General features: G+C 46.5%; 2 protein-coding genes and 1 pseudogene across 7 annotated transcripts; 2 read left to right on the top strand and 1 right to left on the bottom strand.

The window, feature by feature from the left end:
• The first annotated feature begins 23,788 nt into the window (after window positions 1-23,788).
• On the top strand, window positions 23,789-30,104 carry LOC125518523 (annotated as a pseudogene).
• Window positions 30,105-35,092: 4,988 nt separating this feature from the next.
• On the bottom strand, window positions 35,093-44,251 carry LOC125524387 (UMP-CMP kinase 4-like). 4 transcript variants are annotated; one of them, XM_048689445.1, is made up of 10 exons: window positions 44,081-44,247; window positions 43,097-43,189; window positions 42,775-42,829; window positions 42,542-42,659; window positions 42,306-42,462; window positions 42,092-42,172; window positions 41,889-41,996; window positions 35,958-36,029; window positions 35,588-35,632; window positions 35,093-35,375 (listed from the first exon to the last, which is right to left on the bottom strand). In XM_048689445.1, exons 2-9 carry the CDS (start codon window positions 43,151-43,153, stop codon window positions 35,624-35,626), a joined length of 657 nt encoding a protein of 218 aa, XP_048545402.1. In that variant the 5' UTR covers window positions 43,154-43,189; window positions 44,081-44,247; the 3' UTR covers window positions 35,093-35,375; window positions 35,588-35,623. The 4 variants fall into 4 exon arrangements, with proteins under 4 accessions (XP_048545402.1, XP_048545401.1, XP_048545399.1 ...); XM_048689444.1 differs by lacking the exon at window positions 35,588-35,632 and having other exon boundaries at window positions 43,097-43,143; window positions 44,081-44,251; XM_048689442.1 differs by lacking the exon at window positions 35,588-35,632.
• Window positions 44,174-52,295, top strand: LOC125524386 (protein FIP1-like). 3 transcript variants are annotated; one of them, XM_048689440.1, is made up of 14 exons: window positions 44,174-44,301; window positions 46,435-46,522; window positions 46,764-46,872; window positions 46,948-46,997; window positions 47,347-47,413; window positions 47,854-47,926; window positions 48,557-48,612; window positions 49,035-49,131; window positions 49,557-49,638; window positions 50,077-50,139; window positions 50,302-50,361; window positions 51,555-51,647; window positions 51,795-51,857; window positions 51,942-52,295. In XM_048689440.1, the coding sequence occupies exons 3-14, from the start codon at window positions 46,821-46,823 to the stop codon at window positions 52,077-52,079; spliced, it is 894 nt and encodes a 297-aa protein (XP_048545397.1). In that variant the 5' UTR covers window positions 44,174-44,301; window positions 46,435-46,522; window positions 46,764-46,820; the 3' UTR covers window positions 52,080-52,295. The 3 variants fall into 3 exon arrangements, with proteins under 3 accessions (XP_048545397.1, XP_048545398.1, XP_048545396.1); XM_048689441.1 differs by lacking the exon at window positions 44,174-44,301 and adding an exon at window positions 44,358-44,659 and having other exon boundaries at window positions 46,768-46,872; XM_048689439.1 differs by lacking the exon at window positions 44,174-44,301 and adding an exon at window positions 44,359-44,659.
• Window positions 52,296-71,723: the final 19,428 nt, after the last annotated feature.

Genomic DNA, 71,723 nt, shown 5'->3' with positions numbered 1-71,723 from the left:
TCCTGGATTGCCGACAAGCTCGCGGCCCAATCTTTGAGATTATCTGGTAGCAGAAGGTGATGATGGTCCCGTACGATTGCCCGCATGTGATGGAGGGTGTAGTAGGCATCCTTCTGACCGCCAGGCGGCTGCTTGACGCAGCAGAAATTAGTATTGTGGGCGAACACGTGCCTGCCGTACCTACGAACTGGCCTGGTGAAGGTGCCTCCAGATTTGGCATAGCCGGGGAGAACATCATCAAGAACTTTCTTGATATTTGTGTAGTCTATCTTGGAGTCACGGTTCGGGTCGAAATACGTGGCCATGGAATATTTCGGGCTTAAGAGGATGAGTGTGCAATGTGTGTCACTGCACAGAACACGGAATGTTAGAACAAAATGAACGATCGAAATCTAAGAAATCATATGTTACGGGGCGGTTAGAGGATGACTTACTCGGGAAAGTAAGGCACGAGGAAGTTATCCTTATCTGGGTTTGCCAGAATGACGCCTTCGAGGTATGAACTCACGACTTGGCGGTCCCTAGCGCTGCCCAAGAGCTTGGCACGCATGTAGAAGGGGTCGACTATCACGATGTCCGGGGTCTTGTCTCTAATGATCCGCATCTCCATACTCAGCGAAAACAGCCGAACGAAGGTGTAGTGCAGCGGATGAAGGTTAAACATAGCAAAGATGTCATCAAACCGCAGGACAATCGTACCCCTGATGGCGCCATCCACAAAGCCCTTGCCCTCTGGCACCTTGGCCATGAAAACCGGGTATGCCACATCATTCTCTCTGAGACACCGCTTCTCCAAAGAAAGAACACTGTCATGCAGACTCCGCATAGCTGTAACGCCCTCGATGCGGCTATAGCTCCCACGTGTCGAGGCACGACTTAGAGGCATAACCGCATTGAAAGCAATGTCGCAAGTTAGGCAATCTTCACAACATCCCATGTAATATAGATAATAAAAGGGGAGATAACATAGTTGGCTTACACTCGCCACGTCACACAACAAGTACATAAATAGCATTACAACATTCAAACACTCATGGCCCGACTACGGCGCCAAAATAAAAGATAACCCAACATGCGACACGGTCCCGATCACCCCCAACTGGGCACCACTACTGATCATCAGGGAAAGACACGTAGTATCGTTGAGAGTCCTCGTCGAACTCCCACTTGAGCTCAAGCGCGCCATCTGGAGCGGAATCATCAGGCCATGCATCTGGTTTGGAAGTAATTTGTGAGCCACAGGGACTCAGCAATCTCGCACCCTCACGATCAAGACTATTTAAGCTTAATAGGTAAGGCAAGGTGAAAATATGTGGAGCTGCAGCAAGCGACTAGCATATATGGTGGCTATCCTGTTCACAAAAGAGAGCGAGAAGAGAGGGCAAAGCGCGAACGAGAAACTAGAGAACAACCTGCGCAAGCATTACTCCAACACCGTGTTCACTTCCCGGACTCCGCCGAGAAGAGACCATCACGGCAACTCACACAGTTGATTCATTTTAATTAAATTAAGGTTCAAGTTATCTACAACCGGACATTAACAAATTCCCATCTGCCCATAACCGCGGGCACGGCTTTCGAAAGTTCAAATCCCTGCAGGGGAGTCCCAACTTAGCCCATGACAAGCTCTCACGGTCAACGAAGGAATAGACCTCCTCCCGAGACGTTCCGATCAGACTCGGTATCTCGGTTCTTCAAGACACTTCGACAGGTTAAAACAAGTCCAGAAACACCGCCGAATGTGCCGACAAATCCCGATAGGAGCTGCACATATCTCATTCTCAGGGCACACTCAGATGAACACTACATACAACTAAAACCAACCCTCGAGTTTCCCCGAGGTGGCGCTGCAAGTGGCTCTATTTGGACCAACACTCAGAGGAGCACTGGCTCGGGGGGTTTAAATAAGATGACCCTCGGGCTCCGGAAACCCAAGGGAAAAAGAGGCTAGGTGGAAAATGGTAAAACCAAGGTTGGGCATTGCTGGAAAAGCTTTAAACAAGGCGAACTATCAAGGGGTTCCCATTATAACCCAACCGCGTAAGGAACGCCAAATCCGGGAACATAACACCGATATGATGGAAACTAGGGCGGCAAGAGTGGAACAAAACACTAGGCGAGAGGCTGAGCCTTCCACTCTTTACCAAGTATATAGATGCATTAAGATAACATGGCAATATAATGATATCCCAACAAATAAATAATGTCCCAACAAGGAACGGTCTCCAATCTTCACCTGCAACTAGCAATGCTATAAGAGGGGCTGAGCAAAGCGGTAACATAGCCAATCAACGGTTTGCTAGGACATGGTGGGTAGAGGTCTGACATGGCAATTTGGGAGGCATGATAAGCAAGTGGTAGGCATCGTAGCATAGGCATAGCAAAAGAGCGAGCATCTAGCAAAGCAAAGATAGTAGTGATTTCGAGGGTATGATCATCTTGCCTGCAAAGTTGTCAGAGTTGACTGGATCCTCGAAAGCAAACTCAACGGGCTCCTCATTAGCGAACTCGTCTCCTGGCTCTACCCAAACAAGCAACAAGGGCACAATCAACCTCGTGCAAACTCAAACAACATGATGCAAAGATGGTATGCTATGCGGGATGCAATATGCGATGCATATGCAAGATTTCGCAAGGTATGAATGAACCTGGCCTCAACTTGGAAATCCAAGTGTGCCACTGGAAAGATGAGATGAAATCGCTTGAAAACGATATAAAGAATGCCGGAATCGGAGTTACGGTTTGGAAATGGCAAGCAATTCAAATATGACCACGTTCTGCGATTTACAGCAAGTAGCCATCTAAATGCAACAAGATGAACATGCTACAACACCCAAACATGGCAACAAAATACAGGGAAGGAATCCATTCATGAATCTTAACAAAAACCTAGCACTGAGCTACGGCCAATTCATCCATTAACAGGTTCAAACAAGCATGGAAAAAATGCATTTGACAAACAGATTTCAGACTTGGTGAAACTAACACTTGTCTGGAATTTCAGATCAGCTAGCATACTTTGGAGCAACAAAACTACATGCTATAGGACATGAACATGGAAAAGTAACGCATGGCATGGAGCTACTCAAAGAGCTTAACAAAAGTCCCTTAGTGACCTTGAGCCAAAAGGGATTAGAAAATACATTTGCAAGCATGTGAACATGGCAAAAACATAATCAGCTCTCAGACTTAGTGAAAAACTGGAGCATGCTGAAACAGATATCAAGTAGGCATGTTTACGAGCTCAATGCACTCACTACAGAGAAAGTCATGACAATCTAAGCATGCACCCATCAAGAATACACAAAATACAATCTAGACATGGCAAGAACAATAGCATAGCATGCACGGATCAACTACAACATCCTCGGCAAAATTGCTAACAAGTAGACAATCTGCCCAGATTCACGAAATGACAAAAGTAGAGCTTGATTGACTCAAGCTAGGGTGCTCCATAATTGCAAACAAAGACATGGATGGATAGAGCACCACAATATTAACAAAACATCCCTAATGATCATCCTCAAAAGAGGCACGGATCACTAGGAAACAACATGAACATATGGCCATATGAGATAAACAGGTCAAGGGCTTAGTGGAAATGCTAAGTCCCTGAAATCAGCATTAACAAATGCCTCACTTTGCAAGCTTGTGCTAGTCACCACACACATCACAAAAATACATGGGTTGCACCTCTGAAAGATGGCAAAACATATAACAAAACACATGTAGAGCTCATGGGCATATCATGCACACAATAATCATGGCAAAAATGACAAATATCTAATTGGAGCAGCAGATCTGACAATTATCTCAAATAGCACTCTTCTAACAGCATTCCGGGCATCAAGATGAACTCAAATGAAAATGATGCAATGAGATTAAATGATGTACTCTCTGAGGCGAACATTTTGATATGCTATATGCCCAAAACGGAGCTATGGATGCAAAGTTACGGTGCAATGAACATAGCAAGATAATTAGGGTTTCGGACGAAAAGTCGACCGAGACGGGATCTCAGATCCAGATCTGGCTCGTTCCCCGAGGATGGCCGGAGCTTCGCCGGAACAGGGACTTGACGGGGCGCCGGAGGAGGAGGAAGACAGTCGGGGCGGTGGTGGCGATGGCGGCGCTCCGTGCGGTGGCGGGGCAGACGCGGCGGCGCTCGTCGGCGCGGGGCGGCGGCCGGAGCTCGCCGGCTCGGCCTAGAAGGAGGCGGGCGGCGGCTGAGGCCGGTGAGGTCGTTGGCCGGCGCAAGGCGAGGGCGGCGCCCGTGCGGCGGGGCGGCGGGATGGGCCGCGGGGGGCCCTCCTGGGCCTCCCGGGCCGGCGGCGGACGAGGAAGTGGGGCGGCGGCGCGGCCAACCGGCGGGCGACACGTGGCGGCAGCGGGGCTAGCCGGACATGTCCGTCGGTATGGGAGGAAGTGTCCGGCGCGCGAGGAGAGGGAGAGATCTAGGGTTTGCCCGAAAATTTCGGGGAGTGGTCTTTATATAGGCATAGAGGGAGCTAGGAGACTCCAAATGAGGTGCGGTTTGCGGCCACGCGATCGTGATCGAACGCTCTAGATGATGGAGAGGCTTTTGGTGGGTTTTGGGCCAACTTGGAGGGGTGTTGGTCTGCAACACACACGAGGCCTTTTCGGTCCCTCGGTTAACCGTTGGAGTATCAAACGAAGTCCAAATGGTACGAAACTTGACAGGCGGTCTACCGGTAGTAAACCAAGGCCGCATGACAAGTCTCGGTCCAATCCGGAAATGTTTAATCCCCACAGACAAAAGAAAGGTAGAATTGACCACCGGAGGAGAACGGAGCGCCGGAATGCAAAACGGACAACAGGGAAAATGCTCGAATGCATGAGATGAACACATATGCCAATGCAATGCACATGATGACATGATATGAGATGCATGACAACGATAACAACACACGGAGACCAAAACCCGAACCCAAGAAAATAAAATAACTTAAGGCCGGAAACGGCAAGAGTTGGAGTACATATTGGGTAAATCACATCCGGGGTGTTACAACACTCCACCACTACGAAAGGATCTCGTCCCGAGATCTAGGACTAAAAGAACGCCGCAGAACGGAGGTGATCCTCGCGTTCCCAGGTAGCTTCACGGTCGGAATGGTGTGACCACTTTACTTTGAGGAATTTGATTGACTTGTTGCGAGTCTTGCGTTCAGTCTCTTCAAGAATAGCAACGGGGTGCTCATGGTAAGAGAGATCTTCTTGGAGCTCAATGTCCTCGAAGTTGACAGTGCGGTCAGGAGTCTTGAAGCACTTTCGGAGCTAAGAGACATGGAACACGTCATGCACATTTGCAAAGTTTGAAGGAAGCTCGAGTTGATAGGCGAGATCGCCTCTCTTGCTGACGATCTTGAAAGGTCCCACGTATCTGGGGGCAAGCTTCCCTTTGATACCGAAGCGATGAGTACCTTTCATAGGAGAGACGCGGAGGTAAACATGATCTCCGATCTCGAAAGCCAAATCATGGTGCTTACTATCATAGTAGCTCTTCTGGCGGGATTGGGCTGCTTTGAGGTTATCTCGAATGACTTTGCACATTTCCTCTGCCTCTGTGATTAAGTCATTACCCAGAAGTTGACGTTCACCGGTTTCAGACCAGTTGAGAGGGGTACGGCACTTCCTGCCATACAAGATTTCAAATGGGGCCTTGCCCGAACTTGCTTGAAAACTGTTGTTGTAGGAGAATTCAGCATATGGAAGACAATCCTCCCACTTCAAGCCGAAGGAGATCACACAAGCCCTGAGCATATCTTCAAGAATCTGATTGACACGCTCGACTTGACCGCTAGTTTGAGGATGGAAAGTTGTGCTGAAGCAGATGTTGGTGCCCATGGCCTTCTGAAAAGAATCCCAAAACTTGGAGGTAAAGATGCTGCCACGGTCTGAAGAGATCACTTGAGGAATACCGTGCAGAGATACAATCCGAGAGGTATAGAGTTCCGCCAATTGAGCTGCAGTGATAGACTCTTTGATAGGCAGAAAGTGAGCCACTTTGGTGAGTTTGTCGATGACAATGAATATAGCATCATTGCCACGTTTGGAGTTTGGAAACCCAGTCACGAAGTCCATCTCAATGTGGTCAAACTTCCATTCTGGAACGGCAAGAGGTTGGAGGAGACCAGCTGGCCTTTGGTGTTCTTCCTTCACTCTTCTGCAGACATCACATTCATTCACGAATTGAGCAATCTCGCGCTTCATTCGAGTCCACCAATAAGCCTGCTTGAGGTCCTGATACATCTTCGTGCCCCCAGGGTGGATGGAGAGGAGAGAATTGTGAGCCTCGTTCATGATCACTTTACGAAGGTCACCTTTGGGCACAACAATGCGATCCTCGAAGAAGAGAGTATCCTTATCATCAAGGCGGTAGCACTTGTACTTGGGTTGACTCTTGGCAATCCCAATCTTCACCTTTTTCACCATAGCATCCAGAAGTTGAGCTTGGCGAATCTGGTCTTCCAATGTAGGAGAGACTTGAAGGTTGGCGAGGAAACCTTGAGGAACAACTTGCGGATTAAGTTTGCGGAAAGCTTCACAAAGCTCGGGTTGATAAGGCTTGAGAATCATACTGTTGCAATAAGCCTTCCTGCTCAATGCGTCAGCAATCACATTGGCCTTGCCTGGAGTATACTCGATACTCGGATTATACTCTTGAATCATTTCGACCCATCAAGTTTGCCTGAGGTTGAGATTAGGCTGAGTGAAGATGTACTTGAGACTTTTGTGGTCAGTGAAGATGTCCACTTTTCTTCCCAATAAGAGATGTCTCCAAGTCAAAAGAGCATGCACAACTGCCGCCAACTCGAGATCATGAGTGGGGTAGTTCTTCTCGTTGGGCTTCAACTGGCGAGAGGTATAAGCAACAACTTTCTTCTCTTGCATCAACACTGCGCCAAGACCTTGGAGAGAGGCATCACAAAAGACCTCGTACGGCTTGGATTCATCAGGCGGAGTCAGAACTGGAGCGGTGACTAATTTCTCTTTCAAAGTGTTGAAAGCAATGTCACACTCCGGAGACCAAACGTACTTGACGTGCTTCTGGAGAAGATTTGAGAGAGGCTTCGCGATCTTAGAAAAGTTTTCAACGAATCTTCGGCAATAGCTTGCGAGACCGAGGAAGCTACGGAGTTGCTTCACGTTCTGAGGAGGTTCCCAATTCACAATTGCATACACCTTCTCAGGATTCACCGCAATGCCCTTGGCAGAGATGATATGACCAAGATAAAGAACCTCATCGAGCCAAAATTCGCACTTGGAGAACTTGGCGTAGAACTGGTGTTCTCTGAGCTTATCGAGTACCAAACGCAAGTGCTTGGCATGATCTTCCTTGTTCTTCGAGAAAACCAGAATGTCGTCGAGATAGACCAAAACGAAGTCATTGGTGTAGGCGTTGAAGATGAAGTTCGTCATGCGAGAGAAAGTCAGAGGAGCGTTGACAAGACCAAAAGACATGACAGTGTACTCACATGAACCATAGCTTGTCCTGAAAGCCGTCTTGGGAATATCTTGCTCACGGATTCGAATCTGATGATAACCCATACGGAGATCAAGCTTGGAGAATACTTGGGCACATTTGAGTTATTCGAACAGCTCGTTGATGTTGGGAAGTGGGTATTTGTTCTTGATGGTCTTCTTGTTCAATGGACGGTAATCAACACAAAGTCGGTCCGTTCCATCCTTCTTCTTCACAAAAAGAACACCACAACCCCATGGAGAAGAACTAGGCCGGATGAGACCCATTCTTTCTTGAATATCGAGTTGCTTCTTCAGCTCCTTCAACTCTTCAGGTCTGAGCTTGTAAGGACGCTTGCACACTGGTTCCGTGCCAGGCTCAAGATCGATGACGAATTCAACTGGCCGATGCGGAGGCATTCCTGGAAGCTCTTCTGGAAAGACGTCTTGATATTCGCAAACGACTGGAATTTGCGAGATAGCATCCAGTTCACCCTCTTGTTAGTAGTCATTTGCTTGCCCGGAGACACAATCTTCAATGGAACAGGAATCCTCTCGGTCACAAAATCATGCTTGGAAACAAATGGTGTTGAAATAAAGGAAAGCGATGCACCAGTGTCAAAAAGAACTTTTGCAGGAACATCGTTAACAGGAAGGTTACCCATAATCACATCTGGCGAGTCCTCTGCCTGAGCTGCATTCAGCAAATTGACCTTGGCGTGCTTGGGGTTATGCTTGACCACAGCTGTACTTGCCGATCTCACAGGAGGAGGAGGAGGAAGACGCCTCTAGTTGAAACACTTGTTGGCATAGTGACCCTTCTCTTGGCACTTATTGCACGTGACCTCTGAAAGCGGATGATGATACGGAGCACTTGATCTTGGAGCTTGAGACGAAGTCTTGTTCTGAAATCCAGGGTTGGGTGGGTGGGAAGATCCACTGCCACCTTTGCTCTTCTGCTGATACGGCTGACGAAACGGAGGAGGAGGAAGCCAATACTTCTGCTGCTTGGCCACTTGAGTAGAGGAAGAAGGAGTAGTGTCTCTGACTCGCTTCTTGGAAGCATCACACCTCAGTTGAGCGGCCTCTTGCTTCAATGCCATGTTGTAGAACTCATCGTACCTCAAGGGTTCAAAGAGAACAAGAGCTAGCTGAATTTATTCTCTGAGACCACCCCTGAACTGGTATATCATGCTCTTCTCGTCAGGGACGTCCTGCTTGGCAAAGCGGGCGAGCTTCTGGAACAACTTGTTGTAGTCATAGACAGACAAAGAGCCTTGCTTCAGGTTGCGTAATTCCTCACGCTTGCTTTCAACCACGCTCTGAGGGATATGATGAGCTTTGAAATCTTGACGGAATTCATCCCAGGTAATCACACGGCCTCCTCTAGAATCCTTGTACTGCTGGAACCATTCTGCAGCTTGGTCTTTGAGTTGGAAGGAAGCGAACTTGACAAAGTCCTCAGGCCTGACGTTACTGCACTCGAAATGCTTGCACAGATCCACGAGCCAATCGTCAGCATCAGTTGCCTCAACACAATTGCTGAAAGTCTTTGGCCCGTTAGCAAGGAACTGGTTGAGTGTAGCAAAGTCATTCTGATTGTTGCCTTGGTTGCCTTGGTTCGCTTGATTGCGCTCTTGAAGAATTTGCATGATCAACTGTGTGTTTGCATTGGTTGCGGCCATCACAGCTTGCCATGCCTCCGGAGGAGGTGGAGGTGGTGGCGGATCCTGATTCTGATTCTGATTGGTGCTCTTAGCGGGAGCCATCCTGAAGAGGTTGACCACCGTTAGCACATTGACAGATAAAATGAAGCGGAATCCAACGGAACGAAATTGCAACATATAGTCTTCACATCCGAACAAAATGAACGAATGCATTCCTCTTGAAATGGTCACATATCCATAAATTGAGAAGCCACTTAGAATTTAGGTAGAGAAATAAATCAATAAGGTACGGATCAAGAACGAATGCAAAACCGGAGGAGAACCGGAGGACACCACCCCACACGAAAGAAAGGTAGAATTGACCACCGGAGGAGAACGGAGCGCCGGAATGCAAAACGGACAACGGGAAAATGCTCGAATGCATGAGATGAAAACGTATGAAAATGCAATGCACATGATGACATGATATGTGATGCATGACAACGATAACAACACACGGAGACAAAAACCCGAACCCGAGAAAATAAAATAACTTAAGGCCGGAAACGGCAAGAGTTTGGAGTACATATTGGGTAAATCACATCCGGGGTGTTACAATAGCACCGGTTGCAGCATTGAGCATATTTGTCGGTAGCATCGTCCTACCCGCCACATGCACCCTCCTCGAGATATCCTTAGGTGAAGGTGGCACGTCCTGAGCACGGATCGTACTCGGTGCCGGCTGGATCGCACCGGCGCCCTTTTTAGTCTTTCGTTTCCATCCCTTCTTCTTGATCTGCTGTAATGGGACCGATTTCTGCTCACAGACCGCCTTCTTGAGCGTGTTGGGGCTGATAATATTTCGCACCTCAGCTATCTGAGGCTCGGTGAAGGCGGCAGCTGGAGGCGTCTCCTGAGTACTGAACGCCGGACGACGCCTATTGCAATTGGGTTTCTCCGTCGTACCAGCTAGATCGCAGTCGTCTTGGTTGGGTTCTTGAGAAGGAGGCCCGCAGAACTCGTCACCGTACCCATGTTCGTCAAAGTACTTGTCGACGTTGGTAAATGTACCGTCGTCGTTGTCGTCGTCCGGATCCTGTGCCATACGCATGTCCGGATCATGTGCCATAGGGATGTCCGGCATGTCTGGTAGCGTTGCGGCGTTCTTGCCATGGCTTGGCACCGGCACGACCAGCGGTCTTGTCTGTGGGGTGGTGTCCCCCGCCCCCAAACGAAACTGGCTCTTCGGCCAAAGCAGGGGCCAGGTTACGCAGGCGCTGAGGGTCATCTCATCATCTTCGTCGGCCCCAGCAGGTTGAATCGGAGGTAACAGCTTATTGCAGGCTGCAGCACCCAAACCAGTTCAACCCTATACACTGTGGGTGGCATCGGATTACCGTGGAACACGGGGTTGCCCGGTTGAACGATTCTGCCCTTGGCGACATCGACCAACTCGCCGCCCACGAAGTGCAGGAGAGTGCAAGGAACGTCGGCGGCGCCCTGCGAAAACATGTAGGGCGTCAGGGATGCCCAGTCAAAGGCAAGGAGATGAAGTCATTAGCCGAGAGGCTTAGTTACCATGATGCCGTGAGCTCGGCTAATGTCGAGGCACCGACAATGGCGGGCGTGCAACTGACGGAGGGGCCGCTTGCTGGCGAGGTGCCGGCCGGCATACACCCGGGTGCATTAAGCTCCAATGCTCGTGCCGGCGCCGGAGACATGAATACCGCCTCCGCCGGAGACACCAATGGCGCCGCCTGCGCGTTGTGCGAGTTGCTGGTCGTGAAGCTGGGAACCGGGGGAGGCCCCTGTTGGCCACCCGCAATCCACGTCATCAGCCCATGAATCAACATAGGCACCATGGCGTTGAGCGTCGTTCCCAGTTGTTGTTGCACTTGCTCTTGGACAATCTCCGGAATCCGCGCCACTTGTGCCTTGAGTGCTTCAACCTCGCGTGACTGGCTTTCCGAGCTGGTCTTTTTCTCCTTTCGCCCACCAGCAGTATAGTATGACGACCATTTTGTGGACAAGCCTTTGTCGGCCACACGACCAGCTGACGTCGGCTTATTGAGCTTATCCTTGTTTTTCATTACGTTCAACGCCCTATTTAAAGAGGTGTCGAAAGGGGAGCTCTGAGACGACCCCGCGCTACTGCTTTCATTGTCCTGCGGAAGGAACGTGAACCATTTAGAAATATTGGGGATTAATTAGAATGCAACCATATGGAGCTAATTACGCGGGGGTGTATTCCTTACCAGAACAAGCTCAAGCGCCCTGGTCTTCGGATCCGTGGTAAGCTCCTTTGTTATCGGGTCCTCCTTGTACCGGGCCCTGAGAAAGTTCTTGGTCTGCTTGTCACGGTATTTCTCGAAGCGAGGCGGTAGGCCTTGCTCGGCACGCTCCGCATCCTCCTTGTCCCATATAGACTCCTCCACTCTGTAACCGCCAGGACCAAGTTGGTGGACCCCTAAGTTCAACTTCCACATTTCTTTCCCCCACTGACTTGATTCGGAGGTTGCGCTGCTCTCGCACTTGATCTTGAACTCCTTGTAGTCATCTTCGCTCATCAAAGGATATTTCGCCTTGATCTTCTCATAACTAGCACCTTTTTCAATCATTGCCTTCACCGTGCTTCTCCAAGTAGACAGGGTCGTGCTCATCCTCGTGAGGGCAGCATTGTTCACTTTATTCCCTGAGAGGCGTGTGTTTGCAAAGTCAGCGGGGAACTTGTATCGTTCGTGCAGCTTCGTGAAGAGGAGGCTGCGCAAATTCCCTCGATCCTTATGCCTTAGGTTCTCGGTGTTGATCGATACGGTGCTCCGGAGAATGCACCGGAGCTGAATCGAGTACCCCTTGACTACTTCTTTGGGTGTCGTCGGATGCCCGTCGGAGTTCACTTCAGTAAATTCCTCCTTGACGGTGCCGAGCACGCTCGGGCGCCGGTCCTTCCGTTGCCTCTTCGGTTGGCTGCCATCTGTGCTTGCACCGCCATCATCAGTGGTGGCATCCTCGGCGGCACCATCAGTGGTGTCATCCCCGACGCCACTAGGGGTTATGTAGTCAGGATCGATGTCTTCCGCGGCGTCCTCATAGCGGTGAGGTTCTTCCTCCAACTCCTGGGACAGCTCCCAAAATTTCTTGTCGCCCGAACCGCCGGCCTCATCGTTGTGGGCCATGTTTCGCTCTAAATAGGAAAAAAGTTTGGTCAAAAAGTTGGTTATTGTCAAGGAACAAGATCATGGTCTCATCATTTAGGGTTTGTCGACACCGAGGCATCCTAAAAGCTAAGATTTTATCATTTAGGGTTTGTCGACACCGAGGCACCCTAAAAGCCTAAGTGTACATCATTTAGGTTCTCATCACGACACCGAGGCACCCTAAAAGCCAAGGTTTCATCATTTAGGGTTTGTCGACGCCGAGGCACCCTAAATGCTAAGTTAAGTTTTCATCATTTAGGGTTTATCGATGCCGAGGCACCCTAGGTTGGGCCTAATCACTTGGCACTAATCACTTGGCTCTATTGCCACCTATGTTGGGTTTATCATCTAGGGTTTATCGATGCTAAGGAGAATTCTAAGTTGGGCCTAATCACTTGGCTCTATTGCCACCTATGGTTTAATGCAGCAAGAATGGCGGGGCAGTTGATCCTACTTAACTAACTACTAAGATATCCCGGCCCATGCATTAGTCACAAGTACCCCATATGTCCTATTTTTAGCAAAGTCATGCTAAAATTCACGGAAAATTTCAGCATGACCTTTGCTGAAAATAGGACATATGGAGTACCTGAATTTGTCGGGACGGAAGTTAATCGACATTCCGGCAAACTCAAGGGCCTATCGGGGTACCTGCAAAATCATTATCCCCGCGTAATGAAGTCGCCAATGGGTCATTTCAGAAGATCACAAGTAGCATCATCACAAGTACAACATCATCACAAGTACAGCAGCAGCAGTGAATACAGGCATAACAGCAGCAGCAGTAGGTTTATTCTTCTTCTTCATAAACATTAATTCTAGATGCCATAATCAGATCGAAATTTCAAACCACACACTTACTTTCAACTATAAACAAAACTGACTTGCTGTTAATGAACAGTGGCTAAAGATATATAAACAAAACTGACTTGCTGTTAGGTGGTGAAATTAAATGCCTTCATATCCCAGAGGGATGTTTTTCCGTTTTATATTTTGTATTCAAGTAAAACAAACTCCGACCATAGAAGCAGAAATGCCACACAAACTCTAACTACCTACTATTATCTTGGATAGCCACTATGATATATCAGAATCACAAATCATGGATCAACAAAAGCATACCTACGCTCAGCTTGTGTTCAAGAAATAATTATACAATCCACTAAATAACATCAGGAAAAAACAAGTGTTAGCTACAGGTTCTGAGTTCAAAGTTAAATAGCTGCAGGTTCACAGATTAAAGGTATGTGGCAGAAAATTACACCGTGATTATATTCGACAAATAGGAAGTCAAGATTCCACGCTTGTTGGGTTTGCCATAATATACCAAGGCAAGAAAATAGCATGCAATATGTTAACAAGATACAGTGGGCAACATGATAACAAGACTTGGAGTACTTTTGTAAGACCAACTTGTAGCATGCAACAACAGAAACATATAAGTGATACAGCAGAACTAGAGGTCCACACTATAAACACTCAAAAATCAAAAGAATATACTTGGTCGAGAAACATATGTTGTTCTTATCAAAAGCTACAGCCATTACAACTTGAATGCCCTCAGATTGCATACTCAATTGTTTCCATTTCATAGTTTGTATTTCAGTAAAAGAAAACTAATCATACATGAAGAAGTGCCTCACACACAAGCAGACTACCACTGTTACCTTGGACTACCATTTGTTGTTTAAAAAGAATTGTTCACGGTCTCGACAAGAGCAATATACAAATGCTGCCATGGCCCTAGGGTTTGCAGGGGAGGGGTGGAGGAGAAGGAAGGAATCACCTAGGGAGGGGATGGGGGAATGGAGGAAGACGCCGGCGTTGAAGCTCCGGCAGCGGCTGGGCGTTGAAGCTCCGGTGACACACACGTCGAGGGCGCGGGCGGAGGGGGGACGGCGAGGGAGGCGGCGCTCAGCTCGGCGTCGCATGGCCTGGCTGAGCTGAGGTAGAGGTGGTCGTCGTCTCCTCCCTCCTCCCTCGTCCTCTTCCTGGTCCTCCTCCTTCGGCTCCGGGCGCGGGGGCGGCGGTGCGCCGGGGCGGCACGGGGGAGTTGCGGTGGTGGGGGGCATGGGGGCGCGGGGGCGGCGGGGGTGGAGTCCGGCGGGGGTCGGGGCGGCGGCGTCGGGGCAACGCGCGGGTGGATCTGGCGAGGGAGAGGGGTGAAGGGGATCTGGCGAGAGGGAGAGGGAGGAATTAGCTAGGGGGGAAGCTTACTAATGGCGCACCCCGCAGCGGTGCGCCATTAGTAATCTTTTTCATATAGCAATGGCACACCAGCCAGAGGTGCGCCATTAGTAATCTTTTTTATATAGTAATGGCGCACCAGCCAGAGGTGCGCCATTAGTAATCTTTTTTACATAGCAATGGCGCACCAGCCAGAGGTGCGCCACAAGTAATTTTTATTATTATTTTCTGTTGCATCTAATAATTTTTTAGAAAATGAATATGAATATGAAACAGTAATAGTTTTTAATAAAAACAGTAATAATTTTTTTTAAAATATCATCAAATTTGTTATTTGAAAATATTTATGAATATGGAAAAATATCATCAAATTTATTATTTGAAAATATAATCAAATTTGTTTTTTTTTTCAATTTTAGTTACATTCATTTGTGGTGGTGGAGCGGGTCAGGGAGGGTGCGGGGGAGGGTGCGGGGGGTCATCGGCGGCACTGGAGCGAGGGAGGGTGCGGTGGGGCGGTGGAGCGGGGGATTCGAGGGTGGGTGGTCGGCGGCGGCCGGTGGAGCGGGGGAGTAGGGTGTGGGGGGTCATCGCAGCGGTGGAGCGGGGAGGGTGCGGGGGCGGCGGCGGCGGCCGGTGGAGCGTGGGAGAGGGTGCGGGGGGTGCTCGGCGGCGAGGGGGACCGGATCTGGCGAGGTGGGATAGCGGTTGAGATGGAGGGGGGTCGAGATTGAGTGTCCATGAAATTTAAAAACATTCATGAGTTCAAAAAGTGCCCATGAAATACAATCGAGAAATGAAGGCTACAATTTAAATACAATCGATCTTAGCTAGCTATCTGTTCACAATTTTCTTGCCCTTATTTTTCGTAAATGGAGTTCTTCTCTTGAACGGACGTCCTTTAGATAGGGTGGTCCTGCTTCTTCTTGTGGTGTATGTTGATACTTCATCATCGTCGTCATGTTCCATCTTCGGGTCGCCGTACTTGTCGAAGTCTTGCTCATTGGCGACTCCATCCATTCCGGTGATTTTCCTTTTGCCTCTCCTCACAACAACACGACTGGGCTTTGGCGGGTCGGTAATGAAGAAGCATTGGTCCACTTGGGAAGCCAGTACCCATGGCTCATTTTTCGCGGTGACGTTTGCGCCCGCGGTCTTGGATTTGGCTTCGGGTATAACCATGGTGGTGAAATACCGGTCTTCTTTTATGACGTTCTTGGCCCATCTGACACGGAACATCGGGACCTTCTCTCCAGTGTAGCTCAGCTCTCAGATCTCCTCGATCCTTCCGTAGTATCTGTCCTTGTCGTTACCGGTGTAGGATTCCATCGTTACCCCGGAGTTCTGATAATCATCGCTCTTCATGTCCTTTCCCTCGGTGTAGAATGTGTAGCCGTTGATATCGTACGCCTCATACGTCATCAGGTTGTGCTCGGCACCCTGTGACAAGGCGAATATGAGTTGTTCTTCCGTGGAAGAATCCTCATGTAAAGGGTACGACAGAAGCTTCTGCTTGAACCAACGCGTGAAACATGAGTTGTGCTCTTTGATTATATCTCCGTCCGTCCTCTGTTGGCCTCGGTCATTATACGTCTTCTCAATAAAGGTTTTGTGCTCTACCACCCAAGGATCAACCACGTCTATGTGTTGTAGCGTGACTAGGTTTGCTCTTTCAAAGTCGATGAGTCGACCCTCGAAGTCGACATGCATTTCACGGCGACCCTCACGGTGACCCATCCAGCGAGCCTGCCGAGGTGCCTGTTGACGGGCAGACCAACGGGGTTCTCGATGCCTAGATAATTCGTGCAATAGGAGATGCACTCTTCGGTCAGAAAGGCCCTGGCTATGCTTCCCTCTGGACGTGACATGTAGCGAACGTATCCTTTGATGACACCATTCATCCTTTCGAACGGCATCATGTTGTGCAGGAACGTCGGCCCGAGTTGGATGATATCCTCCACGATACGGACCAGCAGATGCACCATAACGTCGAAGAATGCGGGCGGGAAGTACATCTCAAGCTCGCATAGTATCACCACGATCTCTTCCTGTAGCCTTCTGATTTGCCTCACGCCAACCGACTTCCGAGAGATGACGTCGAAAAAGTTGCATAGGCCAAATAGCGTTTCACGAACGTGCGCGTCCATAATCCCACGGATTGCAACTGGAAGTATCTGCGTCATCAGCACGTGACAGTCGTGAGACTTCATCCCGCTGAACTTCTGCTTCGCTGGGTCTAGGTATCTGCTTATCTTCCACGCGTAACTGTAAGGAAGTTTTACTCCTATGAGGCAGGTGAAAAACTGATCGATCTTCTCCTGACTTAGAGTGAAGCATGCGGGAGGGTAGTCATTTCTGGTCTTCTTGGCCTTTTTGCCTTCGCGACGACTTTCCGTGTCCTGCTTCGCCTCATCATCATCATCATCATCATCATTAGCGTGAAGCTCCTCCCTGATGCCCATTGATTTCAAGCCTGCCCTTGCTTTCGGCCCATCTTTGGTCCTCTCTGGTATGTTGAGCAGGGTACCTAGCAGACTCTCGCACACGTTCTTCGTGATATGCATGACATCAAGGCTGTGAGGCACACGGTGGATCTTCCAGTACGGCAAGTCCCAGAATACAGACCTCGTTTTCCATACCTTCAGCAGCGGCTCTGGCGCCTTTCGCTTCTTTCCCGTCTCTGGCGCCTTTTGCTTCTTTCCCGGCAGTGGGCAATCTTTCCAATTTTTCAACAGCTCGTCTATTTCCTCGCCGCTCCTCGTACGCGGGCGTCTTCGGGGTTCGGTTTCACCATCGAACAGATCCTTGCTTTTCCTTCACAGGTCATCATCGCGAAGCCACCTTCGATGTCCCATGAACATGGTTTTCGAAGACCCGAGAACTCTATCTAATTGGCGATACATTGTGTCATCCATGCACCTGACGCATCCAGAAAATCCGTGGACCACCTGCCCCGCGAGATATCCGTAACCGAGATAGTCGTGCACCGTCGTGAGCAGTGCGGCTCTCATAGGGAAATATTGTTTCTCTGTGGCGTCCCATGTATTGGCTGGCGTTTTCCACAGCGTGTCTAGCTCCTTTTTCAGCAGCCCCAGATACAGATTGATGTCGTTTCCTGGTTGTTTCGGCCCTTCAATTAGCATACTCATGTGAATGTACTTCATCTTCATGCACAAACAGGGGGGAGGTTGTACATCCACACAAACACAGGCCAGGTGCTATGTGTGCTTCTCTGGCTGCCAAACGGATTGACTCCATCGGTGCTCGCACCCAGTACAATGTTCCTTGGATCCTTCCCAAATTCTGGGTGTTCGAAGTTCAACGCTTGCCACTGGCTCCCATCCTTAGGGTGACTCAGCATCTTGTCTTTTTTATTTATCTCCGGATCATTTGCGTCATCTTCTCGCTTCTTCTCCTCCCTATCCGCGTGCCAACGCATGAGCTTTGCTACCTTAGGGTCCGCGAAATACCGCTGTAGACGAGGAGTGATCGGAAAGTACCACACCGATTTTCGAGGAGCTTTCTTCCTCTTCTTGTATCGAGTGACGCCGCACACCAAACATATGGTATACTCCGCGTGCTCGTCCTGATAAATGATGCAATTGTTCATGCACACATGGTATTTCACGTGCAGTATATCCAGAGGACACACGATTTTCTTCGCCTCCTCGAAACTGGTCGGGCACTTGTTCCCCTTGGAAAGACGTTCGTGCCAGAATGACATGTTCTCGTCGAAGCATGCGTCAGTCATTTTGTGTTTTACCTTCATCTCCAGAGCCATGAGCGTTACTTTCAGACGGGTATCCTCGAGCTTGCATCCTTCATACAATGGAGTAACCGCGTCTATCTCCAGTTGATCCAGCTTGGATTTCTCTCGGGCGGCAGCCCTTGCGTTATCCGTCTGCTTGAGAAGCAGCTCTTGAATATGAGGGTCCTGCACCCAGCCCATTGATGGTCCATCGTCGTCTGCTCCGCCGGCATCTTCATCTTCATGATCATGCCCTTCGTCTGCTCCGGCATCTTCCTCATCATCATGTCTGGCATCTTCTACATGATGACTGTGTACAGCATCACCGTCGTGATCATGTCCTGGAGATTCTTCGCCTTCTCGCCCGCCCGAGCCGCGGTGGTTGTCTTGCTACCCTTCCTCATTTCTTGCCCGGCCCCCATGGACGAATTCATAGTCATCTTCATCACCTTGCCACCGATAGCCATCCATGAAACCACGCAAGAGCAGGTGGTCCCGCACCTGCCCGGAATCCGGGTCCGCAATAAGGCTCTTCAGCTTGCATCTTCGACACGGACATCTTATCTCCGTCTCGTTCTTTTGAAGCATCTCGGCCTTCGCAGAGCTCAAAAACCTATTCACGATGCCTTCGGTCATCGTGCGGACCATGGTCGCCTGCGGGGTAGAGCAAAACGATATTTTAGAACCAAGAAAAAATTTGGCATGACTTTCCCTAAAAATAGGACCAAAAATAATGCATAGTGCCAAAATTCTCGCCGAAACGGAAATGAATCAACATTCCGGCAAAATATTGGCAATTATCGCATTTCAAATACCGGTACCTGCAAACACAAACATATATGCAACACCACAAACATACATAGATCTAGTTAGGCCACAAAAAGTGCATGTGCACGTTGTTGGAGGGAGAACAACATAAAGATAGTTTCCCTCTTACTTACCTATCAAAAAAAGGTAATTTAACCACTTAATTTGGATGAATCTATGGTGCAAATGAGGTGAGGAGGAGGAGGCAGCCGAGACAAGCTTGGAGGAGGAGGTGGAGAGAATGAAGTGGGGAAAGTGAGTTGGTAGATGTGGATGTCCAAGGCGCACCGTGGCATAGTGCGCCATTACTAGTTTTAAACTAGTAATGGCGCACTATGCCACGGTGCGCCATTAGTAGTTTTGTAAAGAAAGGAATAAAAAAATACAATAGTGGCGCACTATGTGGCTGGTGCGCCATTACTAGTTAAAACTAGTAATGGCGCTAGTTAAAACTAGTAATGGCGCACTGTGCCTGGATGCGCCATTAGTATGTTTGGAAAAATGAAAAATAAAAAAATTTACTAGTGGCGCACCATGTGTCTGGTGCGCCATTAGTGTCTTCCACACTAATGGCGGACCTGCACATGATGCGTCACTGCTATATAGTAGTGGCGCACCACATGTCAGGTGCGCCATTAGTATCCATTTCATCTATAGTCCTTTTCCTAGTAGTGCGTTGATCAAATGACAACTCATGTCTATGGTTAGGAAACTCAATCATCTTTGATCAATGAGCTAGTCAAGTAGAGGCATACTAGTGACACTATGTTTGTCTATGTATTCACACATGTATTATATTTCCGGTTAATACAATTCTAGTATGAATAATAAACATTTATCATAATATGAGGAAATAAATAATAACTTTATTATTGCCTCTAGGGCATATTTCCTTCAGGGAGAAGGTAAGAGAAATCATTTTTATGGCATGGTAGTTTTTGTGGAAACAAGCTGATAACTTATGTACCACAGATGTGATAATTTACATAGTATAGGCTTGGTAACTTTTTTTCCAGAAAAAAAGTCGTCGGAATATACCAAGGAAAAATGTTATTAAAAAATACCTCCTAATAACTCCTGCGTAAACAACATGATAATACACATACATGAGAGCTGATAACTCATATACAAATATCATGGTAATTTTTTGACCGAGGGAATGAATATTGTTGAAAAGCATACCCGATAACTTTTGCGGAACGTGGTAATATAAACAGCAAAGCTGATAACTCACTGCAAACATCATAATCACTTTTTAAACCTGGGATAAAAGTTTGTTGAAAACATACCACGAGAAACTTTTGTGTAAATGACACGGTAACTAATGTATTACAGACGTGATAACTTACGTAGTTCAGATGTGTGGTAACTTTTGGTCCGAAAAAAATTCATCAGAACATATCAACATGGGGTCTAGTTTTGAATATCTCGTTGAGACGATTTTTTTTGTGAAGACGGTTTTTCAATAGGAGCGGCGGTTTGAGCTACAAAACATTTTGAAGTTTGAAAAAAGAAAGAATTTAGGATAACATCAGCTTTTCGTCCTTTAGTGCATATATGCATATTATTAGAGGGAGGAGTGCACGTAAAAGAAAAATTAGTCATTCTAATGCATGCATGTATATAATTAGAGTGAAGTAAGAATCGTTCTTGCCTATTGCTAAAATCCAAATGTTTGGTAATTACAAAAGTCCATCGCTTTATTATTAGGGGAAGATTCATTTATGGAAATAGAAGAAGATATTTTACTTGGTAATCAGCGAATGTTTGTACCTAATGCTTTATATCTTTTTTTGAGTGCATTTGAGTGTATGTTCCTTGAAACAAGGTAAAAGATGGTATCGTACCTTGTTGGTAACTGTTTGTTCAAATTCAGTGAAAACAAAAGGGATTGAGCAGTGACTAATGTCAAAAAAATATGCTCTTCTTTAGCCTAGCCCGCCCAATTTTTCTTTGAAGCTCCGCCACTATAATGTTGAGTCGTCCAATGAGGAGGACTATACAGATGCGACGATGATGATGTAGGTGGTGCTTGAAGACACGGAGCATGAGGTGGAGGATGTTCATAATTTCAAGTGATAGATCAAGGATCATCTTTGCGCGGTTAAGAGGGACAACAATGTAGGAGTGTGATATTTTTTAATTAAAACTACCGCTGCACTTTAACTATTTTAAACTATATATACAGCCATTTGAACCTGTATATCTAATTTTTTTAGGGCCAAATGTATGTGCGCAGTCTTTGATGGCTGGCTCACGCATATATGTCAGAGGACTGATCCTTCTGTTCGTGGATGGATGCCGAAACAAATTTACACGTCAACATTGTAAATGCCCTGATAGCAACGACCAAGGTCACAGGCGCTGGATTTAGTTTGGTTCGAGAGTTGTTTCATGCCTGGATTGTGTCACTCGTCTTGATGCAAGCGTACGTACCTGGGATGGTATGGCCAAAAGTGAACTCGCATGGGAGTTTTCCTTTGCTACCATGACCTGTTAGCCGTTAGGTTTAGTGTGGATGGTCAGGACTGGGTGCTACAGTACGAGATATGCACGCTTCCTAATAGTACTACTACTATATTATGAGATTCAAAAAATAATGCTTCCTTACATTATTAGGCTCGATCGATCGATCTAGGTGGAGACACAAACCTAACCATAGAAAACAAGATGGGAATAAGAGCATCTTCAGCCGTTCGGCCCCCCATGGCGCTAAAAAAGGGCGGTCTGGGGGCGAACCAGCACTAGTTCGGCCCTTGGGGGCGACCTAACTCCCAGTCACGCCCCCAGGTGCCGCCCCCAGGACGCGAAAAATTCGAACTTGGTCGTTCCCGCTCACAAAAGACGCCATAAGTCGGGCGATTGCAAGCCACAGTTCGGCGTACAAAAAATAGAGCGGCAGAAGTTTGCGTGCGCATCACTCGGTGGGCTCTGCCCCAGGCGTCGGCGGAGTTGGCATGCGCGGGCTTGGCGGTGTCGGAGCAGCCTCTGCGCTGGGCGGTGTCGGCGCGGCTTCGGTGGTGCTGGGCGTTGTGGAGGCGTCGTCACGCGGGCTTGGCGTTGGCGTCGGCGTCCTTGTCGAGGGAAGCTGGTTCAGGATGAGGCCGCGCTCCGCCAAGTACCACGCCTTGACCGTCTCGTCGGTGCTCTGGAGCATGTCCGCCCCGCCCAGCAGTTAAGCCAGGTCGGTGTTTCTCTTCTTGGCAGCGACGTTCGTCCGGAGCAGGTCGAGCTTGACGGCGCTGCTCGACATCAACGCCGACCACCGCGCCTCGGTCTTCTCTTCACGAAGGAAGGCCCGGGCCTGCGCGTCGGCGAGGCAGTGCTCGATGGACTCCTGCACTCGAGCGGTGGCCACGTGGGCGTATTTCCCCTTCTTGGCAACTTTGTTGCCGTCCGGCCGCTCTTCCGATGCGCCAGGAGTCGGCGCATCCGGCTTGTAGGTCTCCTTGGCCTTGTCGAGGGTGCACCGGACTTCCGCCCACTTCTCGGACTTGTCAATGCGCTTGTAGACGTGGAGGTACTTGAATTCGGCGTCGTTGTTGCTCTGCCGGTACAGGGCGAACATGCGCAGCAACTGCGCGGAGGAACAAACAGTTGGCGCGCATACACGGCGAAGAGAGGCGGGAGACCAGCGTGGCATACCTGATCCTCGACGCTGGCGCCGCTCTCCGGGCGAGCCGCGACCTCCTCGACGACCCCATGCCATTTGTTGCACGCCCCCTGGATACGCCCCCAATGGTTCGCCATCGCCTTGGAGCCGCGCTGCATGTAGACGCCTTTGAAGTAGGGGTCGACGAGATTGCGCTCGTCGAACTCGGCCTTGATGCGGTCCCAGTACGTGTCGATGCTCTGGTTCGTGCCGGTCGTCGGGTCGAGGCAGACGACTTTCCATGCTTCAGCAAGGCATTCCTCCTCCTTGGATGCCCACTTGATGTGCGGCTCGCCTGTCCTGGCCGCCCTCTTCTTCTTCTTGCGCCCCTTTGCCGTTGCAGGCGTCGGCTCCTCCTCCTCCTCCTCCTCCTCCTCCTGCTCGTCCTGCGTAGACGTAGCCGAGCTCGCCGTCCATGCCGCCGCTGAGATCCACCACCTCGTCCTGGGTGACGAACCCGGGAGATGCGGCGGCCGCGGCCGAACCTGTCGCGATGATGTCGTCCATGTCGGCCTCGGTCTCGTCGGTGTCGCCGAGGTGCGAGAAGGGCAAGGGCCACGGCATAGGGGAGGAAGCGTAGGCGGGCGGCGAGTAGTTGTATGGAGGGTACTGCACGCCGGCGAAGGCGGGAGAGGGCGTGCGCTGGGCCAGGCTATCCAAGGGGAGGTGACGTTTGGGTTGAACCCACCGTGCGTGTCCTCGTCGATGTAGCCCGGCGAGGGCGATCCCCATGGCTGCGGAGAGCCGACGCCTTGCTGGCCCCAGGGCGCGTACTGGGCGTGGCTTCCGGGTGGATTCATCAATCCCCGCGCGAGTCGCCTCGGCCTCAGTTTGGTCCGCCGAGGCAACCGCAGCCGCGCGCGCCGCGTTGTCGCGGGCCTTCTTGGCGATGGCCCTGTTCCGCCGGTCGGCAATGACAGCCTCCCGCCGCTGAACTTCCGCCCTCCACTCGGCGTTTGACATGCCCGGTGGCTTGATCGGCGGCGCCCTCGGCTTCCTCTGCTTCGGCTGGGTGACGGAGGCGGTCGCGGTTGCCGTCACGCGGGGGGCGACGTACTTCTTCGGTGGCATGGCGGCCGGCTGGGAGGGAGGCGAGCAGAAGGAAGGAAGAGTACGGGAGGGAAGTGGGGAAAACGCGGGAAGAAACGGCGGGAAGAGGCGCTCGCCTCGCCGACAGGGCGGACCCATGCGTCCTTTTCGCTTGTGTCGGCGCTCCAGACGCCCCTAGGAAACCGGGTTCGGCCTGGGTCCGCTGGCACCAGTTTCGGCCCGAGCCGGCGAAAAACGGGTTTCTAGGGGCGTGACTAGACCGTTTTTTCAACGCCGGCACGGCAAAAACGCATGGGAAGGACCTGTTGGAGGCGCGGCTAGAGATGCTCTAAGGTCGAGGCGGAGACACAGAGCTCCGGCAGCCGATCCGCTGTCCGGCCGCCGCAGGAAGGACGTGCAGCATGTGCATGGTCTTCCTTGGAAGGCGGAGTGGAGGGACTGGGCGGCGCTGCCCCGCGACGTCCTGTCGGTCATCCTCAGCCTGGTCCCGCAAGCCGACGTCCTCCGCAGCGCGGGCTGCGCGTGCGCCTCGTGACGGCGGCTGGCCCACGATGAGCCGCTGCTGTGGCGGCACATCGACCTCGCCGCCGACGAGGACGCGGACCCAGACTCAGACCCACCGGCGGCGTTAGATAATAACGAGAATAAATGAGACAAAGAGACACGGATTTTACGTGGAAACCCTTGCGGGAGAAAACCACGGACGCACGAAAGCGCGATTACTATGAGGAGGAGTATTACAAGCACGAGACGACAGACCGTCTGAGGTGCGACTACATGGGGTATATAAGAGGGCAATACATGAGAGTCCTTAGAGGACAAGTAAACGAGTTGTACTCGTACGCGTCGACGTCAACGCAAAGGCCCACACCGGTTGTACTACGTCTAGTCCAACACGGTATAATTTGGATCACAATTTAACAATCTCCACCTTGATCCAAATTTCCTCCAGTAGTCGAAGAAAGTGAATAACTCCATCCAAATCAGCATAAACACCTTGTGCGTCAAAGTCCATAGGACTAGTGAGAAATACCAACTAAGCCTGAGCAAAGCTCAAACTTATTGGTCGGAACTGGCTTTGTCATCATATCCGCGGGATTATCATGAGTACTTATCTTGCATACCTTCAAATCACCTTCAGCAACAACATCTCGAATATAATGATATCTGACATTAATGTGCTTTGTTCTCTCATGATACATTGGATTCTTTGTAAGATATATAGCACTTTGACTGTCACTAAATACGGTAGGGCAAGATGAGTCTCCACAAAGCTCAGTGTACAAACCTCTCAACCAGATAGCTTCTTTGCATGCCTCAGAAATAGCCATATACTCGGCATCAGTAGTGGAACAAGCCACAATAGACTGCAAAGTTGCTCTCCAACTCACAGCACAACCACCAATGGTGAAAACATAACTTGTGAGTGACCTTCTCTTATCCAAATCACCAGCAAAATTAGAATCAACAAAACCAACAAGTCCATCTCTAGTTTTCCCAAACTGTAAATAAGCATTAGAAGTACCATGCAGGTATCTGAAAATCCACTGAACTGCTTTCCAATGCTCTTTTCCAGGATTAGCCATGTATCTACTGACAACACTCAATGCATATGATAAGTCAGGATGAGAACAAACCAAGGCATACATAAGTAAACCAACTGCACTCGAATAGGGAACTCTAGACATGTACTCAATATCTGCATCTGACTTAGGACATAAAGCTGATGATAATTTGAAGTGTGCAGCTAACGGGGTACTTACTGGCTTGGCATTATGCATATTAAAACGACGAAGAACTTTATCAATATATCCCTTCTGACTTAGATACACTTTTCCAGACGGTCTATCTCTGGATATTTCCATGCCAAGTATTTTCTTTGCTGCACCCAAATCCTTCATCTCAAATTCATTACTCAATTGCTTCTTTAGTTCATTAATCTCTAACATACTCTTTGCAGCAATAAGCATATCATCAACATAAAGGAGCAAATAAATAGTTGAACCTTTGACAGTTTTCAAATAAACACAACTATCATAGTTAGACCTTTTGAAACCTTGAGAGAGCATAAAGGTGTCAAATCTCTTGTACCACTGTCTAGGGGATTGCTTCAATCCATAAAGAGAATTCTTTAACTTACAGACAAGCTTTTCTTTTTCAGGAATAACAAAACCTTCAGGTTGTTCCATATAAATATCCTCTTCTAATTCTCCATGTAAAAATGTGGTTTTAACATCCAATTGTTCAAGCTCAAGATCATGCATGGCAACAATACTAAGTAAAGTGCGAACAGAGCTATGCTTCACAACAGGAGAAAAGACTTCGTTATAGTCAATACCTGGAATCTGACTGTAACCTTTAGCAACTAACCTTGCTTTATATCTTGTCTCATCATTAGGAGAAACACCTTCTTTCCTCTTGAAAACCCACTTGCAACGAATAGGTTTCTTCTCTCTAGGCAATCTTACTAAATCCCAAGTGCCATTCTTTTCAAGTGATTCCATCTCATCATGCATAGCGGTCATCCACTTATTACTATCACCAGAAATAATAGCCTCAGAATATGAAGAAGGCTCAACATTACCTTCAATTTCTTCTGCAACAGATAAAGCAAAAGAAACAATATTGCACTCTTCAATTAACCTGTCAGGTTTATTAATACCCCGCCTGACTCTGTCACGTGCGAGATTCCAACTGGGTGGAACAATAGGCTGATTTGGAGTGGGAGTGACATGATCATCATTAACGGCGGGTTCATCATGTGCATCAACAATTTCATTACCAGATGTATCACCTTTATCAATAACATGCTCCACCCGAACAGTAGGCTCCTGAACAATAGGCTGTTGTTCACTCTCAACGGGAACATTAGTAGATGAAACATCATGTAACATAGCAGATTCATTAAAGATAACATTTCTGCTAATAACAACCTTCTGGGTTTCAGGATTCCATAATTTAAAACCTTTAACACCAGACTTATAACCAAGAAAGATGCACTTAACAGCCCTAGGCTCCAATTTTCCATTATCAACATGAGCATAAGCAGTGCAACCAAAAACTCTCAACTGTGAATAATCAGCAGGTGAACCAGACCATACCTCAATTGGAGTTTTCTTATTAAGAGCAATAGATGGTGAACGGTTAATGAGATAACAAGCAGTGGAAGCGGCCTCAGCCCAAAAACGCCTATGCAAACCTACATTGGACAACATGCAACGGGCTCTAGAAATAATGGTCATGTTCATGCGCTCAGCAACCCCGTTTTGTTGAGGAGTATAAGGAACGGTGTAGTGTCTGACAATGCCTTCAGACTTGCAATAATTCTTAAATTGCTTAGAACAGAATTCCATACCATTATCAGTGCGAAGTATTTTTACCTTCTTTTCAGTTTGTCTCTCAATCATAATCTTCCACTCCTTAAATGCTGAGAATGCTTCATATTTATGCTTCAAGAAATAAGGCCATACTTTTCTTGAATAATCATCAATAATAGTCAGCATGTAACTAGCACCACCTAGTGACTTCTTGCGAGATGGTCCCCATAAATCAGAATGCACATAATCAAGAATACCTTCAGTTGTATGAGTCGAAGTGTTGAACTTCACCCTCTTGTGTTTGCCGAAGATACGATGCTCACAAAATTTCAGTTTACCAGGTTCATATCCATCAAGAAGACCTCTCTTATTTAACTCTGCTAAACCAAGTTCACTCATATGTCCAAGACGCATATGCCAAAGCTTAGCAGCATCACAATCAGAATTCTTTGAAACAACTGGAGTAGCGTTACCTGAAACTGTAGAATCGAAGGTAATAAAGACCATTGGTCGAACTTAGATCACCTTTCATCACAATAAGGGAACCTTTGGTGACTTTCAAAACACTATCTTCACCTGAATACTTGTATCCCTTTGCATCAAGGGCACTCATAGAAATAAGATTTCTCTTCATCTTCGGAATATACCGAACATCTGTCAAAGTTCTGATTATGCCATCAAACATCTTGATTCGAATAGAACCTATGCCTTCAATCTTGCATGGTGAATTATCAAAACCCAAAACGGAACCAGCAGAAGTAGTGGAATCAAAAATATTAAACCAATCTCTATGTGGACACATATGAAAAGTACATGCAGTATCAAGTACCCACTCATCATTGGTCTCAGCACATCCAGCAATAACGACAAGAGCATCATCGGAACTATCATCACGAGCAACGTTAGCAGAATTTTCACCTTGTTTGTTACCTTTTCTCTTTTCCTTATTCTGCAACTTGAAACACTCAGAGATGTCATGCCCGTCTCTCTTGCAATATCTACAATACTTCTTGTCTCTGGATTGTGACCGGCCCCTGTGGCCGTTCTTACTTTTGCCTCTGTTTCCATTGTGTGAGTTCTTCTCCTTTGTCCTGCCACGAACAGATAATCCCTCGGCTTGGGATGAACTCGAACCATCATGAGGCACCATTAATTTCATCTTCTCCTTAGAGTTCAAAGCTTCATAAACTTCATTAAGTGTGAGAGTATCACGACTGTATAATATGGTGTCTCTAAAATTGGTATAAGAACTTGGCAGTGAACAAAGTAACATTAGAGCAGTATCTTCCTCTTCATACTTAACCTCCATTGCAGCTAGATCAGATATGATCTCTTTAAATTCTGAAATATGATTCAAAACATTACCTCCCTCGGGTAACCTGTGCAGGAATAATTTTTGCTTCAGATGCATCTTGCTGGTGAGATCTTTAGTCATGCAAATCCCTTCCAGCTTTAACCATAGAGCGGCGACAGTTTTCTCGCTCAAAACTTCCTGCAAAATATTATTATGCAAATGGAGTTGAATTTGTGACAAAGCCTTACAATCAATTCTTTTCTCCTCAGCAGTCCAGTCCTCAATTCGGTTCTTCCCAAAACTATCCAGTGCTTCATCATAGTCAGACTGTGCCAACAACGCCCGCATCTTGACTTGCCATAGGGTAAACCTTGTGTCACGGTCCAGCAGCGGAAGATCGTACTTCATGGAAGCCATGAGTCGATAAATCTATGTACACAAAGTAGTACAAGCCCGATAGAAAATTCTTGATAGAATTAATTTGCGGAGTGAATAAAAATATAGGATAGATAGCACCTGGTAGAGTAACTGGTTGGACGTAGCAATTTAAGATCTGAACCAATACTAGTACCCTCGAGGTGAACAGTACTCCAAAATTGATCAGTACTAGTACTATGCACTAGTAGCTGAGTCGATCCCTTTGTATGATGAATTGTAGCGTGGAAGTAGTAGATCGATTAGGCGCTGGCTTGACCACGTGAAAAGGTGGAGCAAGCAAATCGTCCCTGATGCCTCGGGACTTGAAGCCCGTACGTGGAGCAGCAGCAGCGGTAACTCGGACTCGGCGACGTGCGGCTGGCCAGCTGCCGTGTCGAAAATCGATCTCCACTCGGATTCGACGGATCGCCCAGACGTGCGCCGCCGCCGCGCACGTAACCTAATCTCTCGTCTCAATCTCGTATCTGTAAAAACTTGACTCTGTATATCACTTGTTAGATAATAACGAGAATAAACGAGACAGAGATACACAGATTTTAAAGAAAACCCTTGCGGGAGAAAATCACGGACGCACGAAAGCGCGATCACTGTGAGGAGGAGTATTACATGCACAAGACGACAGACCGTCTGAGGTGCGACTATATGAGGTATATAAGAGGGCGATACATGAGAGTCCTTAAAGGACAAGTAAACGAGACGCATCGACGTCAACGCAAAGGCCCACACCGATTGTACTACGTCTAGTCCAACACGGTATAATTTGGATCACAATTTAACAGGCGGGCTGGTAGGAGATGGCGCGTGCCGCCGTGCGGCGCAGCGCCGGCCGCTGCGAGTCCTTCCGCGGCCGCGTCAACAGCACCTTCCTCCTCTTCCTCGCCCGCACGTACTACGCCGATCGATCGATCCAAATCGTCTCACGTATGTATACCTCTCCTAAACCCGAAATCCTGACTGATAATCTACCTCTTTCTTAACAGGGCGCCATTGCTGCGGAGCCTCCACGTGACCTGCCGGTTCGACATGGCGAGCAGGCACTTCATCCACGCGGTGGCGAAGAAGCTCCCTCTGCTGGAGCAGCTCGCGCTGTCGGGCGGCATGGTCGAGCAAGACTCGTTGGCCGCTCTCGTCGACAACTGGCCGCGCCTTGGGCTGCTCCACGCCGGCGGCTGTCACACCTGGAGCCCGATTGACAAGACTTTCCAAGAGAGGCTCGAGAGTGCGATCAAGGATCTCCGACTGCCATACCGCCGCGCCCTAATGCGTTCTTTCGGTCCTATCGCTAGTGCGCGGACGGGACGTTTGCGCCGGTCAGTCAGGCCCTGAACTGCACGCATGAATATTTAGGATGTGTTTGATAGCCTGCATAAGCCTGTATGTTCTCTACTCGACCCACTTTTCGTTGTTTGGTAGTCTGCGCAGGATCTCCTCAACTATGCTATGCTCATCCCGAATACCCCTGTAGCCACGCTTAGGAAAGAACCTGTGAAAGGAGGTTCGCTGGTCAGCATGCATGGGTCGAACCCACGAAAAAATCTGAGCCCAACCCACCGGCTCCCATCTGGACCCACGAACGTTAGGGTTACCCCAACTCTCCCGACTCCCCAGCGATCCCGTTCTCTCCTCGCCACCTCGTCATCTTCTGGTCGCCGCGTGCCGCCGCTGCTCCAACTCGCCATCGCCATCGCCATCGCCTAGCAAGGTATTCCCTCGTACCTCTTGTTCCTCGTTCTACTGTCCTCCCTCCCGTTCCTACTCCTTCCTCAATCTTCCACCCTCCTGCTTATAATCAGCTAGCACGTAATGAGAAATAGATGGACCTTGAGAGAGAAAGTAGATTAGAAGATGTCTGCGTTTGATGTTTGAAGAAAAAAAAACTATCCTCTCTTTTGTTTATCCTTTGATGTTTGGTGCTAGATGCCCAGGTTGCATCTGCACTGTTCTTTTCGATTGAAAAGATGACCTTTGACATATACGATAGATGTAGTTGATTTGCTAGATGGCTTTTCTTAGTACGTCATGACTGCTAGATGTCCAGGTTGCATCGGCATACTCTTTTACTAATACAGTAGATGTCCAAGTTGTTTTGCTAGATGTCTTTTCCTAGTACGACATGACTGCTAGATGCCCAGGTTGTATCATTTGAGAGAGATGGTACTAGTTTATATAGCACTGATTTTCTTTTTGTAAACGCAAATCATGTTTCCCATTCATTACAGTTTGTGTTGATTTTCTTATTTGTTATTTTTTTGTGAATCATGCTTATTTTTTAGTTGGTATAATTTGCAAGATATCACAATTTTTTTCTTTATCTACCATTTATTTTCTTCAAACATGAAACACTCATGTATTTCTAATTGTTTAGATGGATGACTTGGCTAGAAAACGACGCCAACTAATTGTGAGAGGAGCCAGTCTAGTAGCTGCATTGTGTGCTTATATGACATTTGTGTTAAGAAGAGCTAGGGAACAAACCCCGGGGATAATTGTGGGTACTATGGCTGAACGTGCCGTAGCTAGGGAGTCCAACTTGAGATACATTTATCACTCTAGCGACATAAATTGCTCAAATCAGCTTAGAATGAGAAAAGCTCCCTTTTTCCGTTTGTGTACTTTGTTTAGAGAGAGAGAATTGTTGGTGGATAGCATCCATACTTCTATTGAGGAACAAGTAGCCATGTTTCTTCTAGTGGTCGGGCACAACCAAAGGTTTAGGACACTACAACCGATTTTTAGAAGATCTATTGAAGTAATTAGTAGGTATTTTAAGGCAGTGCTTTATGCTGTTGGAGAGTTGCGAGATGAGATGATTCGGCCTCCCTCCAATCGATGCCACCCTAAAATACAACAAAGCACCCCTTCAATCCATATTTCAAGGTAAATTATCTTGTTTCCAAATAAGGTCAAAAAATTGATGAGACTTATGAATAACAAATATTTGTCTTCATTAATTAGGATTGTGTTGGAGCAATTGATGGAACTCATGTGCTTGCTAGAGTCCCAAGAAGGATCTCGGCTGCCTTTAGGGGTAGAAAAGAAGGGACTACCCAAAATGTCATGGCCGCGGTAGACTTTGATCTAGAGTTTACCTACGTACTTGCAGGGTGGGAGGGTTCAGCCCATGATGCCCTTATACTTGCAAATGCATTGGAGAGGGATGATGGGTTGAAAGTTCCTACAGGTAATAAACTAGACTCATAACTAAATACATAAATATTGTTCTCCTGTAGCTAATAGTTGTTGTTCCATAGGGAAATTTTACCTTGTTGATGCGGGGTATGTTGTGAGACCGGGTTTTCTTCCACCATACCGTGCCACAAGGTACCACTTGAAGGAGTACGGGCGAGGGAATCATCCTCAAAATGAGAGAGTTGTTCAACTTAAGACACTCTTCTTTGGGGACATCGGTCGAAAGGGCTTTTGGTGTGTACAAAAATCGGTGGAAGTTTGTTTACAATAAGCCATTTCATCCTTTCAAGACCCAAGTAAAAGTAGTCATTGCTTGTGCAATTCTCCACAACTGGGTACTTCAATTTGGTGAAGATGAATATTTCCCTCCTGAGGAAACTTGGAACCCGGAACCCACCGACGAAGATCACAATGATATAGTCCATGACAATAATTCTTGGGCTCATAAGAGGGACCAGTTAGCAAATCAGATGTGGGCGAATAGGGGGGCGGCACACATTTGATGTATCGTGTTGAAACTTGATCTTGTAATCCTAATAATTGAGTTGTGACTCGTGTTGTAATCCCTCTATTTGAATTGAGTGGTGCATTGTGAAACAATTTGTGGATGTTATATTTATGTACTAAAATTTGTTTTTTAATTGCTGGAATGTTTATATTGTAGCGTTGCAATGTTATAACAAAATGTTGAAAAAATTCAAACCTAGGATTTTGAATATGTTACTAATTCCTGGACCCCGCCTATGTCTGCTATCATGTTGAAAGGTCTTGCAGATGTAGCAGCAAAAGGTGTTAGGACTGACAAAGGATTCAAGGAGGCCGATAAAATGAAAGTTGCAAAGGCTTTGACCGCTTTTGTTGGTTATGATGTGAGTAACACCCAGGTGCACAATCATCTTCGCAAGTGGCGGACTAGGTGGCAAAGAATTGTTCATCTCCGTGGATTAAGTGGTGCACTTTGGGACGATGACAAGAAAATGATAGTCCTAGAAGAGCAACACTATTTAGGCCACACTCAGGTACGATTGCAATTTTTTTTAAATGCTCAAATGGATTACTTCATTGATGAAATGGTGCTGAAACGAGTTACTCTTTGTGCTGAAATTAGTTACTTCTGTTGCTTAAATGTTGAAATGTTGTTTTATTCTGTAGGACCATCCAACGGATGCTGAATTACTGAACACGCCGCTTGAGCACTACAATTATATGGAACTTTGCTTCGCTGATAAGCTCGCCACTAGGAGGTTTTCAATGGGCTCTGGTGTGCCATTGGGAAAACCTGTTGATGTGGAGGGCAAAGGAAAACCCATTGTTGTGGAGGGGCAAGGAACAAGTGGCGAGGGATTTGTGAATGGTCCTGTTGGGGCTGAGTTCGTATTTGTTGGTGCTAGTGAAACTAATGATCCTTCTCCTAGTACAACTAAGAAGAGGAAGAGGACATCTGTTATGACTAAAGAAGACTCAATCCAGGTTAACAACATGTCTGATGCTGTGCGTGAGATTGCAAGTGCTATCAACAACACATGTCATACCGAAACACACCCTGATTTGTACAAGGCTGTAATGGACCTTGTTGAGTATGATCTCGCTGAGCGGTTGGCTGTTTTAGATTATCTGACTGAACATAAGGGAAAAGACCTTAATTTTGTGAAGATGGATGAGGAAGTCCGCAAAGCATCGTTCAAGCGTATCTTGGAGAAGAATCCTGATCTTGTTTGAGTTGATGTTAGTTGGTGCATTTTGAGAATTATCCCTTTAATAAGTTGAATTTGGAATGAGACTATATGTAATATGGATCTAAAGATTTATTGGTTCAACCAAGTTACTTTTCTTAATAACATGGTGCTTAAATGGTTCAACATGTCTGTTGTCGTTCCATGCCACAAGATTTCTTTAAGTGTATTTGTATCTGTGTCACAAAAAATCAAGCACGCATGCTATGCAATTTTGCCTCTATATAAAATACACCTACCAATTTTCACATGTTCATTCTTTCTGTTTGCGAGAAGATGTCGTGTTGATTCACATATTTTTTTAAGAATGAGCAACATTATGTATTTATTATTAAAAAATAAATTAATAATTGCTGACAAATATATATGTCTAAATATTTTAAGTGGTATTTTTTCTTCATATTTACATATTGTCGAAATGTTGGTCAAATGATGTATGCCGCCAAGAACCCTTTGAATTGTGCACACGAATTTTTATCATGTATTTGTAACTATGGTATCCTCACCATCTCAGATACAGCCTATCAAACAAAGTCTAAGCCCAGCATGTCCTGACAGATACATGCTACCAAACAAAGTCTCAACTCAGCATGTCCGTACACATGCAGGCTACCAAACAACTGCAGTTGTATGTACACAGCATGTCTGTACTTAACATGTCTCGGGGGGAACACTATGACAGGATCATGCAGGCTACCAAACACATCCTAAGGTTCTTCCCTTTTTTGGCTCTAAGGTTCACCACTCGTCTGAATTCATGATAACTGAAGAGATAAGCACGGTTGCAATTGCCCCCAAAAATCTATGCGAAAAATTGGAGTTTATTTATCCACAAGTTGACTAGGCTGTGATTATGTATCTGGACTTCTGGTTCTCAATTGATTAAACACTCAATAAGTATTTTGGCGCAAATGCAAAATAATACTCAGCCTCAGCCGTGAGCAATGTTATTGCTGCTGTCCCAGCGACACCACCCACATTCTTTGCATGTTGCAACGTTGTGATTCAAATTGTAATTTTAATCTATAAGTCGTAAACATTTTTGCATTCGTCAATCCATTTCAAAAGGAAATACATAGAAATTAAGGCAAAAGAGTCAATCGACTCAACGCAATGACACATCATACCCCTATTATAGACTCCGTTTTTGGGCATTTTATCAACTGACAGACAACCTTAGGGTATATAATGCAAGTCTAGTCACCTTGTGGACAGATAACCAACTTTCTGAAATGCCCGCTACTGTGATATCAACCGTTTGAACAAAAGACATAATGCATATGGCCTAAGCCTTTTCTCTATCTTTTCCCGGAGGCCAAAAAGAAAATTGCTACTGAATCACAAACGACAAGTGATGTGGCCGAATGATTAATTGCAATCTTTTTTCCTGACAAGATATCATTAACCATGTCCATAACAAAGACTACATAACTTGACGATAGTAACGAATGGGATGGTTCGTTGCGGCAGCGAGGTGGGCACACAGGTGAACTGATATGTGCTCCAGTTCCCCTCTACTCACTAATAAAGATCAGAAATACTTATAAATCAGATGATGAACGACTATCTAGTGGCATGCTGGCAGGGTAGCGCGCCGTGAGCTCCAGCCTTTTCCTTCGGTACTTCTGGGGTCACCTGAAAACACACGTAATGGATGCCATGAGGCCACGCATGACAACAGCAGTAGTAACAGTGTATTTCATCGAGCAAGTCTGGCAAGTAGGTTTCCATCTTGCTTCATGATTACAACCCTAAGTGAGTGGCAGATGGAAATTATGACTTTTAAGTTCTCACTTTCAATGTTCAGTTGATGGAACAGAAAAAAAAACAGTTAAAAGAGCTCATACCGTTTTAATGAATCACATATTTTTGCATGAGCGCATCTATGCGGCCTGAATGAGAAGAACATATTGTTACCATTTGCAAAAAGACGGTATGTCGTAAAATTGGTATTCACATTTCATATACCAAATACAAAATAATATTACTCTATTTCTGTACACAAGGCCACTTCGTTTTTCCTGTCAAACTTTGACTTATAATTTTGGTCAACAAAATATGGGTTATATGTCATCAAAAATATATCATCAGAAAGTTCTTTGAAATGTGCGCCAAAAATATAAAGTGGCCTTGTATACTGAAATGGAGGGAGTATGTTACATCTGTGAACTTAAGAAATTGTCAAAACTTAGTCAATTGGGTATGAAATGACATTACCTTTGGGCCATAGGACTGAAAAATGGTTTTCACATCTTCAAACACCTCAAGGATTGGTTTTGCAGCATTAATCTGGTTAAACAGTGGATTGGACAACAGGTGATCAAAGTCCGTACATCAAGAAAGCATATCAGCCAAGCGCTAATGGAAGGGCATACACAAAAATAAAGTCTCGGCACACTAGAAAACTTGATATATCGGATTGTACAAATGCACCTATTTGTTCGCTACTATATATTCTCTACAGCCTCTACTGAAGGATGAGATATTCATTCCAAATTCCCAATGTCCCTGCTGAGAGTATGCCCTGTTGTGTGGCACTGGTTCACTGAGATCAGTGTATTCTATAAACTACTTCTTTTCACCATGCTCGAGTTCATGTGTGCTTATTATTGATATTCCAGGTATCACCTGCACTCAATTAGACTGTTAGCGGCTAGGGTTCTGCCCGGTCTTGGCCGGAGACAGTAGGGAAAGGAGGGGGAAGGGCGAGGGCCTGAGCGTGGCGGCCGGCGGCGAGGCGCCGTCCTGGCGCGGTGCGGCGGCGGCGAGAGAAGGAGGCGGCTAGGGTTTAGGGTTTCCGGCTCCTCTAGGAGCCAGGCAATAGAAATAGTCTTATTGCTTAATTCTCAAAATAGTCTTACAGCTCGTATATATAACCATAATCTGGAAATAAAACTAAGATAACTTGCGGGCCTAAGCCTGCCTGTTGGGCCTCCTGCGGCCATAGACCTGGCCGGTCATAACATCTCTCCCCGCCTGCGCAAACAGCTCGTCCTCGAGCTGAAAGTCGGGGTAGTGCTGGCGGAACTCCTCACGCTGCTCCCAAGTAGCGTCCTCCTCTGGTAGTCCAGTCCACTGGTAGTCCAGTCCACCGGATCAACACGTACCAGGAGCCTCGGCGCAGCTGAGCCTTCAACGCCTTCTCTGGCTCAGGAAGGAGTCCGTGATCGGTGGAAGGGCCGGCAGTGCCGCAGGTGGCTCGCCGCGGAATGGCTTGAGCAGCCCGACATGGAAGACATCATGGATCCGCGCGCCTGCCGGAAGCTGCAGACGGTAAGCCACTTTCCCAATGCGTTCCAGGATCGCAAAGGGACCGGCATAGCGAGGACCGAGCTTCTTCCTCGCGCGTGGGTCCAAGGACTGCGTAGAGCGGTGAAGTAGACGCAGCCAGACCCAATCACCCACCGCGTACTCCGCCTCGCGATGGTGGCCATCATAGTAACTTTGGCCAACTCCTGGGCCTGCAGGAGTCGTTGCTGGACCTCCGCGAGCATCTCATCACGGCTCCTCAGAAGAGCCCCGGCTACCTCGGTCCGTGCCGAGGCCGGATCAACAGGAAGGATCGGCGGGGGTGGCCGGCCATACACCACCTCAAAGGGCGTAGCACGAAGGGCGGAGTGATAAGAGGTGTTGTAGCAGTACTCCGCCCACGAAAGCCAGTCCACCCATGCGCGAGGGCGATCACCTGTAACACAACGCAAATACATGGCAATCACCTTGTTAACGATCTCAGACTGGCTGTCCGTCTGAGGGTGGAAGGCGGTGCTCAGGCGTAACTTCATGCCCGCCAGCCGGAAAAGGTCACGCCACACGTGTCCCGTGAACACGGGGTCCCGATCACTGACGATCGAAGAAGGGAACCCGTGGAGACGGACAATGCCATCGAAGAAGGCCCGTGCGACAGATGCCGCTGAATATGGATGGCCAAGCGCGATGAAATGAGCATACTTGGAGAAGCGGTCGACCACCGTGAGAATGACGGACTTGTCGCCCACCTTGGGGAGGCCCTCGATGAAGCCCATGGAGATGTCCGCCCAAACCTGAGATGGGACCTCCAAGGGCTGAAGCATGCCAGCCGGCCGTAGAGTCTCCGTCTTGTTGCGCTGGCACGTCACACACGACCGTACCCAGTCACGGACCAGGGCACGATCACCGGGAATGTAGAAGTCGGCGCGGAGACGATGGAGCGTCTTCTGCACTCCCTCATGGCCTGCCGAGTGAGCGAGGCGCAGCACCTGCTGGCGAAGATCGTCGTGCGCCGGAACGAAGACCCGGCGCCCATGGAGAAGCAGGCCATCGGCGAGGCGCCACGGCTCCTCCAGCTCTCCCGTCGCCAGCTGCTGCTGTAGGAGGAGGGAGTCGGCCACGGCAGCGGTCGCCCGGCGAATGTCGGCGTAGAGGGCGAAGGAGGGCCTGGTGATGATGCAGAAGGCCGCCCCCTCCGCCGCACCGTCGTCCACATCGGCGTCACGCCGAGACAGGGCGTCGGCGACGGCGGTGTGGGGGCGCCCCGCCCGGTACTCGACGGTGAAATCAAAGCCAAAGAGTTTACTGATCCATTGGTGTTGGGGAACCGTCGAGAGCCTCTGATCCAGCATGAACTTGAGGCTGTAATGGTCCGTGCGGATCCGGAAATAGCGACCCCAAAGATAGGGCCGCCAATGGCGTACTGCCTGCACCAACCCAATGAGCTCATGCTCATACGCCACCAACTTGAGATGGTGTGCGGCAAAGGGGCGGCTAAAGAAAGCGAGGGGTCCCTCGCCCTGGTGTAGGACCGCACCGAACCCCGCATCGGAAGCGTCGCAGTCGACGGTGAAGGGAAGGTCGAAATCCGGCATCTGCAGTACGGGTCCCGTCATGAGGGCCCCCTTGAGGGCCTCGAATGCTGAAGTGGCCTCCGCATCCCAAGAGAAGGCGTCGCGATGGAGGAGACGCGTGAGCGGGGCCGCGATGAGGCCAAATTCCCGGATGAACTTCCGGTAGTACCCCGCGAGGCCAAGGAACCCGCGAAGAGCCCGCGGAGACTGCGGGATCGGCCAGGCGACGACGGCCGCCACCTTGTCGGCGTCCATGGCCACTCCCTTGGCCGAGATGACGTGGCCAAGGTAAGCGACCGAAGGTGTCCCGAACGAGCACTTCGAGCGCTTAAGATGAAGATGATGCGCCCGAAGCTCGTTGAAGACGATGGCCACATGCTGGAGGTGCTCTACCCAAGAGGCGTTGTAGATAAGAATGTCATCAAAGAAAACGAGCACAAACCGACGTAAGTAGGGCCGGAGGACATTGTTCATCAAGGCCTGAAATGTCGCCGGGGCGATGGAGAGGCCAAAGGGCATCACCAAGAACTCGAAGTGGCCGTGATGAGTCTGAAACGCCGTCTTGGCGATGTTGTCTGGATGCATGCGCACCTGATGATACCCCGACCGGAGGTCCAGCTTGGTGAAGAAGCGCGCCCCGTGTAGCTCGTCGAGAAGCTCATCGACAACCGGAATAGGAAACTTGTCCTTCAATGTGAGAGCATTAAGGGCGCGGTAGTCGATGCAGAAATGCCATGTGCCATCCGACTTACGAACAAGGAGGACCGGTGCTGTAAATGGGGACGTGGAGATGCGGATGATGCCGGCGGCAAGCATGAGTGCACACTGCCGCTCCAACTCGTCCTTCTGCAGCTGTGGATACCGGTAAGGCCGCACGGCCACAAGGGCTGATCCCGGAAGGAGGTGAATACGGTGGTCGTAGATCCGGGCCGGTGGCAGACCCTGTGGCTCCTCAAAGAGATCCCGGTGCTGCTGCAGGAGCCCGTCCAAGAGCGGATGCTCGGCCTCCGTGGTCGCCACGGCCAGCTGAAGAGGGGGCGCGTGTGCGGCCCCCCTAATGCCCTCCCACCGAATGCGACGACCCAAACGCCAGAAGGTCATCGTCAGTGCATTAAAGTCCCAAAGGATAGGACCCAACGTGCGCAAGAAGTTGACGCTAAGGATGAAGTCGAAGCAGCCCAAATCGATGCCGGCGCAGGTGATGGTGAAGTGCTCGTCGCCGATAGTGATGGGCACATCGCGGGTGAGCCCGTGGCAGCGTAGACGGTCGCCATTAGCGACAGTGACCTGCAACTGCTCCCCTCCGGCCGGTTGGAGCGCAAGACGCCGCATGGTGGCCTCCGCAGGAAATTATGCGTGGAACCTGGTGTCCAGGAGGGCCACCAGGCGCTCGCCATGGATCATGACCGGTAAAAGCATCGTCCGTTCATCACGGATGCCGGCCAGCGCGTGAAGGGACACCACTAGGGCGGTAGCCGGGGCCGGTGCAGGTGCCGCTGCGGGCTCCGCAAGAGTCGGGGCGTCAAGGTCAGCCTCCAGGGTGTCCTCGGTCTCGTCCGTCATCTCTAGGTAGAAGAGGCGCGGGCAAACACCGGCCCGGCGCATAGGGCGCATCGCAGTTGAAGCACAGGCCCAAGCGCCTACGTTCCAGCTGCTCCGCCTGAGTGAGGCGCCGGAACGGCCGCGTCAGGGCCGGGGTAGCGGCCGGGGAGGCGGACGGCCCCCACGTGGCGCGGATGGCCGCGTCGACGTCAAAGCCTGGGCACGCTGCTCGAACGCCCGCGCATAGTACATGGCCGTCTGAAGGTCTTGTGGTCCCTTCATCTCGACGTCCACGCGGATGTGGTCGGGAAGGCCGCCGACGAAGAGCTCCGCCCGCTGTAAGGCTGTCACACCCGGTGCGTGGCACGCTAGAGCCTGGAAGCGGTCGGCGAAATCCTGCACCGTGGAGGTGAACGGTAGGCGGCCCAACTCGGCCAAGCGGCTCCCGCGTACCGGTGGTCCGAACCGAAGAAGACATAGCTCGCGGAAGCGATCCCACGGTGGCATGCCGCCCTCGTCCTGCTCGAGGGCGTAGTACCATGTCTGGGCGGCCCCGCGGAGATGGTAGGAAGCCAGCCACGTGCGCTCGGACGCGGGCGTGCGCTGTCCACGGAAGAACTGGTCACATTGGTTCAGCCAGTTAAGCGGGTCGTCCGAACCGTCGTACGTGGGGAAGTCGATTTTTGCGAACCAGGGCGGTTGCCGGTGTGGCGTGCCCGGGCCCACTGCCTCGGTGGTACGGAGGGCTGATGACAGCGCCCGGTCTAGGGTGGAAGGCCCGGCGTAGTGCCCTGTGACGCCCGACGCCTCGGGCTGCCACTGGACCCCTGACGGCGGTCGGGCCTCCGTGGGAGCCGACGGCGGCCCGTGGATTGCGGCGGCGCTGGGGAAGGCGGCGGTGATGGTTGTTGGATGGGAAGGTGCGGCTGGCCCTGGCCCGGCGTGGTGCCGGGGGCGGAGGAGAGCGGCGCTGATAGGGAGGCCGTAGTACCCGGCGACGCGGCGGCGGTGGTGGAGGAATCGATGGCAGCGGCGGTGGGGGAGGCGTGGGGGGGCGGCGGCGGCGATGGTGGGATTGGCGGGGAAGACATGGTCGAAATCTGGGTATCTGATACCAAGGTGTTAGCGGCTAGGGTTCTGCCCGGTCTTGGCCGGAGACAGTAGGGAAAGGAGGGGGAAGGGCGAGGGCCTGAGCACGGCGGCCGGCGGCGAGGCGCCGTCCTGGCGCGGTGCGGCGGCGGCGAGAGAAGGAGGCGGCTAGGGTTTAGGGTTTCTGGCTCCTCTGGGAGCCGGGCAATAGAAATAGTCTTATTGCTTAATTCTCAAAATAGTCTTACAGCTCGTATATATAACCATAATCTGAAAATAAAACTAAGATAACTTGCGGGCCTAAGCCTGCCTGTTGGGCCTCCTGCGGCCATAGACCTGGCCGGTCATAACATAGACCCTGAACTACAGGAGCATTTGCTAGACATACTAAAAAATTCTACAGCATGGCTCTTAATAATTTATGAAAAGTCGATACATAAGGCTGGTAACAATGAACTGTTCTACAGAAGAATGACATATGCTTTTGCACTCAAAATCATACCCCTTCTTAACCTAGCATTTGAATCATAGTAGATAGTACTCAACTATATGTAGCTGGATTGTACAAAAATACTGAATCATTTCCTGGTGACGCGTGGCTATCTTAAATCACAACAAGTATTTATGTGACACTGTGAAGACTAAGTTGTTGTGCAGAAGCGTGTCATATCCTTTTACATAAAAAAAATGGATATACCTTCTTAACCTTGCCCTTAGAGTCATAGTACTGAACTACAGGCAAACTTGATTCTTCAAAAACTCTGAATCTTTTCCTGATAGTCTCAATGTTATCGTCAGCTCTTCCCTGCAGTTGATCAACAAAAGAAAACAATGTTAGAAACAATGAAGAGATCATGTCACATACAATCCAGCAAATAAACATAAGAGATTAAATCTAACCTGATTGCGACCCAGAAGACGCCTTACCATCTCTTCCTCAGAACAGTCGAAGAATAGCACAAACTCAGGAGATATTTTTATCTGCAGTAATGTATAATAACTAAAGGTCGTTAGCTTGCTTTTAAAACACAAAAGGAAAAGGTCAAAGTACCAACTAATTTTGAAGTTAGGAACTCTATTATTTTATAGAAGTCCGAAAACAAAGTGGGCTTACAACATTCTCAAATGACAGACGGTTTTCTTGATTCCTTGGAAATCCATCAATGAGGAATTTGTCATTTTCACTTTTTACCATTGCTTCTTGTAAGAGCTTTACGGTTATCTCAGATGGAACAATTTTCCCTTCCTTTATAATGCTGTCAATCATGGTTCTGTAGGGGAGAAAAAAGCCAATTAAGCGTTATTAATAAAATAAGGAATATAACCTCTGGAGTCGAGCAGGTTTGTTACCCATTCTCAGAACCAGACTTGATTTCTGAGCGCAACAGCTCTCCAGCACTAAGATGTGTAAATCCGAAATGCTCCACAATATTGCTACATTGTGTACCTTTTCCACTTCCAGGACCACCTGTGGTTTTGCATAAAATGAGAAGCCATGAATTGGCAGCAGCATAGGTACTGACAACAAGCTCATTTTCCACTATGAAGAAGTTGGAGCCATCGTTACGGAATACAGAAGTTACCTAGAACAAATGCAACTGCAACTTTCTTCCCAGCCAAGATATTCGCAGCACCATCCTGCAAATACGAGCAATTCAATCGATCAAAGTAAGAATGTGAGGATTTAATCCAGGATTAACTTCACTGGTAACACTGAAAATGGAATCAAAATTTAATATAACATTGAGATTGAGGGTACCTGCCTTACATATTAAAGAGCATGCATAACATAAGTGTCATGTACAGTTTTAAACTACAAAGCAATGGGATACATAGATGAAGACTCGAAAGTAATCCAGGAATCCAGTAACAACTGCAAGTTGTACCCTAACGTGAAAAACATACCTCCTGCTCGGCGACAGGCACTGAAGCATCCACGGCTGTGCTCATTGCTGCAAGCATTCCATGACTCAGCTTGAGCAAGCAATGGATAATAAACTTTGGATGGCTCAGCAGAAAAGAGGGAAAGTGTCAAGACTCTACTCTACTGTAAACTGGCAGTGCATTAGAACGTAGCAAAATTAAACTAAATAGTTAGCAAGAAGGGTGATGAACTTGCAGTTTCCTTTATTTCCATGCTTTCAAGATTTGAAATGCTAAACAAATGAGGCCATAATTTTGCTTCAGCTGCAGTAACAGTATATAGACAAACTATCTTACCACATTGTACCTACAGCTTTTCATTTTTCATCATGATTTTCCCTTAGATTTCTTGATTCATAGCTCTGATTATAAATTGCGCACGCAAATGAGCTATCAATGTTTCAAAACAGAAAAGTTGACATTCACAGTCCTGTACGCCAACACTCTTTCTTCAGGGTTGAATTAGCCTACGCGTACGCGATACATTAGCATTTTATACACAATCATCGCTGTGCATAAAGTCACTCTTGGCCACTTATATTTGGCATTACTTATGCAAACCATATGTCGCTCATCCTAAATATTGGACTGCTGCTCTGTAACAAAGTACCGAACACAAGGCAACAAAAATGACGGCAACCACTCCTAGATGTGGCCAGTGGCACACAACCCTCTGTTAATTGATTATTTCTTGGTCGGATCCACACGGCTCAGTGCAGGAGATCACTCCACCAGAACCTAACCAGTAAGCCACTGGAGGCCTCTGTTAGAGCAACTCACTATTTTGGGTGAAAACTTTTCCCCAATAAACAGAGCCAATTTAGTGGCTAAAAGCATCCATGAATCCATCAGGCAGACAGGCAACCAGACCTAGCCATGGAGTTTATTTTGATCTGCCGCTTCTACTCTGTAGGCTGGAACAATCAAACCGGGATGAGAAGTGTGGCAGAGCAGAGAGACACGTACCCTACTTGTCGAGCTGGGCGGGTCGCTAGAAGTGGGTCCAATCGGCGAGAGTGGTGCCAGATAGCAGCACCTGCCTAGGAGGAGGACGGAGAGGGAGGCGCGGCAGCGAAGGGAGGAGCCGAGGAGGTCGGCGGTGACGGCGACGGCGGCGGCGGCGAGAGGAGTTAGGAAAGGAACCGGCTGAAAAAGTGGCCGCACGCGAGCCAGTTATGGCCAGCCAGGTGCCTCAGCAGACCGTCTCCTAGCCGTTGGATTGCGATCAAACGGTTGGCAAGGGCCAACGGGGGAACGGTTCCGCGGTGGAGAGGGCCCACCACGCCTCTCGCCGTTTTGGGTTGTCTTCCTCGGCGCCGCCGCGCCGCTACCCCCACTAGAGTCCGCACTAGTCTAGCGTGGTCTAGGCGGCTGCTCGTCGGCCGATCGTCTACCCGATCCGACTCCGGAGTGCTGGGAGGGGGCGCCACGCTGACGGCTCCAGCCGCGGCGTCGGCGGGCGCAGGCGGCGGAGGAGATGGCGCACGAGCGGCGCGGCGCGGCGGCGTCGTCCGCGGCTGCACACGACGCTGCAGGGGAAGCGCTGTGAGTCGCTGCAACCCTGCTGGCTCAACCATAGCTAGACGCTCGCTCTAATCATGCTTGTGGCGGGGGGATTCGATCTGACCTCAGAGATCCGCCCCCGTAATCGCGCCATGGTACTTGTAGGACATGCCAGATCCCTGATCTGATCTTGTAGCCCCTCTTCTAGGGTGGAATCGTATCATAGTTTGCTGAATTCGTGGACAGCAACCTGCCTCTGCTCTGCTCCATGTTTTGCATATGGTTTGCGAAGCTCTCTGTGAATTCGGTCAGTGTGATTGGGACGGAACTGAGGGCAGTCCGTGTGTCAAATGGTGTATATCATCGTTTAGATACAATACAAGCTCATGTGCTGCCTTTTCATGCAGCTATGTAGTGTGATTAGAAATTAAATGCATATAGATTATTATTATTATTATTATTATTATTATTGTTCTACTGTATATTTTGATTGGTTGTGTGCAAATCACAAATTGTTGGAGCTTGGGACAAGACACTGTATCTATATGTAGGTGCAGCTTTCGTCTCTTTCTTCATTAATTGCCTTTCACCTCAGCTTCAGTCCTATAGTTTAGAACTTGATACAGCTGATGGTGGAGAATCAGGACTGCCATAAGATCGGTGTGGCATTGTGAGTTAGTTGCCCCCTCGGTGCAGAGTTTGATTTGTTTGGCTATTTCATGACCCATTAGTGTGAGGGAGGCACCAGTTGCATGTCCATGTAGCAATTCTGAGTTTAAGGTAGTCAACCACCTTGATAGTCTGTGTGATTATTGTGATGATGCATGATATACGATTTGGTTTGATGTAAGTACATGAATATATGATGGTATCTTGTCTAAATCTAATAAGTAAATAAATAGCGGCAGTTTTAGACTTTCAGTCTGTATCTTTCTTTTGTTGAGAGACACAATTACTTTGCATCGATGATAGAAAAGAACGCTCTATGAACAATACTTAGATAAGGCATACCCCACAGCACGCTCACACAATCACTAAAAAAATGAGCTGTTGCATGAACAACAACATACTGCGTAAAGGAGCTATTTGAGGAAAAGAAACTGTAAATGATCTTCATATAAGTTCACCTATATTGGTTATAAATTTTGAAATTATGTTTTGTTGGTGGCCATTTGTGTTAACATTTCATCAAGAGAAGCAAATTTGTAGTGATTTACTGAACAAAAAGATCTTAGTCTATATCGTAGTTTTGTTTTTAACGTTCAGGTTTGATAATTGCAGTGATCACACAGGGCTCTCCAGTGGTCCTGGTTTTTCTGTGATTTGTTGTTTTCCATGCACAACACTTTTAGAACGCAATGACAGTGCTGTCATCTTTCATACAGCGTCTTATTTTCCATCGTAGTTTAGTATTCTCTCTTTTATTGACATTAACCTTAGTTTTCCTTATACTTGGTACATTTCATAGTGCAATTGCAATGAACATACGCCTCACGATATTTTCCCTGAATGTGTTTATGTTTCGTAAAAACTCTTCCAATCATGTCTTACTTTTTTATTACAGTCTTTTGCTTTGTCAAGCCACAGCAGCAGGATTTATGTTTTTCCATTTTTTGTGTGTTTGCTTTCTATGCTTTTTACGTATGCCAGTATGCCACTATATCAGAGGTGCCTAGTTTTCTGAATACAAACATCACTAGTACAAGGATAAGCATAAATAGCAACACCAAGTATTATATGATATGCATTTAATTCATTTCTTCTTATGTTGATCTGTTGTTGCAATCTGATTTCCTCCTTTCCTACCATTTCTCCAGATTTGTTGACGTAGTACATGAAGCCCCTCTATCTGGTCAGCGGCAGCCTCGAAGCATAGTTGGTGGCACTCTGTACTGTATCTTATTGGCAAGTGAATATTTGCTAGGGTTCCATTATTTTATTAATAGTTGTAGACCATGTTATCTTTTCTTAGTTTGCTGGAGAGACCTTTGAAACATGTTTTTACTTCATCTTACTTTATATTTAGCCAGGAGAATATATGTACTTTATGTCTGCTAGTCCCTTTCACTCCTTTAATTGTGCTGTTGTTTTTCCTTTCCCCCTTGCGGTTTCTGGCAGCTGTGATTAACTTCTTCTTCTTCTCTAGGCAGGTTATGCTGGTGTTGTCATAGCAGCTCCATGGATATTTGTTCTTATACCAGACATGATCCTTCCGTTGCTATGTAGCTGCAATGTTCTGCTTCTAATTATTACAGGTTCTTGTTTAATTTACTGGTTATCTATACTGGTAGATTTTCTATGGAGTAACCTCTAACAGAAATTTGCTGCAGGTATATTCCAACAATATTGGGTCCATCAGGTCACAAAAGTGCGACTACAGGTACGTCACGAAATAAAAGAAAGAGAAGGTCTTTATGAATTCTTTGTCAGCGCAAATAGAGGCTCTACACATTAATATTGCCGACGATGTGTAATTTCAAAATGAAAAGGCTATCAACCATCAGTTTGTAGCCATGAACCATTCACTGTTACGGTTTGCTGTGACTAAAGTCTGTTCATCAACCTTTGTTTTAAGTCATGGCTAAATGTTAACATATTAGCTCTGTAATGTTTACTTGTTGATATAGTGCTCGAGCTTTATAATTCCTTGGATCTAATTTTATGTTAGTTGGGATCTTTTATTGGTAGTGTTATCATACCATTTACCAAGCTTCATCTTGTAAATGCAGGGCTACTATGATTTAAGCCAAAAATTGAAGCGCATTGCTCGAGTTCCATTTGCCGCTATTGCTTGCGGTAAGTATTAGCTAACCAATGTGTCCTACGGAGTATCTGCTATGTTCTGATGCCAGCACCTACCATTTATTTCTTTAAACCTTCAAGGAGAATTATTGTACTAAGAAACTGCTATCCTTCTGATCTGCATTGCATTTTGTAGTGAATATGTTGGTACCTGGGTTGTTTTTACCTCGGCCTGGACATTATGTGGTAGAATCTATACTGGTTTGGCTGTTATTATGTTTCTGCATCTGCTGATTTGGTAACACGTTCATGCTAGTTGCTGGTACCCCTAAATAGAACTAAAACCACGACACTTATTTTGGAGTGGAGGGAGTATAATATTGTTATTTCTTTTTATTTTAAATTTTACATTAATTATTTGGAGTAAAAACAACATGTTTGATCTCTTTATGCAATTATAGTGACGAATTATTTTGTTAAAAATATGGTTGCAGGTACTGCCCTATTGCTCTTAATTCTAGTTTGGCAGCCTCAAGTAGAGGTATTATCAATTTCAGTTTTGCTCAGGTACAGTTCTTCTGTTGAGTTGAGTATAAGCTTTCCTTAAGTTAACCTTCTAATAATATAAAAGGTTAAGATGACCATAAGCTGCATTCTGTAAATAAAAGCATTATTGGTATCTTTAGGATGAAAAATGTATGGAATGCATTTGCATAGTTTATGCCATTTTGAGGTGGAGGTTTAGTATTCTCTTATGCTGATATCATGACATGTGAAGCTCTTGGGTTATTCAAGAAGTTCAAGGTTTATTATAGGAGCGTGTAGGGTACAGTAAATATGGTTATAATTCTTTAGTGCACCTGGTCTTACGTGCATATTGAACTTTACTTTTAGATTATTATCATCACTCTGGTGGAGTAAAAATGATTAAGTAGGCAAGCTACACAAAAAATACTTGTATTGCTTATTTTGTTAAATTCAGTGCATTGCCCTCAGCAACCTCAAAGCCAAGTAAATTTCTGGACCTTATGATACATACTGACGTATTATATCTTTCTGCCTTTAATGAAATTTCAGTACGCATATGCTAAATTGGTTTCTTATTTAGCGGGATACTGTGACTGTTCTGCTTTGGTTCTAAAGAGAAATGAAACACTCCTATGTGATTTTTAATGCTATCACTTTCTAATTATGCAGGATTGCACTAGTTGTTGAAGTGATATCCGCCGGATGTTTCATGAGCTTATACATAGGTGGATTCTGTTGTGTGGTTTATCTATTTTATTTTGTGTATGTTTCAGCCAGCATAAATTACTAGTCATTTTTCGGTAACTTTTTGGGCTTGACTTCCTTTAACTGTTTGTGGCCATGTAGCGTTGGAAAGTTCATTAACCGTCTTCCTAGATTTTTAATTCCTGTCAACAATTAACTTTGTTTTTCCTTGAATCACAGTAGACAGTAGATCAAGAAACATGCAATAGGCCTTACTTACCAGATGGTAATTCTGCATATTTGTTCATTAATCATTAATTACATGGTGATTCCACATGTTGTCTCATTAGTTATTAAGGGTTCTCTGACTTTTGTTGGGTCGATAGCTCCCAATCATTTCCTGCAAGCAATTAGATGACATTTTGTAATATTATGTCTGTATTTTCTAAATTTTGATATGCAGGGCACATCCATAAATACAACTCTTTGAATGAGCAGCCTGACATTCTACGGCCACTTTATTCTGCACTGCAACCATCTAGTTCGCTGGAAGAGATAAGGTACAATATATTTGTTGCTTCATTAATAATCACATGGACTTAATAAGGTAGAATATAGTATCACATGGACTTGATCTGGTTTACCTAATTATATTGGTTGTGTATTTTTTTCTTGGCAAATACTAACTGCATATGCAAATGCTTTTCCATTTTAGTAAAAAGCACATGTATTTTAACATCTAAAAATTGCTTCATAGGAGTATACTCCTATCTTTGCATGTACAACTGTCTGTTCTTTCACTGAGTGCCACTACTTCCAATTATTGTGTGTTTGCTTTTACGTAGAGAAGAGGAGCTTTGTGGTAATGCTTTGAATATCAAAAAATAGAAATCAATGCCATTTTGAAAGCTTGTAGCCATCAGTGAAATCAATTCACATTCCTGTCATTTGACCTTTCTGGGTTGATACAATAATATATTTGCAGGTACTATGATTCTCGTCTGTCTGACCAACAAATGGCATTGCTCCAGTACCAGAGGGAGAATATTCATTATCTGAGTGAAGAGGTACTTGGAATAGTTCTTTTTTTTTCATGTACTTGATTAGCAACTGCATTTACTGGCCATGTTTATTTTCCTCAATTATGTTATTATCACAGAATAGTAAAGTACTCCCTCTGTCTATTTTGGGATGGAGGGAGTAGTAGATACGATAATATTATTAAAGAGAAAGATTTTCAACTCTTGTCCTTACAATATACATGTGTTGTGATTAAGACTGTTACTCATTTGGCATCATTGATCATTCCTTTTTTCTTTCTAGATACTGGCTGGGCACAGCACACCGTTGCAGAAAGTGGTTAATGGCATGTGTTGTAATAACTTTTGACATTTTACAAAGTAGAATAGTCAATGCATTACATGCCACGAACAAATTCTGATTTATGCAATTAGAATAGTGGTGTTGTGTTGATTGATTAATGTGATTTTTTTTTTCTACATCAGGTGCTTAGGTTGCAAGAAAGCTTAAGTAAGTACCATAGAAGTGTTGCTGCCAGCACTCCTCAGGTTCAAATTAAATCTACCGCCAAACCTTTCCCTCCCATCCGTTGAATGCTTAAGCAGACTAAAAACTGCTCAATGTTAATTATTTGTAAATCAACCTGCTTAATGTTGGGTGAATCGGTGCATCATGATTTAGTATTTATGTTTCTTATCATATTTCTCCAGGTTGATCTTACTCATCTTTTGGCATCTCGTGATCAAGAACTTCGTGCACTGTCTGCTGAGGTAATTACTCTCGGCCAACCAGATATTGCGCACTATGCATACGGCAGAGGTGGTATCAACACCTAAAAATATTTGGTGTGTTTGAACTACCTTTTCTACATCACTTTATTTCGTAACTGCAAAGTAGCAGTTATTTCTGAATTAAGTGAATGGTGAGGTTGGTTGTTGAGTGTCAGTGTGTTCCACCACTTGTGTCAGACCAATCTGTAGGATATATACTTGGCGGATAATTTGCTCTTTGTGCCTCTGTTCATACTCTAAATGTTAACGAGCAGGGGCGGAGGCTTTGTAGGGGCCAAACTGGGCCATGGCCCGCCTAGGAATTTGAGAAAATAATTACCTATGCATCTTCCATGCCCAGCCCACCTGCAGTCCAGAGCAGGACTCACATACGCTCAGCCTAAGTAGGCAGCGCATCCCCATCCTCTCTCCCCGTCTCGACCCAGTTCGGCCCGTACCAGCAAAGCGGAGCAGGGAGCACACGGGCAAGCGGGACTAGGGCAAAGCCGGCAGCAGAGGTAGAGGAGAGGAGATGGCGTCCCTGTCCTTCACCGGCGCCAAGTTCAGTGTAAAAATACGATCTTGGGCTGCTTTTACTCTTACGATTGGATCCTGGGAGCTGCCGTCTGTAGATTCTTTAGGTGTTCTCTATTTACTTGAAGCCTGCATGACTTAGCTGTAGGTTGGTTCAGATTAGCTTACATGATTTACTTCTCCAATGTTGGATAATGATTTGACTACCCAGATGCTAATCAGTAGCCTCACGAATCTTTTGTAATCTTAGCACAATCCCATGCTTGAAAAGTTCAGCTTAGGATTTGAAGGTGCTGCAAAAGTTCTCTGTCTACTTGTTTTTTAGTTAAAAAAGGGCACTTGCAGATTGATTTTTGTTGATGCCTTGTGGAGAAAGGACCATCTACAATTTGGTTGACAGACTACTTCGTTTACTCAATACTGTTCCAGTTTCTACGGCGAGTGTTGAACATGCATTTTCAGTCCAACTTTTTTAGTTTGGCCCGTCCAGCTTTTTCTTTCAAGCTCCGCCACTGTTAACGAGACTTCGACTTGGATAAGTACAGTGCTGGGCGAACAAGAATACTCAAGTTATTCTTCGTTAGCTTAAGGATATGTAGATCATACTTTTCTGTTAATACTCCAGCATGGACTAAATACTTTGCTCATCTATCATTTAGATGAATCAAGTGCATTCGGAGCTTCGTGTTGCTCGTGGTTTGATTGCTGAGAAGGACTCAGAGATCCAGCTCATCCGTGGGAAAAACAATCAAGTATGTTACCGTTCAGTTTTGTGTGTTTGTCTGCAAATTTTGCAGTAGTCAGATAATAGTTCCAAGCCGGTTCTGGCAAAATATGCATGACTCCTTGTAAGAGGAAGCAAAGCATTATTTGTTGATGCTGAACATGATAAAATGCAGTACGTCGAAGAAAACGAGAGACTAAGAGCTATCCTTGGTGAATGGAGCACTCGAGCAGCAAAGGTAATCATGAATGATAGAACCTGATGTTGGTTTTAACAGAAGCATTTCCCTTATCATCATCTCGTTCACGTGTGTACTCGACAGCTTGAGAGAGCGCTCGAGGCTGAGAGAGTGTCCAACATGGAACTGCAGAAGAACCGCGCAAAGCTCAGACGCCAATCAACCAGGGAGAAAATACCTGACATTCCTCAATCAGAGAGTTCCTCCATAGGTGTGCTCTAGCTTATGTGATTGTGTCAGCAGTTTTTGTGTAACAATCCATAGGTGAACTTTGTGGCGTCATGTGAAGATTTGAAACCTTCAAACCTCGGAGATCAGTTACGTACGTAGTTGTAGATTGAAGTACAGTAGGAATGAGAAATGTTGTATGCTGGCTGTATGGGAGCACTTGTAAATATGCAGTACTATGATTAAAAGTAGAACGGTGCGGTTTCTGGAGCTGTGACGTTTTCGTGCCTCCTGGGCTCTATGTAGCCTGTTGTTTTCAAATAAATTATGAATGTCGCATTTAGAAGTTACAAAAAGGTTCTGATTTTTTTTCTGCATATACATACATATCTGTAAAATTTTAAGAAAATAATGTTAATTTGTAGCCCACAAGAAGAAAGAATTATTATTAATAAAACTGTGCATACATACTATTAGTTCGCATCTAACTGTACAGGCTCTATAATTGTTTTTGAAACAGAGGCAAATGGCGTGCCTCATTCATTACTCAAGGAGTTTAGAGTGCATGCAGGTTCTATAAAAGGCATTTGTGAAGTTTCTGTCAACTCAGAATTTTCCTGATATATCTTGAGTTGTTCTTCACTTGTTCCAAACAGCCCATGTTTTCTCAAGAAAAAAAAATGCCTCATGTTCTAGCATTCCCGCCTTCTCATTTTTGCCTGTATCTCGGTGAAGTAATGAACCCTTATGCAGCCCCGTCGATGGAGGGGGCCAAGGTGGTGGACGACCACATAGGGCCCCCAAAAATTTGAGGCCCCCAGATTACCAGGTTTAGTATACTGATTGTACGTATTAATCCACATGCTAACCAAGCCCGTATAGAGGCCCTGTTTGGATACTCTAACTAAGTTAGAGGTTAGAGTTATATTTTAACCCTAAACTAATCCTAAACTAACTTTAACCAAAAAGATGTTTGGATGGTTGAGTTAGATTGACAATAAATATTCTTTCTCAATCATTTGACTACTTTGGACCCTATTTGAATGCGAGAGGTAACTTTTTTTACTATTTTTTTAGTAGGCCCGGAAGAACTAACCCAGATAAGCTCCTCTAGTGTGGGCTAGTTTTTTTGGGTGAGTTAGATCCAACTAACCCAAACTAACCCACCATGTTTGAATATTTTTGAGTTATTTAAGCCCCAACTAATTAAAACTAACTCTAACCTAGAAATCCAAACAGGCCAGAGACCCACTCAGCAGCAAAGCCAGCCCATGAGGCCTCCTTGTACATGTATCGATCAGGCATGTTCCGTCATCGATCGCTAAACCTAAACACAACACGCCACCGGTTCGCTTCTGCCAATCGCCCAGGACGGCGCGGTCTGCTGGCTGCCTTTCGCCGATCGGCGATCCCAGAACCTCGACGCCACCTCCAATCCTCCACTACTAGTGTACTAAGTATCACTGTCTCATCTACTAATTTCGTCTCTGTCTTCTATTACTAGTATTCGATTAAGTTTGATCTCCCCGATGCTAAGTTAGGAGTAGCAGAGTAGGTCAATACTATTATTTGTCCATGGGGCTAGATATTGGTATTCCGGCTGGCGCTAAGTTAGGTTGGCAGGGACGGAATTAGGACCAGATTGAGTTTGTCCATGGAATCTTTGTCATGAATTTATTTGTTAATGAAGATAGGTTAGGAATAGTAGGAAATTAAATTTGTTCCCGCTCGGTGATAATAAAATGGGAATACAATTTATTTATATTAGTTCTTCTGTCATATAAAATATTTTGAAATTTTAGCCCTAGTTTGATTTTCGTCCCGGGGCCCCGAATTTCTGGACACGGCCCTGCCCTTACGCACCGGCCCAGCAGGTATGTAAGGAAAGGCATCCATACACTATGCATTGAGCATCCGCAACGACCACGTGACAAATGTGATAAACAATTCAAACTAATCCAAAGAAAAAAGGGGTGTGGCTGCTGGCTGCTGGGCTTTGCACATAGGGACATTGCACGAGCTACATCCTTTGGCAAAATCAACCTGATCGTCCAGCATGACGTGACGAAGCGAGCCACTAGCTTAGGTGCTCTCGTGCGATCTCAGCCATTGGATCTCAAATCCAACAGCTCCTGTAAGATGATGAACATTTTTGCAAAAAAGCCTTTATAGAATCTGAAAAATGCGCACAAATACAACAACTACAGCAGCTTCTCATACGCCGTTGGATCTGAGATCCGATGGCCCAAAAGCCCGTATCATGGGAGCATCTAAGCTCCGGTATCATAGGATACTCTCCCACTAGTTAACGAGCGCTCCTTCGGGAGCCTCGCAACGATCAGCGCCACTTCGCGTGCTCTCAGCCATTCGTCACGTGTCGCGTTTTGGGCGCTTCCTCCGGATTTTGTTTTTTTCATGCGTTTTTGGCTATTTAAACAGGTTTTTTCCGGATTTTTTCGACGTTTTGGTTTTTCATCGGTCTTCCTTAGCATTTGGACAAAAAAATCGATTTTTTGCGCGAAAAGACGCGTTTTCTTTTTCTTTCGCGAGAGTCACGAAAAAAACACGTTTTCTGTTTTTTTTCCTTCCTTGAGAGCACGGTTGTGCTTTCGCGAGAGTCACGGCCGTGCCTCTCGGAAACGGAAAAAAAACTCTTTTTTGTTTTTTTTCTTTCGCGAGAGTCACGGTTTTGCTTCCGCGAGAGGCACGGTTGTGCTTTCACGAGAGTCACAGCCGTGCCTCACGAAAACGAAAAAAACGTGTTTTTAATATTTTTTTTCTTTCGTGAGAGTCACGGTTTTGCTACCGCGAGAGGCACAGGGTATGCTTTCGTGGGAGTCACGGCCATGCCTCCTCAGAAACGAAAAAACAATTTTTCTTTTTTTTTCCTTCCGCGAGAGTCACGGTTTTGCTTCCGCGAGAGGCACGGGCGTGCCTCTTTCGGAAAGGGAAAAACCCGTGCTCCTGGTTCGGTTCTTTTGTCCGGTTTTTTCGTAAAAAAAGTTCGTCAAACCTATCAACACGAGATCTAGTTATAAAGATCTCGACGCGAGGAATCCAACGGTGAAAGCAGTTTGAGATTTAGACGCATAGTATGAGTGATAAAACGTTTTGAATAAATGGATCTACGACAAAAAGGAAAACTCACAGGTTGCGACAAGTGACGCGCTGCATATACGCCACTTATCGCAACCTGAGGAGTTGGAGTGATCTTTCAACGAGTACTCCTCGACTAGTGATTTCACGCATTCGGTGCTCGAGTTTCCGAGATTTCCTTGCTGATATTTTTTTTTGAAAGCAAAACTGCTTGATTACTTAACGGTTTCTGGGCATATCACCCAGGATACAAACACCCACGTGGGCAGGGACATCAGACGACCACTCCAGATGGTGGTCACTCACACACGCACGACCAATGCCGGCTAGTTCATGTGCTACAGAATTTGCGCTACGCCTACAAACAGAAATGGAAACTTTCAAAAACCACATCTTAAGTTGGTATTTCATGTCCTCGATCTGGGCTGCATACGGCGAGGAGTCCGCCTTACGAAAGTCGAGCGCCTCTGCCAGGAGCTAGGAATCAGTCTCGAGCTCAACCCTCACCAGTCCGAGGTCAGACGCCAGGCTGATCGCATGGGCCATAGCTACTGCTTCAGCTGCAAAAGCATCCCCAATGTTCGTCTCTCTGCTAGCCTGAGCACAAATCAGGTTACCCTCAGCAGTTCTCACAGCGGCACCCCAACCTACGTGATCTTGGCTAGGGATGAAGGAACCATCAACATTGATCTTGTACATAGTTTCCTTCGGTGGGCACCACCTATCCGGTTGCTTCTTATCCTGGACATGGGTAAATATTTGCAAGTACTCGATGACATTGCTGCGCGTTCTTCGCGCCACCACACTCGCCTCCAAAGGTAGTTCTCCCTCCCTCCGTTTGTTCCGATTAGACCACCATAGCCACCAGAAAGTAAGCACGTGCAAGCGCTTATTGACATCTAGGCCCCATAGGAAATCAAGCATTGCATGCACAGACGTGATCTCCTCGAGCTGCATCCTCTCCTTCTCCATGGCCAAGTCTCTCCACACACACCCTTCACTATTTTGCATTTTATGAAAAGGTGAGCTCCATCCTCGTCTGCCAGCCCGCAGAATAAACATTTGGTACTTTCAATATGAATTCCTTTTCGGGCAACATTCACCCGAAGAGCAAGTGACTCGTGCTTCAGTCTCCACGTGAACATTTGTATGTTCTTGGGGTAGGGTAGCCGCCAAATCCGTTTCCATGAATCGTCAGGTGTTCGATCAAGATTCCCAGGATTGTTGTCGCTTCCACCAACCCCGCTGTCACTCCGGGTTTTCTCAATCTCCATATGAAGCTTGTACGCACTTTTGACCGAATGGATGCCCTTGGTGTCATACTACCATGCCACAAAGTCTGGGACTCCATCCCGAAGAGGAATCTAAAGTATGTGCTTCACATCGTCCGCCCAAAAAGTATCTCGCACAAGCTGTTCATCCCAGGCCCCAGTGAGTGGATTAATGAGATCGCTGACCCACTCCAAGATACTAGGACCACGCGGGGTGATGACACGTCTCGACTAGGCTCGAGGAATCCAGGGATCCGACCAAATACGGACGTGTGTGCCATCCCCAATCCGCCAGATGTAGCCCTCTCGAAACAAACTTAGCACGTGCAGCACACTTCGCCAGGCATAGGAGATACCCTCCCTTGGGACCGCCTCAAAGATGTTTCCATTGGAAAAGTAGCGGGCCTGCAAAACCCTAGCATAGAGGGATTCCGGGTTTTGAATGAGTCTCCAAACTTGCCGGGGCAACATAGCTAGGTTAAAACCATGCATGTCACGGAACCCCAGCCCTCCGAGTGCTTTAGGTTTGATGAGCTTCTTCCAGCTGATCCAATGAGTAGCATGCTCCTTATCATATTGGCTCCACCAGTAGTTCCCAATCAGTGAACTAAGTTCCTCACAAAAAGATTTGGTCAAGTAGAAACATGACATAGCGAATGTGGGAATAGCTTGCGCAATAGTTGTAACCAACGTTTCTTTCCCGGATTTAGCAATGAGCTTCTCCTTCCAGCCATACACCCTCCCAGCCAACGCCCCCTTCACGAAGGCAAAGGCTTTCCTTCTGGATCTCCCAACATGAACAGGGAGACCAAGGTACTTTTCGTTCCAAGACTCACTTTGAATATGCAGCGCATTTTTCACCTCAGTTTTAATAACTTCACTAGTATTTGGGCTAAACATGACAGCTGATTTCTCCAAGTTGATACACTGGCCAGAACAGCTCTCATACAGATCCAGGATCTTTCGCAACTCCCGGGCCTCCTCTTGCTGGGCTTTTAACAGCATGACCGAATCATCCGCAAAGAGAAGGTGCGACAGGCTCGGAGCATTGTGACATATTTTTACCCCAGTAATTTTCCTTTCTTGCTCCGCCTCATGCAACAGTGCTGAGAGGCCTTCCGCACAAATAACAAACAAGTACGGCGAGTTTGGATCTCCTTGACGAAGCCCCCACGAGGGTGAGAATTGCTCCCTTAAGCTTCCATTCACCTTAATCTGGTAGCGAACTGAAGTCACACAGTGCATCACCAAATCAATCCATCGTGGCCCGAAACCAAGTTTGTTCAGCATAGCTCGTAGAAAGTCCCACTCCACCCTATCGTAAGCCTTACTCATGTCTGCCTTAACTGCAGCAATCCCCTCTTTGCCCTTCTTCTTGTTAAGCAAATAATGGGACACTTCATACGCTATAAGCACGTTATCAGTGATGAGCCTTCCGGGTACAAACGCACTTTGGTTTTGCGAGATGATCTCCGGTAGCACCAACTTTAGTCGGTTAGCAATAACCTTAGAGACCAGCTTGTATATCACATTGCATAAAGTGATTGGGCGCAAGTCTTTGATCCTAGTCGGACTCTTGACCTTTGGAATGAGCACGACAACTGTGTCATTCCATCCATCCGGCATCCGGCCACCGTTGAGGACGGATAGCACCTCATCAACCACTTTATCGCCCATGAAATGCCAATGCTTCTTGTAGACCAGCGAGGGCATCCCATCCGGCCCCGGAGCCTTGAGATCGCCAATATGATCAAGCGCCGACTTGACTACTTCTCTGGACACCTCTACTTCCAGGAGAGTTCTCATGGCACTAGTGACTCTTGGTTGCACCTTATCGATGAGTTCCGGCAGGCGAGAACACCCGAAAGACGTAAACAGATCCTGGAAAAAAGAGCACACATAATTGTTAAGATCATCCCCTTCCTTCACTTCCGAGCCATCCTCCCTCCTTAGCTTCCTGATCCTATTCGCTTTCCGTTTTGCCGATGCTACCGCCATGAAATACTTAGTGCTTTTATTGCCATCTTTTAACCAAGATACATGGGAGTGTTGTTTGGCCTTGGTGTTCTTCTTACATTCCAGCTCCTCAACTACACATCTCAATCTACCCTCCTCTCTAATTTTATCTTCAGACACCGGCGCCCTCATGCACCTCTCCAAATCTCTCCGTGCCTTCCTAAGCCTCTCCTCCAGCTCTCCTGCCACCTCCTTCCCCCATCGCCTCATTCTTCCCGCCACACTCCTCATAGCCGAGGCCACATCCCCCCTTCCCTCCAAGCACCCTTGCTCCCATGCGCTTTGGACCTCAGCACTACAGCCTTCCTCCCGGAGCCACCATGCCTCAAATCGGAAACCTCGGTCCCCCCAGGTTCTCTCTTGTTCTCTCCTTTAGTGCATACAATCATCAGCCTGTGATCCGAATGTCGAGGAGCACCATTCAGCACAGTGAACTCAGGGAACCACTCACACCACGTAGTGTTAGCCGTGGCACCATCGAGCCGTTCACAAATGTATGTGTCCACTTCCTTACTGTGATTTCTCCAAGTGAATTTATCTTCCTTGCTGATATTATTGCCTGTAGGTCAAAAGGGTAGCTTATATGTGCCGCTCGCTGCAGCGGAATGCCGAGCAAACGCACATAGAGCGCTTGCCTGAGCCGGCCCACTCAGTTTTTGATGTCTCAAGTCGGTTTTCCATAGCGACTCGTTTTTTCCTGTAGTGTCACTGTAGCAACCTGGTTCCTGCCGCTGCTTTGACACTGGTAGCACGTGGTTTTTCGGTTGGTTTTAAAAGGAAACAATTTAAAACACGAACACTTTTTGAATTTTTGAAATTTTTTTGAGAATGTGATATTTTTTTAACACGACTTTTTTTGTGAAGACAAACTTTTCTTCAAATTATGAACAATTTATGATAACACATCATTTTTTAAAATCCAAAGATTTTTTATAAAATTTCAAAATAATTTTAGTAAATACAAAAAAATAAAATACAAACATTTTTACAAACACGGATTTTTTTTATAAAAATAAAAACATTGTTTGGAATTTCTAAACATGTATGATTTAAAAGAAAAATTAAAATTTTGTAAGAGAAAACAGAAGAAACCCGGAAAAAGAAACAGCAAGAAAACAAAAAAAGGACCGAACTGAGTCGGAACCTTTCGAAAGGTTCACAAAATCAGGAAACTGGACACACAAATAACCTAGCTAAACAGGCAGGCCCAGTTAAAATCTGTGCTACCTGCCATGTGCGTTTCAGCGCCAATCTGCCGCAACGAGCAGCAAACAGGATTTACCGCCCAAAAGCGACGGCAGGAGGGGCATAGGTATTGTGAGGACCTCTGCAATACTCAGTCGGCGGGTTTTGGGGTTGACGAAGTCACCGGAAGAGTCTTGCGTGTGTGCATTCATAGGGATGAGTGTATGCGTGTGTATATGAGCGCTTATGTTTGTATTGATACTTAAAAAATGGGACGAAGTATAGTATAGCCGTATAGATATAGCCATATAGCAAGTCGACAGTAGGGATGTGGGACGGTCGACCACAGAAGCTCCCGTACCGACGACCTCGACGACGTCTCTCCGTCAATGCGCGCTACGCCGACGAGCTATCTAGTCTAGGGTTGGGCAGAGAATGTTCGGTCGTAGTACGATCGTCGTCGACCGCACGACCTCCTGCCCGTACCATGCCGACGAACTTTCCACTGGGAAATGCATGTATGTATGCACGTACGCACCTACGTACTGTAGGTTGGGCAGAGCCCCCGTTTCTAGGCACTGTGCTCGCTGTCCTAGCTAGGGTTGGGCGGAGCCGGGCCGGTTCCTTTCTTTCCCTCTCTCGGCAGACGAAGGAAATACGCACGTACACCATAGTAGAAAAAGGGGGCTTTGGTCCAGACCGGGTAAGCCCATTAGTCCCGGTTCAGTCCAGAATCGGCACCAATGGATGCATTTATCCCGGTTCGTGCGGCTAAGACATTAGTCCCGGTTCACCTGGGCCCTTTAGTCCCGGTTCGTGCCACGAATCGGGACTAAAGGGTGCGATGACCATTGGTCCCGGTTGGTGGCATCAACCGGGACTAAAGGTTAGACCTTTAGTCCCGATTGGTGCCACCAACCGGGACTAATGGGCTTTGAGGCATTAGTACTTTCAAACCCTCTCCCCCTGTGGACTGCCTTTTCAGTTTTAGAAAAAACAAAAGAAAATGATGGAAATGTCAATAAAAATAAAATAAAATAAGTTTCCCATGTGATATGTGGTCTAGTTGTTGGGAAAATTTACAAATATGAATTTCGACTTTATTTACAAAATCTCTCTGAAATTTGTAAAATGGGCATAACTTTTGCATACGAACTTGGATTAAAAAGTTTTTATATGAAAAATCATCTACTCGAAAAGTTACATCCGATGGAGACCGCCTACGGCCTGTTTGCAAATTTGTAGAATCCTCAAATTCCAAAAGGAAAAAAAGTTATGCTCAAATTTCGGTTTTTTAAAATTTTCAGTCAATCTGGTCAAACTATGGTCAAACTACTTATTCAATAAGTATTAGTGTTACTAAATAATTATTCAAGAATATTAGTGTTATTAAATAATTATTTCATCTTTTTTGAATTTTGGTCAAATCTGGTCAAACTATGGTCAAACTGTGGTCAAACAATGGTCAAACTACTTATTCAAGAAATATTAGTGTTACTAAAAAATTATTGTTTTTTAGAACAATAGTTTTAAACTCAAACAGTGAAATATGTGACTTCATGCTCAAGCTAAATTCCTGAGGGTTAATAGGATTGACATCTTATTATTGTCAGGAAAACAACAAGTGCAGACTTGGAAACGAGGGAGAATAGAACCCGGAAGTTAAGCGTGCTCAGGCTGGAGTAGTGAGAGGATGGGTGACCGTTCGGGAAGTTAGATGATTTGGAATGATGAGGGGTGATTAGAGATTAAATTGAGCAGTGATGAAGGGTGATTAGAGATTAGAGGTTAAAATAATTCAGAAATTTGAAAATAAAAAAATAAAAAAAATTCAAAAAAAAATCAGAAATTTTTTTTTAGTACCGGTTGGTGTTACCAACCGGGACTAAAGGTGGACCGGCCACGTGGAGGGCCTTTAGTCCCGGTTCTGGATTGAACCGGGACTAAAGGGTCAGGGCATTAGTACCGACCCTTTAGTCCGTCCCGGTTCCAGAACCGGGACTAAAGGCCCTTTTTCTACCAGTGACATGCCTGTAGATCCAGAGGCGGAGCCAGGATTTCTGAAAGCCTAGGGCTAAAACTAAGTGAATAAAAATAACGCCAAATACTACACATACGAATGCATGTTAGATGTATGCCATAATTTCACATTAAAATGAAATATGAATTCATTATTACCACAAGAGGAAATTCAATAAAAACAAATAGTTTAACAAAGTGCATCATTGCAAGTATTGGTACCAATTTTATGAAGACTTGCTTAATTTAGGGCCATCATTTCTTCACCATCAATAGTAGAAGGACCTAGAGCTACAAACATAAAATCCAGTATTTAAATCATTTCACTGTACATAGACTAAGTCAAATGTTCATACAAAAAATTCAAAGGGGAAAAAAATATCATTATCACAAACTGTACGAGGTAGTAGCTCCTTGCCTTTCCTCATTTTTTATAGCATTGCATAACCTTAATATCATTATGGCTTGCAAATACATCAAGCTCAATATAGCACACCAAACGGTGACTCGTACACTCATTATTCATCTTATTTCACAGCTCGTTTTTTACAATCCTCATTGGTGTTGGTGTTGTAGGATGTTGATTGAAAAAAAGGATTTAATTGTACATGCCCTCTTCATCGTGGATTTCTAATTTCTTGGTGAGAATGAAATAAAATTGACTAATTAAGTAATACTTTTTCTGTCCGGAATTATTTGTCGTAGAAATGTATACATTCAAAGAGTATAATTAACATCACTAACTCAGTAAGAATCGTTCATATGAAGGAACTAGGTAAAACAAATTAAGATGATACAGACTACATACCTATACGGCCGCCGGCTGGGTGTACGCGCACTGCAATTTAGCAGTAATTGGAGGAGAGGTGGATGGTAAGGACGCCGGACCGGGTGAGGCGTACGTTGATGAATACCTGTGGTACTTCTGAGAAATTACCGGCGGCGGCGCATGGCCTGAGCGAGGCGAGGGTTTCTCTGCTGTCGATCGTGCGATCCACTGGGCTGGGGCGCTGGGCGATTCATTTTTCGTTCTGATTGGAGAGTTGCACGTGGAGGTAGAGGGCTTATTGTTGGGCTAATGGGCTGATCTACTTGTAGCCTTGTACATTTATGGGCTGAAGCCTGGGGCTGGGCTTCTGTCTATCTCAAATTCTGAAATTTTTGCTACTATTGTATAGGTGCAAGTTGTGCCACGCCTGGGGCTACAGCCCGAGTTGCCCCAGGCCCAATTTCGCCCCTGTGTAGATCCATGCAAGTGTGCTGCCAAATCGTGTATTCTTAGTGGTGTCTGACGACGAGATATGTACCACGTGAACACCACAAGCGACTGTGCAGAGAAAGCGTGCGTGGCTAAAGGCGGGCCGTAAGATTTGAAGCTGACCGGATTTCTCCTGCAGCGAGCGAACCGGTCGATTTCCGCTCCACGATCAACGGTCGAAGCCGATATTTTTGTAGCGATTGACAGGGAAATGTTCGTGCTCGCTAAATCTCACGTGGCTGGAAAAATTTCGTGGCGTCGGCCACTTTTGTGCTTCGCGCGAGGTTAAAGGCAGGGACGATGTGAGGAGCGGCAACGAGGCCAAGCCAAGACTTTGTCGAAGATCCTGTGGACATGAATACGGGAGACGGCCATCCAACCGTAGCAGCATATATTCAAAACATTGGCTAAACATTTGGCCAAGTGAACCTACTGAAATAACTAAGCAAGGCTACTAAGCACACCACCATGGCAAAAGCCAACTTTCCGCCAAATCTAAGCATGCCATGCAATGGCTCCGTCAAATGGCGGAAGCCAACCTTCCGCCACCAAATAATCTAAGCATGCCATGCAATGGCGGAAGCCAACCTTCCGCCGCCAAATAATCTAAGCATGTCATGCAATGGCGGAAGCCAACATTCCGCCAAATGATATGATCAACTTTCACCAAATGCTAATTTTACTTGATAAAAATACTAATTGGCACCTTCCATCAAAATGAAATATATAATTCAGTACCACCTTTCGTCAACATGCTAGCTATCTACTGCAATTAGCACAATGAATTTCGCTAAATACTAGTCATCATGGATGGACGCGGAGTAGAGACAGTACGTGGCGGCTTTTTGTTGGTTATATGTAAATGTCCGGACTCCCTTAAAGCTCCTCCATATTTGTCCTTGTTTTACGAAAAAAAATATGTTTCAAGACCATGCCGCAGACCAATACAAGACCGCGTTAGAGATGGCTTCCGCGGTCCGGGCACAGGTTTAGGGTCGGCGATAGATTGGCAAAGCATGGGTGGCCAAATTGCGATCTCTGCCCTCTTTGCAGGACGGTGCAAGAATGCGGACCTCACCTCTTCTTCAAGTGCCGCTACACCCGGCGTCTTTGGTCCTTGGTCATTGAGAAATTCGTCATGCACGGGCTTGACACTTCCACTTGGCCCATGTTCGACTTGGGTGACGAGTGGTGGGCAAGCACCTGCGCCGATGGTACGTCGAACCGCCAAGCCAAGGCCTCCCTCACTATGCTCGTCTCATGGATGATTTGGAACGAGCATAATGCAAGAGTGTTTAAGCATAAGAGTGCTCCACCGCCAATCTTGCTCTCCTCCATCTCTACCGAGGCCAACCTTTGGGTCATCGCCGGCGCAAATAAGCTAGGGTCTTTTATTTCACGCGAGTAATCCGCATGCCGTGTTTGTTGGGTGTCCTGTAACAAACTCGTTTCTATCTTAACTAATGGATGAGGCAAAGCTTTTGCCTCCGTTTCAAAAAAAAATGCGGTCCCAGGAACATGTGTAAGAGCGGAACACAACTAACAAAGCATATTTTTCTTTCTTCCCCACAAAGAAAGAAGGGCTACCAGGTATTAGGGTTTCTTCGCCTACCATCGGAGCCATCGTTGATCCGCCTCATCACCTGTGGCTTTAGGTCCATGGAGACGTGGTGGGTTCCTAGCCCATCCCGGCGGGAGGGCTCATGCTTTGTTTTTAGGTTTTTTTTATAACCTATTTAGCGTTTGTGTCTTTTTTAGGAAGGCGAGGCGGCGGCGACTCTCTGAAGATGAAATAAGGTTCACCTTGCTTAGCCCGTGTTCTGGCGATTTGTCTTGCATCATCGGAGGGCGTGTCGAGGTGTGTCTCTCATGGATCTCACGGGATTCGGTCGACGTTTGTCTTCGGTGGATCCGCGTGGATCCGGTCTACGTTCATGTGTCTACAGATTGGATCATTTCTAATCTATGTTTCTCTTCATCGGCGGCGGTTATTGTTCTGGTGTGCTGGTTCTTTTGTGTCTTAGCACGACGACTTTTCGACTATCTATTACAACAAGTTTTGTCCAGCTCCGATGACACGGGGAAGGGCGATGACGGTGACGTGCCTTCGACTCGTTTCACTGTTTGCAGTCGTTGTGAGATGGTCCCAAAAAGAAAATGGAGCACAACGGGACGTGGGGAAACTCCAGGTCTGTAAGGTCAGGGGCCATGACGAAGCCCGGCCCTGCCGCATCATACGATACGAGCGTACGTGTGCAGGTGAAGCCAAAAGTATAATTGGCCGCTTGTGTGTGTCACACAGACCTCCGTGGATACCCAGGTGCTCCTCCGCATTTTGACTCGGCTGTCACGATGCATACGAAGTCCGTGTAAAGAAACACGCATCCAGACCCAATCATCGTCGACGACACCGAAGAGCACTCGGAAAACGTGCGGTACATGGAGGCTGTACGCACGGCTCCGAAGCTTCCGCCGTCGCCCTCCTGCCGCCCGCCCGCGGCGCGGAGTCGTGGTGGTGGTGCTACTCCGATTTTGACCCCGCCCGCGTGGTAGTGGCACGTACGTTGCGTCCCGTCCCGTACCACCACCGGAGACGGGTCCAGGTGGCCGTGAGACCGTACGTCGAGGTCAAGGTGCGGGCGGGCGGTCAAAACTGTTAAGGATTAATTAAATCCTAATAATCAATGCTTAGGTCGGTTGTTTAGTTTAGTAACCGTCAGTTACTGACTATGTAATTACCGCCTTTGTACATGGGTATAAATACCCTATTCTCCAGTCAATGCAATCACTGTTCAATCCATTCGTTCCTCTCTCTCTTTTTCCTCTTTACACGTTATCACGCACTCTGCTCTCGATTAGAGAAATAGGCCACAGCGGAAGAACGGCGGCGGATGCACTCGCGCATCGCAACGAATCGCCGGCGACGCAGTCGAACCTCTGGTCCGTCGATGCGGCACCAAGGCCACGGCCAGCCCTCCGCAGCGACGCCCTCCGGCACGCGCGCGGCCTTCTCCTCGTTGCAGCCCCGCTCTGGGACAGGAGGCAGCGGCACGCCGTCGGTGCTGCGATGCTCTCCGGCCTGCGCGTGGTGAATGGCGCCCCTCGGCCCCAGAGGCCGACGCGGCGAGCCAGGATCCGGTGTTCGGCTCCTGTGCCTCCACGCGCATCCGTGGCTCCCGGCGGCTACCGGCCACGGCCCCCACGCCATGGCGGCGCACGACGCATCTCCATGCTCCACGGCCGCTCACGGCATGGCGGTCGCAAAGACGGCGGTGGCCAGCACCCATCCTGGCCCGGCTCTTTGCTGGACGGCGCGCAAGCGCGCAGCCTACTGCTTGGCCGCCCTCTCTACGCTGCCGTTCCTCCCGACGCGACACGGACGACAGCGGCCAACTCCAGGCGCACAGCATGAAGACATCCAAGGAGGACCTTCAATCGGCAACGCGACCACCCTTTTCTAATACTATTTCTTCAAGAGTCAAGGCGGAGATGTGGTCTGTGCAATGCCAAACTAACTGAATCTTATCTCGTTCGTGGCTGCACAGAGAACGACAAGAGAACCTTATCTCTTCGGTCATTTGGCATTTTAGCACTTCTGGTTATCCTTAATATCACATAAGTTCTATAACTAGCACATATAGGCCCACGGGCTCTCTGGTTTTATGCAGTCAAATCAACCCTCTGATATTTTGTTGTATTGCAGCCTTGCAGGCCATCAGGCTTAGTAGTAGTACTACTTCAACAGAAGCCATCAGGCTTAATGTTATTTCAGATTTTGGTTAATACCTTGTTGAGTCCCAGGGCATTTAGCCTATGTTATCGGGTGCATCGACCATTCCATTCGGAATGGATCCCAAGATACAAGCATTCTTTATGACAAGTGCAACAACTATGTTTTGCAGTTGATTTTTCTTCTTCTTGCAAATTATGATGTAAATTCAAAACAAGGATTGTGAAGTGTCATACTTAATATGACTACATCATATTTTATTTGCGAATCACAAGGTATGATGGCATCTACTGCGTAATTTGCAGATTATCCATCACTACTGTGAGGTCTACGTCTTATCATTTTGATAAGATGACTAACTTCAAGTGCTTTTCCAAATATTAATGTAACTATTCCAAATTTTATTTGTGAATCACAAGGTATTGGTGGTATCTACTGCACCATTTGCAGATTATCCATCACTACTGTGAGGTCTACATCTTGTCATTTTAACAAGATGATTACCTTCAAAGTGCTCTTCCAAATATTAATAATATATGTGACTACCTCAAGATAGCATAAGGTAATATTGGCATCTACTGCAAAATTTTGCAGACTATCCACTATTACTGCAAGGTCTACATCATGTCACTTTGACAGATGATTACCTTCAAAGTGATTTCATAAATTTAGCATAACATAAGGTAATAGAATTACGAGCATCTACTGACAAAAGTCAGATTATGTTTTCTATTACTGCAAGATCTACACCATTGGTGATTATCTTCAGAGTGTTATCCTATATAATTTGAGGTCTACACATATGGTTATAAAGCACCAGATATTTATAAAATTTGCTCCTCTGAAGCATTTGTTGTTGTTCACTAAAATATTTTACTCTCATAGTAAATATAGTTCTTGCACACTCGCTATATACTGAAACGGTATTGTGTGCTAATATCAACTATTCAAGCCTCATTTTGCTTGAATATGTCATAGAAAACTACATAAATATTTGCATATAATCGTGATTGACTTCTATTACATTGGTAAAATACATTGCAGTGAAACCTATGTCACCATTTATAATTTTAGTGTTGTCCATCCATCAAGATGGATCCCATTATTATGGCAACGATTGAGTGTATCAACATTTTTGCAATGTCCACATCACATTGTGGTTATACTTTCACAGTGACTAACCAATGTCAAGCAAGCAACGTCTATGTTTTTGGCGCTGACTCTATAAAGTTGCAACGTTCATATGCATTTTATGTGTCCCAACTTCACTTAGTTTTTGAACTAAATACATAATGGATGAATTCAGATTCACCTTGAATATTTTCCTTAATATAAACATGATGCCTTGAGCACATCGTGAATGATTATCCATTCGTTTTTCAAGACCTCAAATCTATCGCAGCTCACGATTCTGTCACTTAATCAACATCAAGTTGAGATCTCGTGATCAAATATTTTCATATGCCATTAATACACTTTACATCCTCTTTTGATGGTACTACAATTTTACATGATGAAGAAACATAGAATTTCTTAAAATCATCAGATTCACTGAACGGTTGTATACCATTGTTTGAAATTCTTGCTAGTACCGAGAATACTATGCAAGTTAGTGGTCACAAAATAGAACCATGAGGAATTCAAAGAAAAGTATAGGCTAACAGACAACCAATGACATAATTTCCTCTTAACGGAGAATAGATCATTTTTAACAAAAATGATCACGAAGACAACTCTCAAGTTCGTCAAATGTGTGGTTATGTAAATATCGTACCTATGATTACCAAACCCTCGAACATATGGTCGAACCACACCACAAATTTATTTAAAAGGCTGATGAGTTCATTGGGATAACTTTGAAAATATACAAACGTACAACCAGAAAATATTCTAGAAAATGATTGTTCTCAAATCTTCATCAGAAAGAGAACCAAAACGTTGTGCAACAAAAGGATGGTGAAGTCCTTTTCACCGATGATATGTTCGCGTAATAAAAAAAATAGTAATATGGGAGACCTCATGTAATCTCCTAATTATTCCCAAAATATCATTAACCTGTACTTGTACTACTATATGTAGTAGGATGTCCAATATCATATCCCTCGGATACAATATTTGATAAATTTGACGGTATGTTTCAATTCATACTCAATATTGTTGCGTACACAATAATTTTCTAACTCTTAGTAAATTCAATATTTGGTTGAATAACATTAATCATCCTGGTTTGGGGATGATTAGAAAATTATTGACAATTCTGTTGGTCACAACTTATCAAGTTACAAAATTTCCCAAATCGTCAAATTTTATGTGCACCGCATGTGCCATAGGGAAATCAGTTTTAAGGCACTCTCACCTTAAAAATTCTAAGCAGGCCACTTAATTATTTTTCCTTGAACACATTCAAAAGATATATGTGGATTGCTTAACCATTATCTGGGGTAATTTAGATACTTCATGGTACTCATATACACATTCACAAAATGTTTTCAAGTGTGCCTCTTATCACACACAACGATGATCTTACCCAATAAATTGCTTGACTTATCAAAGTAGGAGCAAATTGTCCTGAACAAAGAATAAACCCATTCGAATGGACAATGTCGGGGAACTCATTTCACGAGTATTTTCTACTTGCATTCAGTACTCTATGTACATACCCAGAATGGTTTAACTAAATTTCTTATCAAAGATAGTCAAATGACTTACATGACCACTCTTCAAGAATTGTAAATTTATCAGCCTCTTGCTGGACACATACGGCCTTACACACCGTAAGTATGATCTAAATCATACCAACTGCATATCATACTACTTTCCCCTTGTAGTTACTACGTGGAAATCAACAAAGTATTTCCCATTTGCGATAATTCGGTTACATACCGATATCACCACTCCAGCGTACATCAATGGGCACTCGCGAAAATTAGGGATCTATGTGAGGAATAACAATTTATCCGTCAATCAAAAATTATTCCTAGCCCGTATGCTGATTGCATCAACAATAAGGATATTTTTCGGCATTAGGGGGAGATAAGTGAAGGAAATATGCCCTAGAGGCAATAATTAAGTTATTATTTATTTCCTTATAATCATGATAAAGGTTTATTATTCATGCTAGAATTGTATTAACCGGAAACATAATACATGTGTGAATACATAGACAAACAGAGTGTCACTAGTATGCCTCTACTTGACTAGCTCGTTAATCAAAGATGGTTATGTTTCCTAACCATAGACAAAGGAGTTGTTATTTGATTAACGGGGTCACATCATTAAGAGAATTGATCTGATTGACATGACCCATTCCATTAGCTTAGCACCCGATCGTTTAGTATGTTGCTATTGCTTTCTTCATGACTTATACATGTTCCTATGACTATGAGATTATGCAACTCCCGTTTGCCGGAGGAACACTTTGGGTGCTACCAAACGTCACAACGTAACTGGGTGATTATAAAGGAGCATTACAGGTGTCTCCAAAGGTAGATGTTGGGTTGGCGTATTTCGAGATTAGGATTTGTCACTCCGATTGTCGGAGAGGTATCTCTGGGCCCTCTCGGTAATGCACATCACATAAGCCTTGCAAGCATTGTAACTAATATGTTAGTTGCGAGATGATGTATTACGGAACGAGTAAAGAGACTTGCCGGTAACGAGATTGAACTAGGTATTGGATACCGACGATCGAATCTCGGGCAAGTAACATACCGATGACAAAGGGAACAACGTATGTTGTTATGCGGTCTGACCGATAAAGATCTTCGTAGAATATGTAGGAGCCAATATGGGCATCCAGGTCCCGCTATTGGTTATTGACGGAGACGTGTCTCGGTCATGTCTACATAGTTCTCGAACCCGTAGGGTCCGCACGCTTAACGTTCGTTTGACGATATAGTATATTGAGTTATGTATGTTGTGACCGAATGTTGTTCGGAGTCCGGGATGAGATCACGGACATGACGAGGAACTCCGGAATGGTCCGGAGATAAAGTTTGATATATGTGATAATAGTGTTTGGTCACCGGAAGGGTTCCGGAAATCACCGGAAGGGGTTCCGGATGTTTCCCGAAATGTTTGGGTACGAGAACACGTTATTTGGGCCAAAGGGGAAAGCCCACAAGGTTTTTGGAAAGCGCAAAAGGAAGTTTTGCGGAGTCCAGGGGCCAGACGCCGGGAACCCTGGCGTCTGGCCCTGGAGTCCGAGAAGGACTCTTGCCTTTCGGGTGAAACCGACTTTGTGGAGGCTTTTACTCCAAGTTTCGACCCCAAGGCTCAACATATAAATAGAGGGGGGCTAGCACAAAGGACACATCAAGAAACACCAAGCCGTGTGCCGGCAACCCCGTCTCCTCTAGTTTATCCTCTGTCATAGTTTTCGTAGTGCTTAGGCGAAGCCCTGCGGAAATTGTTCTTCACCAACACCGTCACCACGCCGTTGTGCTGCCGGAACTCATCTACTACTTCGCCCCTCTTGCTGGATCGAGAAGGCGAGGACGTCACCGAGCCGAACGTGTGCAGAACTCGGAGGTGCCGTGCTTTCGGTACTTGGATCGGTGGACGTGAAGACGTACGACTACATCAACCGCGTTGATATAACGCTTCCACGTGCGATCTACAAGGGTACGTAGACAACTCTCCCCTCTCGTTGCTATGCATCACCATGATCTTGCGTGTGCGTAGGAATTTTTTTGAAATTACTACGAAACCCAACAGTGGCATCCGAGCCTAGGTTTTATGTTGATGTTATATGCACGAGTAGAACACAAGTGAGTTGTGGGCGATATAAGTCATACTGCCTACCAGCATGTCATACTTTGGTTCGGCGGCATTGTTGGACGAGACGACCCGGACCAACATTACGCGTACGCTTACGCGAGACCGGTTCCCCGTGCTTTGCACATAGGTGGCTTGCGGGCGACTGTCTCTCCAACTTTAGTTGAACCAAGTATGGCTACGCCCGGTCCTTGCGAAGGTTAAAACGGAGTCTATTTGACAAACTATCGTTGTGGTTTTGATGCGTAGGTGAGATTGGTTCTTGCTTAAGCCCGTAGCAGCCACGTAAAACTTGCAACAACAAAGTAGAGGACGTCTAACTTGTTTTTGCAGGGCATGTTGTGATG

This window comes from Triticum urartu, chromosome 7 (assembly GCF_003073215.2).
Source record: "Triticum urartu cultivar G1812 chromosome 7, Tu2.1, whole genome shotgun sequence".
In the NCBI taxonomy this organism is placed as follows: domain Eukaryota; kingdom Viridiplantae; phylum Streptophyta; class Magnoliopsida; order Poales; family Poaceae; genus Triticum; species Triticum urartu.
The sequence above is the reverse complement of the archived record's forward strand: the minus strand, read 5'-3'. Positions and strand labels throughout refer to the sequence as shown.

Coding starts and splice junctions, on each gene's coding strand:
- LOC125524386 (XM_048689439.1), top strand. CDS start 44,592: ATGGCGCACGAGCGGCGCGGCGCGGCGGCGTCGTCCGCGGCTGCACAC. Junction 49,132..49,556: donor AGTTCGCTGGAAGAGATAAG/GTACAATATATT, acceptor ATATATTTGCAG/GTACTATGATTCTCGTCTGT. Junction 49,639..50,076: donor TTCATTATCTGAGTGAAGAG/GTACTTGGAATA, acceptor TTTCTACATCAG/GTGCTTAGGTTGCAAGAAAG.
- LOC125524387 (XM_048689442.1), bottom strand. CDS start 43,153: ATGCTTGCAGCAATGAGCACAGCCGTGGATGCTTCAGTGCCTGTCGCC. Junction 41,997..42,091: donor GTCTTCTGGGTCGCAATCAG/GTTAGATTTAAT, acceptor GATCAACTGCAG/GGAAGAGCTGACGATAACAT. Junction 36,030..41,888: donor CTAAGGGCAAGGTTAAGAAG/GTATATCCATTT, acceptor CTGTTTAACCAG/ATTAATGCTGCAAAACCAAT.